The following is a 72089-nucleotide window of genomic DNA, read 5'->3' as shown; positions in this document are numbered from 1 at the left end:
GGAAGTGACATCAAACTACTATTGATTAAGTATTGTCAAATGTCAGTAGTAGTAGTTGTTGTATTTTTCCAACTGGAAAGGCAAATGTATCATACCATACAGCCTAATATTTTATAATTTTTTTGTGAAAAATGTTATATAGGAATTGAAATGAAATGAAAAGAATTTGGAACATTAATCAAATAGCATGAAATTAAATTAGTCAATTCAATTGGCAAAATATTAGTCATTTACAATTTAGAAATCTAAACACAATGTGACTGTCAACACTGAGGTTTGAGATTGACATTTGAAATACTTTTGGCGGGATCTTCCTTTTTCCTTCTCTAAGTCTCGGAAATCTAAAGTTTTAGATTTGTATAAATATAAAGACTTATAAATTAGTTTGCCAAAAAAGTTTCACTTCTGACATGTGTACTTTGTACGCAAGCACTTTTTTTTATTAGCCTTGTAGGCAGACTAGCTTATGGCCCAACTGATGGTGAGTGGTTACCGTCGTCCATGGACTTCGCAATGTCAGGGGTAGAGCTAAGCCGCTACCTACCGTTATGCTGAAACGGAACTCTATTGAACGTTATTTCATGTTGTAAAGTTGTTTTTAAATTAATTTGTTTCATTTTTTTTATTGCTCAGATGGACGAGCTCACGGCCCACCTGATTTTGAGTGGTTACCGAAGCCCATAGACATATCAACGTAGGTAGCGGCCTACCTAAAGATAATAGTTCTAAAGTCTGTCTTTACAGTACAACGGCTGCCCCACCCTTCAAACCGAAAAGCATTACTGCTTCACGGCATAAATAGACAATTTGATGGTACAATTTGCTTCACTAAAATCATGATGAGATGGCTTGTATTATTTCCTATTTTGAATGTCTCTTGGCAATCCTTAGAAATAAATAAATAATTTATCTTAATATTTGAGTATTTTAACAATTCGGTTAGTTACCTACGACAAGGGAAGATCTTCAACCGAGCGAGTGAAATTTCTCGTTAGACACTGACGGTCCCAAAATTATTGTCCGAGACTTATTAAGTCGTCATGGCCTAAAGGATAAGACGCCCGGTGCGTTCGTATCAAGCGACGCGACCGTGCCAGTGTTCGAATCCTACAGGCAAGTACCGATTTTTCTGATGAAATACGTTTTTTTTATTGCTTAGTTGGGTGAAGAACTCACGGCCCACCTGATTTGAGTGGTTACCGGAGCCCATAGACATCTACAAAGTAAATGCCGCCATCTACCTTGAGACATGAGTTCTATGGTTTCAGTTTTTACAGAACAACGGCTGCCCCACTTTTGCTGCTCCAAACTGTAACGTATTACTGCTTCACGGCAGAAGTAGGCAGGCTGTGGTACCTACCCGTGCGTACTCAGAATACGTCCTACACAATTATAATTTTTTCGGGTTTGATTTTTATACACATAGTACACGATGCCATTCTGACAAATGTTCACGATGACATATTAATGGATTGGATTTGGATTCAAGAATAACAAATATGCAAATATATCTTGAAAATATCGTTAGCGAGATTCAGGCAGACGTCACACATAAAACGCGCTCTTAGTACTTACTTGAATAACAGCGATAGTTTGAGCTATCACAAAGCTGAGCCGCGGCCTTTTTATCTCCACTGTGTCAGTATAATAATATATTGTAATATAGTTTAGAATTAGAATTTTTATTTAATATTAATTTGAAAAGTTTGTATTGTGGAGTAAATAATGTATTATTATTATGAGTACTTTGACTTCGACGATGACCGAATAATAACGTGTAATAAAAATCAAGCCGGCATTTTTTTTGTTACTATACAATGACACATAGACTTCAAGTATACGGTGGGTAGCATTTCCGTTTTTATTATCATAAGATCCGTAGTCACAGGAGATTTTTATCCGTATGTGGATTAAAAATAAAGGCCTAGCCTCACATATACACTGTCTCACGGGAATGAAGCGAATTGCATATAACCTTTGGTACTGTGATTATCTAAATGTTTTTTAAGCCAAGACCACTAGAAATTTTCTAGCACTTTTCACTTAGAAGAGTGTGCGAACTCAATACCTGATGCAATGTGGGATAGCACCGTAATTATATGACTAGCGGTAGTTGATTATTTATATACTAATTCTAATATATCTTATTTTTTTCTAAACACGATTGCCAACAATTTTCGTGCACCATGAATTATGAGTATTTAACGATACAAAATATAATGCGACTATGTTCGCACGCAAACCCGTCTGCGTTTCGATTTCAATCAATAATGAAAACCGAAAGTTTTTAGTAAGAATTTTTGATTTCTTTCGACACAAATTCGACCTTATGTCTTATAGCAAGAAGCGCATATTGTGGTACTATTACGGAATTGTGTGTTTAGCAATTATCATTAGACGAAACGCGATCTCACTGGTCAGTCGCATAAATAGTCAATTCCATGAAGTCGTCGCGGCCTAAACGATAAGACGTCCGGTGCATTCGTGTTGAGCGATGCACCGGTGTTCGAATCCCAGGCGGGTACCATTTTTCTGATGAAATACGTACTCAACAAATGTTCACGATTGACTTGCACGCTGAAGGAATAACATCGTGTAATAAAATCAAACCCGCAAAATTATAATTTGTGTAATAATTACGCGTAAGAACGCGATTTAATACATGAAATAAATAATAACAAATAATAAAATCATTTATTGATTTTCAATGAAATAAAAAAAGAAAAAAAAAGGAGGTGGCTCAGCTAAAGCTGTTCAAGGCCGATAAATCGAACAGCGCTGATTTTCAGTCAGCCCCGTTTCCCTTTGGTTCTTTGCGGGAATGAAGGTTAGGTACGTGTGTACAGACTTAGACATGGTATAAACTAGTATAATTTAAATAATTTTAATATTTATTTTATAATTTATTAATTTTAGCAATTCCATAGGTAAGCCCCTAATACAGTGTGCTTCCAGAGATCTTTTTTGCCACGTACCATCCGGCTTTGGAATGAGCTCCGCTCAACGGTGTTTCCCGAGGGCTATGACATATCCTTCTTCAAACCAGGTTTGTGGAGTACTTAACGATAGGCAGCGATCTGCTGAAGTCCATGGGCGACGGTAACCATTCACCATCACTTGGGCCGTATGCTCGTCTGCCTACACGGGCAATTAAAATTGAAAAAAAATATTATATATTAGGGAGACGATAAAATCAAAGTCCATTTCAACACTACGATTTAGCTTATCTCCACTCGAAATTGACTCTTACCTACCCACTAATTAGGCTTGTATCCGCTATGCTGTGGAATAGCTTAGAGCGATATGATTTTACCAAGTTAATATTACTGTTGTGTGAGAGATTGTTCAGTATATATTGATCAGCACGAAGGCTATTTCAACGGTATTGGTAAAATGGTTTTTATGTACGGCAACTGCAATTAGAGCTTCTAGGTCTGTTATTGAAGTAGGGCATATTAACCCCGTAATTTATGCCGTAACGAAGCCAACCTTTTATTAGACTTAAGGAGCATTTACAACCTCCAAACGTCTAGTCTAGATTCATGTGCAGTAAGAAAATTATTAAAGGAATCACATTAATAATACTCAAAGTTATTTTCTTCGATTTCCGTGGGAGTAATTGACAGAACTTTTACAGTTTTCGTGACCACGGACAATTATGTATTATTAATGTATTATTCGTTGACTTTCGAATATTATGTAAACTACCGCCAAATTAAAAAAAAAATGAAATTACGATCTTGGGTTGTATTCATAGTAGGTTCCACAAAATGATACCATTTAGATTTTAGCTCGGACCCATTATTATATAATAATGAAAAAAACTATACGCTTTTATAGAAATCCAACTAAAATATTAAATAAATTTTAATAAATTTGAATTAAAAATAGTGTAAGAAAAAATGAAAAAACGTGGGGTGCTTTTCAGGATATTATCAAAATAACCCTTCTACTCATGTCTGTTCATAAAAAATTGTAACTACTGATAGCATGCCCCCACGTTTATTTTAAAATAAAATCATTTTTCCTTACATTATTTTTAATTCAAATTTATTAAATTTTATTTTCTATTTTTTAGTTGGATTTTCTATAGAAGCGTTTTTTGTTAGTTTTTTTAAACTATTATTAATGTTTCATTTTTTAGTTGCATTTCAATATTTAAAAATTTTTTTTAATCATTGAATTGTCATCGGTCCTTAATAAGTATCCAAATTTCGGGTCAAAATCATGTTCAAAGATTCTGTTACATACATACGTCTGAAGCTAATAAAGCGTATTAAAAAGTCATTACTGTTTCAAACTTCCGTTGTCAAGAGATCAACTAAAACGTTTAAGGTACGTCTGAGTCATCTGAACTACAGAATATTTTAATATTGGAACAGGTAGCTTCTTCCTACCGACTTCGGACATCGATTATGGTAATAGCGCTATTAATTGCAAATATCCTGATGCTATAGGATTTATAACTTCACTCAGATGTCCAGGGCTGACAATATGTACAGATTCGTAATATTTAAACTTCGACATTGTGCATTGGAGCGGAGATAAACAACAATTATCAAAAAACAAATTAGCCGTATGTGATTGTAATTAAAAAATGAGTCGCCTAGCCAGATGTCTGTACTGTGTCTGGAATGTGCAGCCGAATATATTTCGATTTCAAAACACCAAATTTGAATTACTTTTTTTAATCTGCAGTAAAACCTAACATTGCCAATAGTTTGTTTAATCCTGTTGATCTTGGTTGTATTCTAGTACCTTGCTAGTATCATTTTTTTTTTCGGCTCGACACGTTTTCGTAATTACGATTGAAACTGAGCTTCCAAGATAAAATAAAAACAGCGTTGCTTTATAATAAATTATAATACAGAGAGCATGCGACAATCTTTCTCAAGACAAGTGTCTCATTTAATGGATATTAAATTTTCATTACATCACATTCACTGAAATCGTCTCGGCCAATTTACGCCCTTTAAATTGAACATTATGAGCCAATATGAGCCAAGCTTCTTACATTAATTGCTAATGAAAATAAACAGCTAAGATTTACGAAGCCGTTATTTTTGTATGACCACGAGGTGCAACTGTTAACTCTGTGAAGAGGATTAAATCACAGGGAGTATCAAATGAATAAAGAAGTAGCTAGGACTTGCAAGGCCTGTATTTAGTGGACCAAAAGCCCAATGACAATTATAAATTCAAACATACAACAGTTGCGTATTGTCTTCTATATAGTTAAGATTTTTTACAGCAATCCGTGTACTTTGAAAATGACAATATTTTCAGAATTTTATATTTATGATTTTGTCACAACCCTATTTTAAATAGACCGCTGAGAGGCTCCGAATAGGGTTTTTCTTTTGATTCCTCAGTTTTTGGATTAACAGTAACATTATTTATGTGTTGACTTATGGGCCCTCATAATCGTTGACGATCAGGCAGACAAACTCTCGAGTTTTGGTTAAACCGAACTTACTTCTCTTTCCCTTAAAACATAATTTTATTCCTAACAAAAATATCTGCAAAAACATTAACTGTGTCGCAGCAGCCATTTCATATTTCGCATCGGCTTTTGTTCCTCAGATATCATTCATCTCCGTCCGGTCATTAGTGGAATGCTTAAAACGTTTTGTTTCGCAGTTTCTGTTTAATAATTTCGTTTTTTTCTGGAGTTTTCTGTTTTTATTGCGGTGACAATTGATAATGTTGGGTTTCTTGTATTTTACATTCGATGGAAGAAGTTATGACTTTGTTTTGTATAGAAATATCTATAGTTTAGAACACATAAGTTTAGCCTCTGTGATTCCTGATAGCAAAACTAGCTTAATGATTCAGAAGTTCTTTCGTATTTTGGATCTTAATATATCCACTTTTTCAATGTTGTAGAAATTCAATCCATTCAAAGTTTTTTACAGTGTTTTGTAATTCATGTTTACCATCGCAATTGAGATCAAAACGTTTTTCGAAATACATATTATATTACATACATGGTCAACAAAAGTCACCTGTGAAGCATTGCAACAACTAGCTTGACTAAAGCCATTCCAAATCGGTCAAATTTCAACCATTAGCAGCGAGATACGATGATGAACCATTCCGATAGAGGCACCGTCACGTGCGGACGTGCTCATCGTCCACTCGATCGCCCGGTCTTTGTTCGCCCGGCTTTTGTTAGCCGGCCATTGTTCGCGCGGCCTGTGTTCGTGATACACTGCCGACCAAGTGTGTTTCCTGGAAGCTTTTATTTGTTCGTTTTAGTTATTTTTGTGTTCGTGGAACATTGCCGACAAAGTGTTTTCCTGCAAGTATTTATTTGTTTTGTTTCTTTTTGTAATTTCTGTTTTGTTGTGCTTTTTCTTTGTCCTGTAGTAATCGCGCAGCATTGCCACCTGTGTTCAATAGAACCGTCAGGTCGAGAAGTTGGGGCCTCGCCGCAAGGCGAGTGTTTTCAAGACCCGGGGCCGCCCCACCTGGGTACTCAGCGATCATGGACGCTGTATTCGCGGAATTCCTCCGACTTCGCCACCCACAGCTCGCCTCAGAGTTTCTGGCCTTCAAGGCCATCACACTGCGAGCCCTCTCGAGGACTCCGCCGCGCTCGCTGCTCCTGCGTCGCCTGTACTGGCGTGCAGAGCTTCTGCATTGAGCACCGCAGCCTCTGTCGTGCCTGCCGCTCCGTGTGCCTATACTGGCGAGAAAGCTGCTGCGTCGTCCGCCGTGACCATCGTTTCAGCTGGCGATCATCCGCGGCCTCCGTCGCGCCCTCTAAAGCACTACACTTGCTCGTAGGTCGCCTGCACCCGCCTCCTCGTGCTCCGACTCTGACTCGGAATGGAGGTCGACTCGCCCCCCCTCATCGACGGATGGATTCACCCTGGTACAGAAGGGTAAGAAGCGTGCCGCGGAGTTCGAGCTCCCGCGGCCGCTAAATTAGCAAGCCGTGAACGCGTCGCGCCCCCGCCTCAGACTCCCGTTGCGCCCCAGCCCGTGCCACTCCGTCGCCGCGTCCGGTGGCTCAAATAAACCCAGACCCTCCCCGGTTATCTTCAGGAGAAGGCAGCTTGGGATCGAGTTTGCCTGGCCCTTAAGGCCAAAAATATAAATTTCACGAATGCCCGTAACTCGCGAACGGCATTCAAATTAAGGTTCAACACCCGACGACCATAGGGCCCTCTCTTCTTACCTCCGTAAGGAGCGTATAAGTTTCCATACGTATACGCTCCAGGAGGAACGCGAATCCGTGCCGTCATACGTGGCATCCCTAAAGAGTTGGATGCCGAACTCGTCAAGGCCGACCTTCTGGAACAAGGCCTACCAGTAAATTCAGTGCACCGCATGCACACCGGCCGCGGTAGGGAACCATATAATATGGTTCTAGTCGCCCTCCAGCCTACCCCGAGGGTAAGCAATTTTTAACATACGGACCGTCTGTAGGCTCTCCGGTATCGCCGTCGAAGCCCCCATAAAAAGGCACTCCTAGCCAGTGCCATAACTGTCAACTGTACGGGCATTCTTCCGTAACTGTCACGCGCGCCCCCGATGCGTCAAGTGTTTAGGCGATCACGCTACGGCCCTATGCACTCGCGATCAAAAAACCGCGACGGAACCGCCTAGCTGCGTCCTGTGTCGAACACAGGGTCACCCCGCAAATTACCGCGGATGCCCCCGAGCCCCGAAAATAAATCGCCGCGTCGCCCGACAAAACCGCCTCCGAGCTTCCCATCCAGACATCAAGCCTCGGCACCCTCTGTGTCGCAGGCTAAGCCAGCGTTCGTTCCGGCGCCGGTGCCCAGTGGCTCGGCCTGGGCGAGACCGCTGCCGTACACGAACACGGCTACAACTCCCTCCTCCGCGATTCGTCCCGCCCCGCGACTCGTCCCACCCCGCGATACGCCCCTCCCCCGCGAATTTCCCTCCGACAGCGTCCGACAATCTTGCTCTAGCGATCGACTTCTTTCAATCGATTAACTTTGAGCGCGTTAACGCTTTAGGTGACGCCATTCGCGCTGCCTCCACTGCACAACACTTCATCGCCGTTGTGCAAGAATACGCTGACGTATACGCGTCGTTAAATACGTACGTCCTCCCTCGCTCCGCCGGTAATCAATGGCGTACATAAGTAGAATAAAGCCCCTATCCGTAACGATAGGATTTTTTAACGCTTACGGCCTCGCAAATCAACGTGATCAGGTTTGTGATTTTTTGCGTGACCATCAAATTGACATCTTTTTGGTGCAGGAGACCCTGCTTAAGCCCGCGCGCCGCGACCCTAAAATCGCGAACTATAACATGGTTAGGAACGACAGGCTCACTGCTCGTGGTGTGGTACCGTCATTTACTATAGACAGCCCTGCACTGCGTCCCACTCGACCCCCCGCGCTTTCTAACATCGAAGCATCAGTATGCCGAATCTCACTGACTGGACACGCGCCGATCGTTATCGCGTCCGTTTATCTTCCACCGGATAAGATCGTTCTAAGCAGCGATATCGAGGCGCTGCTCGGCATGGGAAGCTCTGTCATTCTGGCGGGCGACCTTAATTGTAAACACGTCAGGTGGAACTCGCACACCACAACCCGAATGGCAGGCGGCTTGACGCGTTAGTCGATGATCTCGCCTTCGATATCGTCGCTCCGCTAACCCCGACTCACTACCCGCTAAATATCGCGCATCGCCCGGATATACTCGACATAGCGTTATTAAAAAACGTAACTCTGCGCTTACACTCGATCGAAGTAGTTTCAGAGTTAGATTCAGACCATCGTCCCGTCGTTATGAAGCTCGGTCGCGCTCCCGATTCCGTTCCCGTCACGAGGACTGTGGTGGATTGGCACACGCTGGGCATCAGCCTGGCTGAATCTGATCCACCATCGCTCCCGTTTAGCCCGGACTCTACCCCGTCTCCTCAGGATACCGCTGAAGCCATAGACATCTTAACGTCACACATCACCTCGACATTAAATAGGTCATCGAAGCAAGTTGTAGCGGAGGACTTCCTTCACCGCTTCAAATTGCCGGACGATATTAGGGAACTCCTTAGAGCTAAGAACGCCTCGATCCGCGCCTACGATAGGTATCCTACCGTGGATAATCGTACTCGAATGCGTGCCCTACAACGCGACCTAAAGTCTCGCATCGCCGAAGTCCGAGATGCCAGATGGTCTGATTTCTTAGAAAGACTCGCGCCCTCCAAAGGTCTTACTACCGCTTAGCTCGTACTCTCAAATCGGATACGGTAGTAACTATGCCCCCCTCGTAGGCCCTCAGGCCAACTCGCGGCGTTCGATGATGATGAAAAGCAGAGCTGCTGGCCGATACACTGCAAACCCAGTGCACGCCCAGCACTCAATCCATGGACCCTGTTCATGTAGAATTAGTAGACAGTGAGGTAGAACGCAGAGCCTCCTTGCCACCCTCGGATGCGTTACCACCCGTCACCCCGATGGAAGTTAAAGACTTGATCAAAGACCTACGTCCTCGCAAGGCTCCCGGTTCCGACGGTATATCTAACCGCGTTATTAAACTTCTACCCGTCCAACTCATCGTGATGTTGGCATCTATTTCAATGCCGCTATGGCGAACTGTATCTTTTCCCGCGGTGTGGAAAGAAGCGGACGTTATCGGCATACATAAACCCGGTAAACCAAAAATCATCCGACGAGCTACCGCCCGATTAGCCTCCTCATGTCTCTAGGCAAACTGTATGAGCGTCTGCTCTACAAACGCCTCAGAGACTTCGTCTCATCCAAGGGCATTCTCATCGATGAACAATTCGGATTCCGTACAAATCACTCATGCGTTCAACAGGTGCACCGCCTCACGGAGCACATTCTTGGGGGCTTAATCGACCAAAACCGTTATACACGGGAGCTCTCTTCTTCGACGTCGCAAAAGCGTTCGACAAAGTCTGGCACAATGGTTTGATTTTCAAACTATTCAACATGGGCGTGCCGGATAGTCTCGTGCTCATCATACGGGACTTCTTGTCGAACCGCTCTTTTCGATATCGAGTCGAGGGAACCCGCTCCTCCCCACGACCTCTCACAGCTGGAGTCCCGCAAGGCTCTGTCTCTCACCCCTCCTATTTAGCTTATTCGTCAACGATATTCCCCGGTCGCCGCCGACCCATTTAGCTTTATTCGCCGACGACACGACTGTTTACTATTCTAGTAGAAATAAGTCCCTAATCGCGAGAAGCTTCAGAGCGCAGCCCTAGCCCTAGGACAGTGGTTCCGAAAATGGCGCATAGACATCAACCCATCGAAAAGTACTGCGGTGCTATTTCAGAGGGGAAGCTCCACACGGATTTCCTCCCGGATTAGGAGGAGGAATCTCACACCCCCGATTACTCTCTTTAGACAACCCATACCCTGGGCTAGGAAGGTCAAGTACCTGGGCGTTACCCTGGATGCATCGATGACATTCCGCCCGCATATAAAATCAGTCCGTGACCGTGCCGCGTTTATTCTCGGTAGACTCTACCCCATGATCTGTAAGCGGAGTAAAATGTCCCTTCGGAACAAGGTGACACTTTACAAAACTTGCATAAGGCCCGTCATGACTTACGCGAGTGTGGTGTTCGCTCACGCGGCCCGCACACACATAGACACCCTTCAATCCCTACAATCCCGCTTTTGTAGGTTAGCTGTCGGGGCTCCGTGGTTCGTGAGGAACGTTGACCTACACGACGACCTGGGCCTCGAATCAATTCGGAAATACATGAAGTCAGCGTCGGAACGATACTTCGATAAGACTATGCGTCATGATAATCGCCTTATCGTTGCCGCCGCTGACTACTCCCCGAATCCTGATCATGCAGGAGCCAGTCACCGTCGACGCCCTAGACACGTCCTTACGGATCCATCAGATCCAATAACCGTTGCATTAGATGCTTCAGCTCTAATACTAGGGGCAGGCTTAGGGACCCCGGTAACCGTACTCGTCGAACTCGACAAAGAGGTCGACGTGCAACCTAACCCATGCATCAGCCCGCTGAGTTTCTCGCCGGATCTTCTCAGCGGGTCGCGATTCCGATCCGGTAGTAGATTCATTCGCGAAACAATTGCTCTTGAGTTGTTAGGTCTCCTTCGGAGGCGCTCGGGCGGTTGTTAGCAAATCCCGCCCCTCTTGGCTGAGCCTTTGCTCGCCCACCTGTCCTGGTGAAACTGGAAAGGCCTTCGGGCCACCAGTAAATTTTCAATCATAAAAAAAAAAAAAAAAAAAAAAAAAAAAAAAAAAAAAAAAAAAAAAAAAAAAAAAAAAAAAAAAAAAAAAAAAAACGATGATGAAGATAATTAATATATGGGCGATTTCGTCAATATACTGAATGTTGGTAATTGAGCAAGCGACCACGAAATTAAATCTTTTAAACAGCTGTAAGATTTGGAAGATCTGGAGATACAAGAGGGTGTGGTTCGAACTTTACCAAATTAATTTAAAGCTCTAGTGAACAAACTCTCGACTTCGTCGATTGCGTTTTCGGAATAAAGTTTAGTTTAATAAGCCAAATGCTGGATCCTTCATCAATATTTCAGGTCATTGGTCCGTTACCAGAAGAACGTTCTTTTCTTCTTTTATCTTGATCTGCATTTTCTATTACAGTCGACTGAAAGAAATAGTAAGTTTTGTTTTGAAAGGAAAGCCTATGCTAGGTGCGCGGTTGCCTAATAACATGTGAAATTTGATTGTAATACTTCATCTAGTCATTGTTGTAATACCTGATATCTGTTCCTGGTGATTTTTGTATAAGAGGAAATCATTAACGCGTTTGCCGCGCTAAATATGTAGATGGGTATTCGCACTGTGATACTCATATATGTGGTATATGGGTCGCCCCACTCGTCAAACATAAAGATATTTTTTTATTGCCGTATAGGCAGATGAGTATACGGGCCCCCTGATGGTGAGTGGTTACCGTCGCTCATGGACGTCAGCAATGCCAGGGGCAGAGCCAAGCCACTGCCTACCGTGCAAGCCGCTGCCTACCTTCCAAGTCACTGCCTATCGTATGAGCTGGGCTGCGTACCATATAGGTATAGGCAGATACAGGCTTACATATATACCATACTTAGCGGCAATGATCTGTGCAAGCTGACGTTACGCTCTACAATCAGTATTTACAGTAATTAAAATATAAAGTATACATAAACCTTAATTGGAAACCCACCAATTTAGTTTTGATTGAACAATCAGTAGGAGAAGCTATAATAAGCTGAGCTGTAGACTAGCTCATGATGCACAATAATAAATAATGGGTTACGTGTTTAGATCCATATTTGATGTAAACGTGTGATGATTACTGATCTTGACAGGTCCCACAGACACAGCCTGACTGACACTGAGTTTCCCAACGGATCTTCTCAGTGGGACGCGTTTCCGATCCGGTGATAGATTCTGCGAAGCACTGCGCTTGCTAGGGCCAGTGCTAGCAACACCTCCGGTTTAGCCTCGAGAGCTCACCTAAACGCTAGGGTAACGCTGAAATAGCCTCTCAAGGCAATCGGCATAGGTAAAAAAAAACGACAGGATACCAACATTAGAATGATTCAATGAAGGTGTTTTTAATGTTTTTGGGTCGCACTACTTTGCCTTTAATAGCCCATTAGTACAACAAACGTTCTTTTTTTATTGCCTTAGTAGGCTGACAAGACAATGCCAGAGACAGAGCCAAGCCGCTGCCTACCGCTATGCTAAGCAATAACAAGGATACAACAAAGGCATTAGAGACACGCAAGATTTTTCCAAACCATCATAAGTTTAGTTTTTAATAGCCTATATATTTGTCGCTACATACGGTTTCATCGGCTATAGCTTGCAAGACCAGAACGTTAGCAATGTCACAATACGAGTAAACAAATTGAACCGGGCCTACATTGAACAATACAGCTACCCTTCTGCCCATTGTGCGAGATGACGACGGTTGCTTCTTGCGGCTTGTCCCAGGGCACAAGTGTTAGCGATTAACAAACATATTCATTGGTTTTTTGTGTAAGACTTGTTCGTGAATAGTTATTTATGTAGTTTTTTTTATTACGTAGGTGGGTGGATGAGCTCATGGCCTCCCAGGTGTTAAGTGGTTACCGGAGCTCATGGACATCTGCAACGTAAATGCGGCCACCCATCTTGAGATATAAGTGCTAAGGTCTCAGTATAGTCACAACGGCTGCCCCACCCTTCAAACCGAAACGCATTACTGCTTCACGGCAGAAATAGGCGGGACGGTGGTACCTACCCGTGCGGACTCACAAGAGGTCCTACCACCAGTAAATGTTATTGCAAATGTTCTGCACCAGTGCAGTAGCTATATATAGTTGGTGTTATGTATATACAGATAGGTAACGACAGCACGACAGATATTACTATAATGCCCACCAGCCACCTTGAGATATAAGATTAAAGCCCTGATTGGTATTCTACACCAGGTTGGGTTTCAGTTGGTACTTCTTGTCGTTTTGTTGGCGATAGCAATAAATTAGAAATTTATCTCTTTTCGCATAAATTTAGATTTTGTGTGTCTAAATATGTATAAGTTATTTACCATTTTTATTGCCTTGTAGGCCGACGATCATTAGGCCCCTTGATGGTGAGTGGTTACCGTCGCCCATGGACTTCAGCTATGCCAGGGGCAGGGGGCAGTGCCAAACCGCCACCTACGATGTATAAGTGTTTATTTTGGCCCCGCCAAATAAAGTAGTAGTTTCGCAAATCGGATAAATTAAATTGAGAATGGCGAACTTTTAAGTGAATTAAAATGTATACCTTTTGAGCGCTTTCTCTCGTCGCTTAAACCACGTTTTGACATAACGTTGTCTCCGCGATTGTTCCTGTTGTGACAACTATCTCTAGCTTCATTCAGAGGATATTAAATGGACTCACCGTGGAACGGAGCCCGACTGAACTGCCCCTTGTTCGCGGCTGACAACTGCTTGAGTTAGGATGTGAGGTTGAATGACCACGCTTGACTTCATAGCTGATTAAAATCGAACGACGAAGAGACTATTATACGATACTTAAACTATTAAATTATCTTAAATTACAAGTTTTTTTGAGCGGTATGAGTATGTTTCATTGCGTCGTTCAGAGATTATGGATGCAGATGCTGAGTTTATTAAATATATTTTCTAATCTTTAGAGAGATCGCATGTTCTTGGGGTATTTTATTCAAACCTTTCGATTCCGTTCGGTATGACAAATCTGTGGGGAAACTCTTAACAAAGAATAAGCTCCCTAAGCAGTAAAAACCATATTGCCGGCCTATGATTGTTTTGTTACAATTCTTTGTGTCTTATTTATAAAAAAAGGGTTAGAGAAGTTGATTTCCAAAGTACGATTTAATCAATCATATTAAGGATCTTGTTCACATTTTTTTCCCTACCTATGCTGATACCCTTGAGAGGCTATATCAGCTTCTCCTTGACGTGTAAGTGAGCTCACGGGGCTCAAACTGGGTGTGTTGCTTTGCTAACACTAGCCCTAGCAAGAGCAGTGCTTCGCAGAATCTACCACCGGATCAGAAACGCGACCCACTGAGAAGATCCGGCGAGAAACTCAGTGGGCTATCTATGTCTATGGGTTAATTCACTCGTCAAGCCCTTCGTCGCAAGCGACGGTTTCGACAAAAACCACGACCGGTGCTTGAGGTACCTAAAAGCACCGTTAATGGATCGGGAGGATCCGTAATGACGTGTTCAAAGCGACGTCGACGTGTTCACTTGATTATTTTTCTTCTTATAACGATGGATTCTAAGCTGCGTTGGGTCTTCATATGGCGAATCTTATTAAAAGGCAGGGCTGTCGATGATGAATTGATTTTCATACGGCAGTGCTTTTCGGGCGATTTCTGTAGCTTAAGTAAAATTCAATTCTTAGTTTAGCGTCGAAATTAATCTTTAAGAATTTAATGATCACCTAACAGATATTATGAAGCGAGAACGCTGTGTTCGTTCCAGACAGCATCACTTTATTACTTATTACTGTTGTACTTTTTATAATAAAATTGTGAATCTAGCTTTAAAAGACAGAACGCAAATTGAGTAATAGTAATTATTCTATATACATATATAAAAATGAATTGCTGTTCGTTAGTCTCGCTAAAACTCGAGAGCGGCTGGACCGATTTGGCTAATTTTGGTCTTGAATTATTTATGAAAGTCCAGAGAAGGTTTAAAAGGTAGATAAATGAATGAAAATGCTCGGAATAAAAATAACAAATTTGTTTTTCTTTTGATGTGTCCCCCGTCGGACGGATTCCTTTTGTTTGTTTTCAATATATTTTATAGGTACTAAAATTTAGTCTTAGTAGTCTTTTATTTATCGATTGAGGCACTACGAAGTCTGCCGGGTCAGCTAGTAGTAATTAAAAAAATATCAGGTCGTTTTAGAATATATATTTTTTTGCCTTTGTAATCAGACGAGCATAAGGCCCACCTGATGGTGAGTGGTTACCGTCGCCCATGGACTTCAGTAATGCCAAGGGCAGAGCCAAGCCGCTGCCTACCGCTTATATATATATTTTTATCAGGGCTTTGAATTTTTTTCTTGGCGGGACAATCAAGCATTTCTTTGAGATATATTGGATATATTGGTATTGGCTAGCGTTAGAACTAGTGTACCAAAAGTGATGTTTGCAAAAAGTGTATCTGTTAATGGATTTTCAATGTCAGAGCGAAATCGAGGAGGAAAATAAGTAAAGCTGACCCCATCATCATGTGGGATGAATAGGTAAAAAAAGAAAAGGGTGTCTATGTGGGCACGTGAGCGAACACCATACTGCCTATTTCTGCCGTGAAGCAGTAATGCGTTTCGGTTTGGAGGGTGCGGTAGCCTTTGTAACTATACAGAGACTTTAGATTTCATATCTCAAGGTGGGTGGCGGCATTTACGTTGTAGATGTCTATGGGCTCCGATAACCACTTAAAAACAGGTGAACTGTGAGCTCGTTTAGCCATCTATGCAATAAAAAATTAATAAAAAGCCTTGAAAGTATCATAACGGGGTGAGTGCAGGTTTTACAAGGCATCACCTTACTACGATAAGACAGTTCACTTCCTCTACAATCCACGTTGTCATGAAGGTCAAATATATTTTTATTAAATAAGCCCTAACTGCGTATTTAAATTGTTATGGCTATAAAGTATTCGACTTTCTTTCTAGTTCAATAGTTGGTTTGATGAGTTGAGTTTTCTTTTTCGACTGTATTATGAAGAAAGAGGACCAAAGCAGTATATTAGAAAAGTCGTTCCAAGAGAAATTTGTTCGAAGAACACGATATTATCCAATTCCCGTAGTAGCACCAAAATGTGGAACAGAAGGAGGGTAGACAGGTTTGTTTACTCCTGACGTCCATCGCGCAGTTTTTGGTCTACACGTGACGAATTATCGGAAATTAAAAAATCATTTCAAGAACCCATTAAATAATAGTATCTATAATAATACATTCCAAATAAAGAAATGCATTATCATTATGTACTCTATCCGAAAAAAATAAATGCCTATGTTATTAGCATCAGTAAATTCATTGCGATCGTGACAAAGGAAATCATTAATCTCGTGCCAAAAACGACTAAGTCACAACAAAAAAGCTAACTAAAAAGCCTTCGGCAAATACGAATGCCACCTTTGTATCCTAAGGCAAAGGTTACTCTTTTCTTGTCCAGTAAATCTGACATTCGCCCTTTTGGTACTAAATCGCTTTAACCTCTACAGACACCTTGATCGTTTCGTGGATCTAATGATGGCAGGCACGCTACCCAAAACTACTATTAAGAAAAGCCAAGGACCCTTATTCGCGTTTGTTTACGCGAGATAGTTGGATGAGCCCACAGTTGGCCGGGCGTTACAGACCCCGGCGATGAATATCACACATCGGCCTTTGGAAAGAGACAATCTGAATTCGGCTTCTAAGAGCGCTATCTCTGTCCCACACTTGACGTTTGTGGATAATCGTTATCCGAAAATTGGAGACATATTATCTCAAGGTGGATGACGACATTCAGGTCCAGGTTTCCAAGGGCTGTGGTAACCAATTGATTCTACATGTGGGCCTTAAGTTATTTTATCCGTCTAGTGAACAAAATGAAAAGGTATATAAAGGTTATCATTTTGGGAAAATATTAATAAAATAATTTAAAGTCAACATTTAGTCAACATCCTTATTAATGTCATAAGAGATCGCGTTGTATTTGTAGAGAGATAAAAGGTTTTAAAATAAATAAAGACCATTTACAATTTCGGACACTATTTATTCAATCCACCTCTTTAAAAGTATACGAGCATTACAACATTCCTACAGAGCAATTATAAAGCGTTTTACTAACACATATGTATAATTATTGACACGTACTAAGGCGATATTATTTATTTATAACAACAAAAACGATAAGTTATGATGACAAGACATAATTTGTTGAGCAAAATTTTAAATAAAAAAGAAATTAATGTAGATAAAAATTTATCTGGTTTAATTACTCTACTGATTAAAGATATTAGATCGAAAAAAATATAATTAAAAAGATAAATTGCCTATGCTCATAAGACGACAGTTCTTGAGCAAAATTCAACATTTAAAATAATAAAAACCGAACTTTGTAAAAAGTTTTCAGTACTAATACGTTAATATTTATTTAATTGAAGTTATTTTCCATTTTATTTTAACTAACATTTTAACATAGTTTCTTAAGTCTCCTACCGAAAAATCGGTAACGATCTCACAATACCATAATTTCGTAATAATATACATATATACCATACTTAGCGGCAATGATCTGTGCAAGCTGACGTTACGCTCTACAATCAGTATTTACAGTAATTAAAATATAAAGTATACATAAACCCTTAATTGGAAACCCACCAATTTAGTTTTGATTGAACAATCAGTAGGAGAAGCTATAATAAGCTGAGCTGTAGACTAGCTCATGATGCACAATAATAAATAATGGGTTACGTGTTTAGATCCATATTTGATGTAAACGTGTGATGATTACTGATCTTGACAGGTCCCACAGACACAGCCTGACTGACACTGAGTTTCCCAACGGATCTTCTCAGTGGGACGCGTTTCCGATCCGGTGATAGATTCTGCGAAGCACTGCGCTTGCTAGGGCCAGTGCTAGCAACACCTCCGGTTTTAGCCTCGAGAGCTCACCTAAACGCTAGGGTAACGCTGAAATAGCCTCTCAAGGCAATCGGCATAGGTAAAAAAAAACGACAGGATACCAACATTAGAATGATTCAATGAAGGTGTTTTTAATGTTTTTGGGTCGCACTACTTTGCCTTTAATAGCCCATTAGTACAACAAACGTTCTTTTTTTTATTGCCTTAGTAGGCTGACAAGACAATGCCAGAGACAGAGCCAAGCCGCTGCCTACCGCTATGCTAAGCAATAACAAGGATACAACAAAGGCATTAGAGACACGCAAGATTTTTCCAAACCATCATAAGTTTAGTTTTTAATAGCCTATATATTTGTCGCTACATACGGTTTCATCGGCTATAGCTTGCAAGACCAGAACGTTAGCAATGTCACAATACGAGTAAACAAATTGAACCGGGCCTACATTGAACAATACAGCTACCCTTCTGCCCATTGTGCGAGATGACGACGGTTGCTTCTTGCGGCTTGTCCCAGGGCACAAGTGTTAGCGATTAACAAACATATTCATTGGTTTTTTGTGTAAGACTTGTTCGTGAATAGTTATTTATGTAGTTTTTTTTATTACGTAGGTGGGTGGATGAGCTCATGGCCTCCCAGGTGTTAAGTGGTTACCGGAGCTCATGGACATCTGCAACGTAAATGCGGCCACCCATCTTGAGATATAAGTGCTAAGGTCTCAGTATAGTCACAACGGCTGCCCCACCCTTCAAACCGAAACGCATTACTGCTTCACGGCAGAAATAGGCGGGACGGTGGTACCTACCCGTGCGGACTCACAAGAGGTCCTACCACCAGTAAATGTTATTGCAAATGTTCTGCACCAGTGCAGTAGCTATATATAGTTGGTGTTATGTATATACAGATAGGTAACGACAGCACGACAGATATTACTATAATGCCCACCAGCCACCTTGAGATATAAGATTAAAGCCCTGATTGGTATTCTACACCAGGTTGGGTTTCAGTTGGTACTTCTTGTCGTTTTGTTGGCGATAGCAATAAATTAGAAATTTATCTCTTTTCGCATAAATTTAGATTTTGTGTGTCTAAATATGTATAAGTTATTTACCATTTTTATTGCCTTGTAGGCCGACGATCATTAGGCCCCCTTGATGGTGAGTGGTTACCGTCGCCCATGGACTTCAGCTATGCCAGGGGCAGGGGGCAGTGCCAAACCGCCACCTACGATGTATAAGTGTTTATTTTGGCCCCGCCAAATAAAGTAGTAGTTTCGCAAATCGGATAAATTAAATTGAGAATGGCGAACTTTTAAGTGAATTAAAATGTATACCTTTTGAGCGCTTTCTCTCGTCGCTTAAACCACGTTTTGACATAACGTTGTCTCCGCGATTGTTCCTGTTGTGACAACTATCTCTAGCTTCATTCAGAGGATATTAAATGGACTCACCGTGGAACGGAGCCCGACTGAACTGCCCCTTGTTCGCGGCTGACAACTGCTTGAGTTAGGATGTGAGGTTGAATGACCACGCTTGACTTCATAGCTGATTAAAATCGAACGACGAAGAGACTATTATACGATACTTAAACTATTAAATTATCTTAAATTTACAAGTTTTTTTGAGCGGTATGAGTATGTTTCATTGCGTCGTTCAGAGATTATGGATGCAGATGCTGAGTTTATTAAATATATTTTCTAATCTTTAGAGAGATCGCATGTTCTTGGGGTATTTTATTCAAACCTTTCGATTCCGTTCGGTATGACAAATCTGTGGGGAAACTCTTAACAAAGAATAAGCTCCCTAAGCAGTAAAAACCATATTGCCGGCCTATGATTGTTTTGTTACAATTCTTTGTGTCTTATTTATAAAAAAAGGGTTAGAGAAGTTGATTTCCAAAGTACGATTTAATCAATCATATTAAGGATCTTGTTCACATTTTTTTCCCTACCTATGCTGATACCCTTGAGAGGCTATATCAGCTTCTCCTTGACGTGTAAGTGAGCTCACGGGGCTCAAACTGGGTGTGTTGCTTTGCTAACACTAGCCCTAGCAAGAGCAGTGCTTCGCAGAATCTACCACCGGATCAGAAACGCGACCCACTGAGAAGATCCGGCGAGAAACTCAGTGGGCTATCTATGTCTATGGGTTAATTCACTCGTCAAGCCCTTCGTCGCAAGCGACGGTTTCGACAAAAACCACGACCGGTGCTTGAGGTACCTAAAAGCACCGTTAATGGATCGGGAGGATCCGTAATGACGTGTTCAAAGCGACGTCGACGTGTTCACTTGATTATTTTTCTTCTTATAACGATGGATTCTAAGCTGCGTTGGGTCTTCATATGGCGAATCTTATTAAAAGGCAGGGCTGTCGATGATGAATTGATTTTCATACGGCAGTGCTTTTCGGGCGATTTCTGTAGCTTAAGTAAAATTCAATTCTTAGTTTAGCGTCGAAATTAATCTTTAAGAATTTAATGATCACCTAACAGATATTATGAAGCGAGAACGCTGTGTTCGTTCCAGACAGCATCACTTTATTACTTATTACTGTTGTACTTTTTATAATAAAATTGTGAATCTAGCTTTAAAAGACAGAACGCAAATTGAGTAATAGTAATTATTCTATATACATATATAAAAATGAATTGCTGTTCGTTAGTCTCGCTAAAACTCGAGAGCGGCTGGACCGATTTGGCTAATTTTGGTCTTGAATTATTTATGAAAGTCCAGAGAAGGTTTAAAAGGTAGATAAATGAATGAAAATGCTCGGAATAAAAATAACAAATTTGTTTTTCTTTTGATGTGTCCCCCGTCGGACGGATTCCTTTTGTTTGTTTTCAATATATTTTATAGGTACTAAAATTTAGTCTTAGTAGTCTTTTATTTATCGATTGAGGCACTACGAAGTCTGCCGGGTCAGCTAGTAGTAATTAAAAAAATATCAGGTCGTTTTAGAATATATATTTTTTTGCCTTTGTAATCAGACGAGCATAAGGCCCACCTGATGGTGAGTGGTTACCGTCGCCCATGGACTTCAGTAATGCCAAGGGCAGAGCCAAGCCGCTGCCTACCGCTTATATATATATTTTTATCAGGGCTTTGAATTTTTTTCTTGGCGGGACAATCAAGCATTTCTTTGAGATATATTGGATATATTGGTATTGGCTAGCGTTAGAACTAGTGTACCAAAAGTGATGTTTGCAAAAAGTGTATCTGTTAATGGATTTTCAATGTCAGAGCGAAATCGAGGAGGAAAATAAGTAAAGCTGACCCCATCATCATGTGGGATGAATAGGTAAAAAAAGAAAAGGGTGTCTATGTGGGCACGTGAGCGAACACCATACTGCCTATTTCTGCCGTGAAGCAGTAATGCGTTTCGGTTTGGAGGGTGCGGTAGCCTTTGTAACTATACAGAGACTTTAGATTTCATATCTCAAGGTGGGTGGCGGCATTTACGTTGTAGATGTCTATGGGCTCCGATAACCACTTAAAAACAGGTGAACTGTGAGCTCGTTTAGCCATCTATGCAATAAAAAATTAATAAAAAGCCTTGAAAGTATCATAACGGGGTGAGTGCAGGTTTTACAAGGCATCACCTTACTACGATAAGACAGTTCACTTCCTCTACAATCCACGTTGTCATGAAGGTCAAATATATTTTTATTAAATAAGCCCTAACTGCGTATTTAAATTGTTATGGCTATAAAGTATTCGACTTTCTTTCTAGTTCAATAGTTGGTTTGATGAGTTGAGTTTTCTTTTTCGACTGTATTATGAAGAAAGAGGACCAAAGCAGTATATTAGAAAAGTCGTTCCAAGAGAAATTTGTTCGAAGAACACGATATTATCCAATTCCCGTAGTAGCACCAAAATGTGGAACAGAAGGAGGGTAGACAGGTTTGTTTACTCCTGACGTCCATCGCGCAGTTTTTGGTCTACACGTGACGAATTATCGGAAATTAAAAAAATCATTTCAAGAACCCATTAAATAATAGTATCTATAATAATACATTCCAAATAAAGAAATGCATTATCATTATGTACTCTATCCGAAAAAAATAAATGCCTATGTTATTAGCATCAGTAAATTCATTGCGATCGTGACAAAGGAAATCATTAATCTCGTGCCAAAAACGACTAAGTCACAACAAAAAAGCTAACTAAAAAGCCTTCGGCAAATACGAATGCCACCTTTGTATCCTAAGGCAAAGGTTACTCTTTTCTTGTCCAGTAAATCTGACATTCGCCCTTTTGGTACTAAATCGCTTTAACCTCTACAGACACCTTGATCGTTTCGTGGATCTAATGATGGCAGGCACGCTACCCAAAACTACTATTAAGAAAAGCCAAGGACCCTTATTCGCGTTTGTTTACGCGAGATAGTTGGATGAGCCCACAGTTGGCCGGGCGTTACAGACCCCGGCGATGAATATCACACATCGGCCTTTGGAAAGAGACAATCTGAATTCGGCTTCTAAGAGCGCTATCTCTGTCCCACACTTGACGTTTGTGGATAATCGTTATCCGAAAATTGGAGACATATTATCTCAAGGTGGATGACGACATTCAGGTCCAGGTTTCCAAGGGCTGTGGTAACCAATTGATTCTACATGTGGGCCTTAAGTTATTTTATCCGTCTAGTGAACAAAATGAAAAGGTATATAAAGGTTATCATTTTGGGAAAATATTAATAAAATAATTTAAAGTCAACATTTAGTCAACATCCTTATTAATGTCATAAGAGATCGCGTTGTATTTGTAGAGAGATAAAAGGTTTTAAAATAAATAAAGACCATTTACAATTTCGGACACTATTTATTCAATCCACCTCTTTAAAAGTATACGAGCATTACAACATTCCTACAGAGCAATTATAAAGCGTTTTACTAACACATATGTATAATTATTGACACGTACTAAGGCGATATTATTTATTTATAACAACAAAAACGATAAGTTATGATGACAAGACATAATTTGTTGAGCAAAATTTTAAATAAAAAAGAAATTAATGTAGATAAAAATTTATCTGGTTTAATTACTCTACTGATTAAAGATATTAGATCGAAAAAAATATAATTAAAAAGATAAATTGCCTATGCTCATAAGACGACAGTTCTTGAGCAAAATTCAACATTTAAAATAATAAAAACCGAACTTTGTAAAAAGTTTTCAGTACTAATACGTTAATATTTATTTAATTGAAGTTATTTTCCATTTTATTTTAACTAACATTTTAACATAGTTTCTTAAGTCTCCTACCGAAAAATCGGTAACGATCTCACAATACCATAATTTCGTAATAATATATGATACGTACTATATAGTAATGCACATAGCATATAATACATAAAATATGTAATACATATAATATCTACTTATACTAAAAATGATTTGGCGAACAAATGACATAAAAATATCTTTTCTTCGTTATTTTTTTAATAATTTTTTTTCGTCGAGCTTTCTACACTTCCTGACCTGTTCATAATTGTGTTGCAAATACTAAATAAATGAAAATATTAATATAAATAAAGAATCTATACACTTATTTACAATGCGTAATAGCAACCTACTGTTTGACAAAAAAAATGTATTTACAATTTATTCTTCTCTACATACGAACTATACAATAAATTTATTTTATTATAAGTCTACAATTTTATTTTAATCTAAAATCATTTCACTTTTGTCTTTCATTTTATCTTCTGATAATTTAATTTAATGTCTTCGTATTAAACTACCCTTTTTTCTCTAGTTATTTTTTTTTTCTACAAATGCAACTTATTTAGTTTCTCAGATTTTAAAGGCAACAACACAATCTTATAAATTTATTCTTAGAGAAATACAGTTTTGCAAAGTTTTCTCATAATGTACCTAATGTTTTATTTTGTAATACAAAAAAAAAACATTGAATCGCCTTAATGATAAAATACATATTTGGATATTATATTAAATAAGATTGAAGAACACAGTATCACTAATAAATTACACTACACTAACTACATAATATACTTAACTTACATTATTAGGCCAACAAAAATGATTCCGATAAAGTACTTACATAAAGACCTCAAACGCTGAAAAGCTTTAGCTGGGCTCTGAGCTTAAAGCTTTATAGCATTATCTATAAAATTATACGATAAAGAAAAAGAATAAAAAACCACATTATTTTCATATTCTGAGATTCCACGATTGTTTCAACAGCATTTCAACATTCAATTTCGCTTATTTGACTAATTTTTCATAATCTAATACAGATCTATAAAAGATATCGTTACTGATATTTCCCTTACAGACTAGAAATATGAAGAGACTCGATTTTCACCTTTATTTACATGATTAATAAGAATTTATTGTCACTTCTGAACATTTCAGATGAAAGAAAATTTACAAACACTAATATTACAACATTAATTACAAACAGATTTTGCTTTTATAAAGCATACGCATCATACACTCAGCACATGTTAACATACAGTGTTCCTACACATCAAAAGCTTAGAAGACTTCTTTTAATACTTGTATTGTCTTATTGTAAGATTGTTTTTTTTAATAAATATCACAATTGTACGCGTAATAGATTCAGACGAATGTCTTGTTCACGCGTTTCTGTGACCTATGTACATAGACTAGGTGATGTGAAAGTCACCTCGTAGTAGTCTTGTGAATGTTTTTTTGAATTGCTGGTTGGCCAGTGCGTAGCAAAACGGATTTATAGGACTGTTCGCGTAACAGAGGAAATACGAGAACATATAAAGGTGTTTGTTGATGCACGGAGGATTAGTGCAAAAACCTTCGACAAGTGCTAGGATATGGTAAGGAGTCCAACAGACAACGAACGCCCCTAATATAAAGGAAATCGTCCGGAATGCTTTCCTAGCTCGATTTTCCGATTTCGATTTTTGTCGCCCGATGCTCGGAAAAAAGCCGTCCCGTTTCGATCGCTTAACTTTTAATTTCTTTCCTATGCTTTTTACGAACTCTTTCTTGGAGTTGCTTCGGCTCGACCCAGTTACAGCATTTGTGGATATGTCACTAGTTTCTACAGCGGGGCTTAACGTGGGGTTAAGTTTTAATGGAGAATCTTTTAGTTCGGAACGCTTCGTGGACTTTGTTTCATTATTGTTGGAGGTAGACGCCACGAGAGTGATCACTGGCTTGGGCCGCTCGCCCGCTGTGAGACTTACCTCGGTGTTAACTTTTATTGGCTGAGGAGGCGAGCTACTACTTTTGGGTGGAGTCAGTTGGGCTTCTGCGGTCGCTCTTATGAGAGCAGCCTGCAATAATGACGTATTCGTTACGTTACCAGAATTTTGATTCGGAGGTGATGATGGTTCAGTCGCGGTAGGAAATGTCATTGATGATGGAGGACTTTCGTAAGTAGGAGACGGTACGATGACAGAGCTCTCGTCCATATATCGAAAATCTGCACCGTCTAAGCCAACTAACACGTCATACGTGGTACCGTCACCTTTTACCAGTCTCGTTCTACCAGTTCTAGATGATTCTGAACAAGAAGGGGGGCTCTCCGAAATGGATGGACTAGATCTGAATTCTGATGGAGGAGTGATGATTCTTTGAAAAATAGCAGTTGATACCTCGCGCTGGTCGGACGGTGTTCCGATGCCTGATGAAGACGGAGACATGAAGCTGACTGTGGAGAGGGGTGCAGCGGGTACGGAAGATTGGCCATGGCTTAGTGTGTCGTAGTTGTCTGTGTCCAGTAAGCTTTTTTCAGAAATTTGTGAAAGAGAGGTCTGTGGTTTTGTTAATTCATTTTTTACAAAAGGGGATTGCCTCAAATCGGTCTTGATCAGCACTCCCCCACTAAATCGCATATTGTTAAGTAGCTGCATTGCTCCCGTTTGCATTACTAAGTTGGCTACAGAAGGTCGCTTTTTGATGTTAGATTGAGTAGTACTTTCGTCATCGGAATCAAATGCCGGGCTACTCGATCTCTCTTGTTCTACATGATCCTCTTTTCTCTCATCTGAATCAGCGGTTGTTGATGTGTTTGTACCAGTAGCACTGCTTTTATGTGCAGATGACTTCTGGCTAGAGTTTGAGTCAGTCGAGCCACCTAATGTGAGAAGTGGAGCTGCTAACGATCCTTTTGATGTGGAGTCTTTACGAATTACATCAGATGCTTTAACTTGTTCCTCACTGGATATTCCTGTGTTTGACAGTCCTGATACTCCAGCTGCTCGTCCAGCCATTCCTGACATAACTCCGGCACTCAAAGCCACCATAGACTGCATTTTTCTCTGCTTAGCTTCACTTTTCTTTTGCATGTCATACGCTGTTTTAAAAATCCCAGCGTACAAGATAATCAAAACAAAAAGCGTGGTCCAGTAGTACCCTATAATCAAAGCAGTGTTGAAAACAGGATCTTTTAGAAATTGTACTGCGCATTCGCCCTCTTGTAAATCTCGGTAGCCAACGAAATGCTCCCATCCAAATATGGTCGTAAAAAAAAGTATAGCAGGTATCAACCATGTCACCGTGACCATCCAGATGACTCGGTTCTTGGTTCTCCATGCTCTGTATCTAGTTGCTATTTTGACGCTACAAAATCGGTCGACCGTAATTAGTAGTACAGTGTACTGAGACACTAGACATACTGTGTAATCAACTGATAGCCAGAGGTCGCAAAGAAGCGGTCCAAGATGCCAATATCCTTTTAATACGTAGTCGGTGTAAAACGGGAGTGATAAAGTTCCTGCGAAGAAAATATTGTATGATACCATTTGAGATTTAATTCATATTTTATTGTATGATACTAGATTGAGTGTTTAGTTTAGGATACAAAATCAATTAATAGAAATTATTTGTTTTTATATATAATTAGCTGTACCTGTCCGCTTCGCTGGGCATTTAAAATTAACATCATTATTCTCACCCCCACATAAAATCCTTATGAGTAACGCCTATCCAACTGCTGTAGGGAGTCCAACACTCATATAAATATTTTTTATATTATTAGCCTATCCATTAAGTACATGTATTTTCTACATGGATACCAAGTTTCAAGTCAATCGGATGCATGGTTCAGTAGTTATAACGGAACATCCGTCAAAACCACTGTAGATTTATATATTAGTATAGATTAATAGAAATGTTACAATAGTTCTTACCAATTAGCAAATCAGTGGCGGCTAGGGACGCGATGAAGTAGTTGCTTGGCTGTCGTATTGTTCTGTCAACGAGGAAAGCGAGTAGCACCAGCACATTACCACTGACGGTGAGCAGGATCACCATCACCAAACACGTGGCGAAGATAATTGCCATCCACAGCGGGAAAGGCGGGATCACTTCTGGCTGGTTGACAGAAACAAAATGACTTATTTTTTCCAGATTTTCCATGTTGACTGTAACTGTTGGAGAACTGCATGTTGCAACATCCCAAACGAAACTGCTGCTTTCTGCTCATCTAGGATGGGATTATGTTTAAGGGAAGATATTGGAGAATTGTAAACATAATTGTAATGTCAAAAATGGTTCACAATTTGCTCAAGTGTGACGCCACCGTCTTTGCTTTTTATAAGTGTGTTTCCTCTTTTTACTATTTGCATTAAGCTGTTACATATTTTATTCCGGAGCATTAATCATTTTAACAGTAACCAACAGAATCAGATGATGCTTAATATTGTTCATTATTTAGAATCCTCTTCCAATTTTTTTTGAGGACTAAAATTAAAAATAAATACACTTCAAAACATTAAAAAAATAAACGTTGTAATTTCACAATCTCCAACTGAAGACAACAGGCATTCAGAGTTAGACTCAGTTAATAATAAAACGTTCTTTGCCATAAAAATAAAGAGCTGAGTTAATCCGAGCGTTAATGATCCCAAGAAATCGTTTGTAAGCTCACGTTTAATCTTGAATTTCTGAGTAATTCCCGAAGACGGCGCGGATTAGTTCTTTGTCTCCGTCCAGCAAACTGTAAGCTATTTATAGTCATTATAGAAAAACGCAGAATTTACTTTTAACCGACTTCAAAAAGGGAAGAGGTTTTCAATTCGACTGTATGTTTTTTTTTATGTTTGTTACCTCATAACTTTTGACTGGGTGAATCGATTTTAATGATTATTTTTTTATTAGAAAGCTGAAGCTTCCTTTGTGGTCCCATTTTAGGTTCATTTTAGGTCCCAATTTAGTCCAGTTCTTAAAATGGTATTCATGAGAAAACCGTATAAGTCTTAAATTTCGATTAAGTACGTGCGCGAAAAATAGATGAATAACTCAATATCACGCCACCCGATTTCGATGATTATTGCTTTTAGTGTATATTAATTTGTTTTGGAATATAATTTTTTTTTTCTATTTGAAGTCGGTTTTTGTTAAAGCATGTCTATTTACAATTACTAGAGGTCCCGCAGTAGTCGCAATTCGACTATAATTAATTGGAATTGTAAGTTTGTACGCTATTATGATTGTATTTTCAACGCCAAGACTACACTATAGAAAAATATTAATCAAGACAAACAATATTTAATCTATTCTCAATTTGACCACAGACGTCAAAACAAAAGTTTGACAATAAATAGTATGCATGCGTGTGTGCCTCAAATACATGGCATGTAGTATGTGTAATGTTTTCTTTATTGATTTAATGTATCTTTTATGCATTATTAAAAAAAAAAATTAGCATTGTGCACTTCTTCTCTATATTCTCCATAAGTGTGGAAAATTTCATACTCCTCCGTCCGCGCAATTTTCGTAAAAAGGGACACAAAGTTTTTGCTTCACGTATTAATATATAGATAAAACAAAGAAGGTTGAAGTGTGAACGCGCGTAGAATTGTTTTCTACAAGTAAAGCCATACAACGTTCCGCTGAAACTATCGATTGATTTACGAAATGTACCTACCAATTTGTTGAAACGACACTGGTGCCACCTGTCGTACAATTACTGTACTATCTCATCTTTCTTGTCTTTGTCTTTTAATATTATAAAATATAAACAGAATACTACTGAAACCCGGTCACGCTTCGCTTTGTCTTTCGCTTATTGTTTAACAATGCATAGTGGATATACATAGAAACATTTACTCAAATAACAAATAAAACTAGACGATGACCGAGCTTTGCACGTTTTTTTTTGATAACGCCATCTTGTGTCTTTAAAGCGGTTAGTTGCCCTCAATTAAAAAAAAAATTGTATTATTATTCGTCGATAGATGTCGGGAAGATTATTGAAAACACGAATAAAAAAACATTTTCTGAAAATAAATCGTTGCTAGATCGATTTATCGCCCCCGAAATCCCCTGTATACTAAATTTTATGAAAATCGTTGGAGCCATTTCCGAGATTCAGATTATATATATATTAATATACAAGAATTGCGTTTAAAGGTATAAGATATTCACTATAAGATTGTGTAAGCTCTGCCGTTCAAATATTTATTCTAAATATCTCAAATTATAGTTTGTGTTATGAATGTTGATAAGCACGTCTCTTGCTAAAGGCTGTACCGATTTCATATTTTAAATTAATATCTTATAGTCAGAATATTGCTAAACATCAAACTCTAAAAATTAATAAAGAAATTTCGGCAATACGCGTGCAGGATCAGCTTGTAATAAATTTGAACTTCACGACTCTAACAAACTATGTATTATTAATTATTAATGTCAGCGCCATAGTGATGCGAAATGGTTAGGGAATGAAAAGTCAATAAATTCGTAGAGCACAGATTCAATATTAAATACCACAAAATAATGACGCTAAGCGTGAAGCACAAATACAAAAATATATGTATTAGCTAGACTTCATACCGAGTATCCATTTAAGCACCAATAATAGGACCTAAACGCTAAATTACTCGTGCAAAGTGTTTTGCTAAACTTGCACATCTGCGTTTCGATCGACTGTGGCCAGCTCATCGCCCATGACACAGTCTAGTGTTGTCGATAATGGTGTCCAATCGATTAACTGTCGTTGCGATGTTAAAAAAGTCAATAAATTCGTAGAACACAGATTCAGTATTAAATACCACAAAATAATGACGCTAAGCGTGAAGCACGAATATAAAAATATATGTATTAGCTAGACTTCACTTCAGATATCCATTTAAGTACCAATAATAGAACCTAAACGCTAAATTACTCGTGTAAAATGTTTTACGAAACTTGCACATCTGCGTTCCGATCGACTGTGGCCAGCTCATCGCCCATGACACAGTCTAGTGTTGTCGATAATGGTGTCCAATCGATTAACTGTCGTGTCGATGTTAAACAATGTACCGCGCCTCCGCGTTTCCTTGCCGAGAAACGAACGGCAAACAATATCGTGCAAATTGTGTTTGCATTTTGTCGTGTGTAAAAATAAATGGGTTCACGTGATGTGTGCTTATGTCGTTTTGTTTTCCATCGTTTTGCGGACTATATTTATTCGACGTCTAGCTGACCCGGCAGACTTCGTAGTGCCTCAATCGATAAATCAAAAGACCTAAACTTTTGTATAAAATAAACTTAAAACAAACAAAAGGAATCCGTCCGACGGGGGACACATAAAAGGAAAAACAAAATTGTTATTTTTATGTAATTATAAGCATTTTCATATTTATCTACCTTTTAAACCTTCTCTGGACTTCTACAAATAGTTCAAGACCAAAATTAGCCAAATCGGTCCAGCCGCTCTCGAGTTTTAGTGAGACTAACGAACAGCAATTCATTTTTCGTAGAGATAGATAGATTATAACATTTGTGTCGCATTTGGAGTAAGCGGTCATCGAATATGTCGAAAGTATAATAAAATGTCGCTTCTTTTTTTGTGACATTTGGAGTTACAGTACAGCGGAGTCCCTACAAAATAAATCAGGATGTTCAATTGCTTGTTAAGTTTATGATCTCTGATATCTCATTCATGTTATTACATCACGTTTAGTTGATCGGAAACTTAGTTTGGTAGTAGCGGTGCATTTGTATCTAGCGATGCATCGGGATTCGAATCCCGCAGGCGGGTACCAATTTTTCTAATGAAATACGTATTTAACAAATGATCACGATTGACTTCCACGGTGAAGGAATGACATCGTGTAGGAAAAATCAAACCCGCAAAATTATAATTTGCGTAATTACTGGTGGTAGGACCTCTTGTGAGTCCGCACGGATAGGTATCAGCACCTTGCCTATTTCTGCCGTGAAGCAGTAATGCGTTTCGGTTTGAAGGGTGGGGCAGCCGTTGCAACTATACTGGGACATTAAAACTTATATCTCAAGGTGGGTGGCGCATTTACGTAGTAGATGTCTATGGGCTCCAGTAACCAATTAACATAAGGTGGACTGTAAGCTCGTCCACCCATCTAATCAATAAAAAATAAAAAGTATTAGCCTTGTAAATTAGAAAAATCGAATCTATAAACTACGTACTATTAAGTACGACTCACCGGACTTGGGTCGATGAAAATGCTCTCAATGCTGCCATTGTAAATATACATTCCGGTTATGTTGGTAACGTTGTTGAGAAGAACGTTGGTCTGGCATTCCTCGTACGTGGAGTAGTAGGCGCAGGCTTTCTGTTTCAGCTTCTGAATTTTCCTGCGTTGAACACACACTTATAAAAAATACATCGAGAATTAACAAACCTTGCATAATAATATAATACGCTTTTGTTAGCTTTATACGTATCTATACTAATATAAAATCTATAGTGGTTTTCACAGATGTAATTTTTTATTTATTGCTTAGATGGGTGGACGATCTCACAGCCCACCTGGTGTTAAGTGGTTACTGGAGCCCATAGACATCCACAACGCAAATGCGCCACCCACCCCGAGACAAGTTCTAAGGTCTCAAGTATAGTTATAGTTATAACGGCTGCCCCACCCTTCAAACCGAAACGCATTACTGCTTCACGGTAGAAATAGGCAGGGCGGTGGTACCCACCTGCGCGAACCCACAAGAGGTCCTACCGCCAGTAAAAAACATGTTCCGTTATAAATACTGAACCATGCATCCGATTGACTTGAAACTTGGTATCCATGTAGAAAATGCATGTATTTAATGGATAGGCTTATATTTATGTGAGTGTTGGACTCCCTAATAATAATAACAATAAATAATAATGTTAATTTTAAATGCCCAGCAAAGCGGGCGAGTACGGCTAGTGCTAGTATGTAACGGAATCTTTGAACATGATTTTGAGCCCCTTCAAAACGTCGCATTAACTCGAAATTTTGCATACTTAACAAGGACCGATGACTATTCAATATTTTAAGCAGTTAGACCCATTATTTACTTTTGGCAGTCAAAAGAACAAATTCATTTGAGCGCCTTCTATTTTTCACTTAGCAAATTGGATACTGTGGTGTTTGCCTGAATGTACATTCATGAATAATTTATGATACACAATGATAATAAGCAAAAAAAAAAAAAAAATAGTTTAAAAAAAAATTAAACACGCCTTTATAGAAAATTCCACTAAAATATAGAAAATAAATTTATTGTAAAAAAAGCGTGGAGTACTTTTTAAGATATTATGAAAATGATAAGACTTTTACTCATATCAGCACCGACATCCATTTTAGTTCGATTTTCTATAAAAGCGTGTTTTTTAGCTATTCTTAAAAAAAAAAAAATTTTGTCGGTTAAGTGTACCAAGTGTTATTTTGAAACCGGAAGAGTGCTTTAATTAGTACGTGTAAGACAGTAAACATCTTCGAATTTAAGTCATGCCAAAGATTTCGGTGAAAATGCATGGTTTTTCAACGTTGAAGTTGAACAGTGATTTTATTGCTTATCTCGCCCACGGACTTCAGTTCACACCTGTATCACACAACATAGGTTGTATTGTTCTTTGAAGCAAAGTACATGACTGATTCTTCTGCCTACACGGGCAATAAAAAATGAAAAAAAAAAAAAAAACTCTCAACTAAATTTGAATAGTGGAGGGGGGATTGGTCTGACGTCAACGGCTCATCAAGTACTAAATTTAATACACTCTAAGAGTTTGTTTAACGCCGCTCCTATTTAGTTTATTTATTAACGACCTTCACTGGTCGCCACCGACCCAGTTAGCCTTATTCGCTTACGATACAACCGCTTACTACTCGAGTAAGAACAAGTCCTTAATGGCGAATAAGCTCCAGAGCGCAGCTGTAACCCTCGGACAGTGGCTTCGAAAATAGCGCATAGACATTAACGCAGCGAAAAGCACAGCAGTTTTATTTCAAACGGGAAACTCTACGTGGAATTCCTCCCGAATTAGGAGGAGAAATATCACACCCCCGATCAGCCTCTTCGGCCAACCTATTCCCTGGCCAGGAAGGTCACCCTGGATGCATCCATGACATTCCGGCCGCATATAAAAAAAGTCCGCGACCGTGCCGCATTTATTCTCGGCAGATTCTACCCCATGATCTGTAAGCGGAGTAAAATGTCCCTTCGGAACAAGGTGACACTTTGCAAAACTTACATAATGCCGAACATGACTTACGCGAGTGTGGTGTTGGCTCACGCGGTTCGCACACACATAGACACCCTCCAATCCCTACAATCTCGTTTTTGCAAGCTAGTCGTCGGTGCTCCGTGGTTCTTGAGGAAGGTTCACCTACAAGACGACCTGGGTCTCGAATCGAGAAAGGTTTTCGTGGTTTTTGAACCAAATTCTTACTTTCTCACTTAGATACGAGCTCAAATTGCCTTGTGTTAAGTGGATATAAGCTCGCAGACATCACAACGTGAATGAACCTTGAAACATGAGGTCGGTGTCTCAAATATAAATATTACGTAACGACTGCCCACACCATTCAAGCTGGCACGCATCATTACTTCTCGGAAGATGTTTCATGATAATATTATCCTCACTAAAGTAACCTCTGGAACCGTTTGGAACCTCTGGGTCTGCGGAGGGACTTCGGTTCCCTCTGTATTTTGTACCGTATGTTCCATGGGGAGTGCTCTGAGGAATTATTTGAGATGATACCAGCATCTCGTTTTTACCATCGCACCGCCCGCCACCGGAGTAGAGTTCATCCATACTACCTGGAGCCACTGCGGTCATCCACAGTGCGTTTCCAGAGATCTTTTTTGCCACGTACCATCCGACTATGGAATGAGCTCCCCTCCACGGTGTTTCCCGAGCGCTATGACATGTCCTTCTTCAAACGAGGCTTGTGGAGAGTATTAAGCGGTAGGCAGCGGCTTGGCTCTGCCCCTGGCATTGCTGAAGTCCTTGGGCGACGGTAACCACTCACCATCAGGTGGGCCGTATGCTCGTCTGCCTAAAAGGGCAATAAAAAAAAATAAAAAAAGTAAAATCCTAAAAAAAATGCAAATTTTAGCACAGTATAACATAAGGTATTTTCGGTAAGAGCGATCTTTTTCATACAACTGTCATAAAGAAAAAGGTTTTTTTATAAGTAAAGGAATTCATTGCGATATGTTTATGAGTAGATTTAAACATTTCGATTATGTTGTTGTGGATAAATTTGAGAATAAAAACAGATTTTACTGGTGGTGGTAGGACCTCTTGTGAGTCCGCGCGGGTGGGTACCACCACCCTGCCTATTTCTGCCGTGAAGCAGTAATGCGTTTCGGTTTGAAGGGTGGGGCAGCCGTTATAACTATACTTGCGACCTTAGAGCTTATATCTCAAGGTGGGTGGCGCATTTACGTTGTGGATGTCTATGGGCTCCAGTGACCACCTAACACCAGATGGGCTGTGAGCTCGTCCACACATCTAAGAAATAAAAAATAAAAATAAATTTGTACTTCGATTGAATTTTTAACGATAAATATTGTTTAGCAGAAGTGTAACCAAAAACAAAAACAAAAAGCAATAATAGAACTTTTTTATCCTTTCCCAAAGCTTATTAGCTTTCCAAAGAAGCTGATTGAATTTTTTCCTCTTTCCGAACGATTTTCCCAATTATATAGTTAAGTTTAGTTCGCCTTTACCGAACGACGGTCCTCATCAATCATTCAGATATTATTTATTTTGTAAAACAATCGTGTTTGTGTTAATAAATTTCATGGTTCCATTGTTAATGTTTATTCCGAGGAAATGATCAATCAAGCGTGTTATTAAGTTCATTGACTTTCTCGATAACCAATAGAAATTATTTATTTATGGAATTCACGTGAAGCGAACATGAATTTTCTGCCAATGAAGATTGCCAATGATTTTGTATTAATTATCGTATCGACGCTTGAAAGGCAAACATGACTAAGCGACAATAACTCCTTTGTATATAAATGATAGGCAATAACCATATTCGATGCGCAAAAAAAATATATTTCTAAATCTATTAAAATCATTTCAATCCTACGGCTACTAGCTAGATTCTACTACAGCTGGATTCGTTAAAATAAATTTTGTTTTCAGGTATTTCAACTTTAAATTAGTCTACTGTAAAGTTCACGCATTGTCGCTTAGTCACGTTTGCCTTTCAAACGTCGGTATGTATATTTACGGAGATATGTATGTGTACATATATGTATATGTATTTCACTGGAAACGTACACCGCGCGTAGTTCGTTTCCAAATGATTCTTGTCCACCTGATGGTTGTCTGGAAGAGATCGCTCTTAGCGATAAGACCGCCAATTGTACTTTTTTTGTTTTTAATGTATCGCACTGTTTATTTGTTTTTTGGTGTACAATAAAGAATATTCTCTCTCTCTCTCGCAGAAGGCAAATTTTTGGTGCATAAAAGCCCATTACTCGGCTGCTGTTAATGTTACCCACATACGACGTAAGGCGAATGTGAAACTGTAAAACCCGTTTTATACTTAATGATATCGAGAATCCGCACGGTTCTTTGAGAATCTTTTTTATTTTATTATTTAGATGTTTTAGTTACGTGGAGCCCATGGGCATCAACAACGGAACTGATGCTGCCCATCTAAAATATGAATTCTAAGTCTTAGTTTTAACACTAAAACGTCTGCCCCACCTTAATTCAAACCAGAATGTATTGATTTCGGTACTGGAATAGGTGGGATGGTATCTACCTCGTGATTTACAAGACGCCGTACCACCAGTTAGGAAATTCTGTATACTTCCACCGCACTCAATTAAGCATTCCGAATTGTTTATTAATTAACCCTCTATTGAACTGATGACCACAACTACCCAGGCAAGAGTGCAAACGACTAAGAAGAAATACACAAGAAAATAGCGTTAAACAAAAGGGCACGGGTTGTTACAAAATTAAATGGCATTCTTATTTTTTTCATTGCTTAGATGGGTGGACGAGCTCACAGCCCACCTGGTGTTAAGTGGTTACTGGAGCCCATAGACATCTACAACGTAAATGCGCCACCCACCTTGAGATATAAGGTCTCAGTATAGTTACAACGGCTACCCCACCCTTCAAACCGAAACGCATTACTGCTTCACGGCAGAAATAGGCAGGGCGGTGGTACCTACCCGTGCGGACTCACAATAGGTCCTACCACCAGTGGTTCTAGATAACCGGTGAAAACTGGTGACATTACTGGTGAAATTGGTGGGATGTTGCCGACGTCGTGAAAGTCTGCTTTTTTCCTTATAGTCTAGTCAACAAGTTCAAAAACGTGTTAAATAGACATAAAGCTCCTAAAAATATGTACGATAGCTCATTGGATGCGGAATGATGTCTACAAAAATGTTTTTAAGGGCTTATTAGCACATAAAAAATTGCGATTGTTATAAACAAAATAAGATTTAAAAAAAAAGAATTTGGTTTTTCCTTAATAATTTCTAAAATAATGATATTTAAGGAATTTTGAAAAAATATCCTGAAAGAGGAGGAAATTTCCAATAAAAAAGTCCCAACTCCCGGAATTCTATCTCTATTATTTATAAAAAAAAATTAACGCTGAAAATAGCGCTCCGCTAGGTCGTTACGGCATAGGCGCGCCGTCTAAAAAGCCGGTATATCACTTAAAATATTTTTTTTATAGTATTAAATAACAATTTAAAAATTTTAATAAATTATGGTGTAATCTAAACACTTGAACGAAAAAAACCACGGTGAAAAAAAAATTTTATATCCATTTTTCAAAAATTTACACCATTGTTAATTAACTAACTTTTTTCCAATCTCTGTTTTTATAAATTACGGTATAAAAGTTTCAATAATTCATCTATAAATTTTTCCCTTCGTGGAGCTCTTATCATTTAAGTACTTAATAAAGAAATGCAAAAATTTTTTTTTTAATCTTTATTATTTTGATAATTATATTTTTTTTTAATTAACAAAAAATTAAATTTCTAAAAAATGTTATGAAAAATAGTTTTTTTCCGTAATATCTTAATATTGCTGTTTTTGCATCTACCATAGGTATTAATTAACATTTAAAAAAAAAAAAAACGCTATTTGTTAAGAAATTGTTTATAAACAAATAGACTATTTTGGGATTTTTAAAAAAAAAAAATTTACCGTCTTATAGTATAGGTGAAATAATGATTTAAAAAAAAAATCTTAAATAAATGTTTTAATTGCTTAAAATCGTTTTTTTCATATTTCAATTGTTTAAATAATTAGTTATGAAATTATTTTTTTCTTAAAAATCATCATTGACTCTTTTCAGCGGATTAACAAAGAAATACATTTTTTCATAAATAATTTCATTGTTTATTACCTTAACAATTTGTTATAAAAAAATAATATTAATCGTTATATTTTTTTTCGAAAACTACAAAAAATTACAAAAACAACCATATATAACAAAATATAGAAAATAAAATTGTATTTTTTACAGCATTTTTAGATATTATATGATAATGAAATTACAGCCGTTACATAATTTGTCAAGTTCTAAATTGTTATAACTTTTAAACTATAAGAGATACGGTAAAGGACACTCAGGTCATTTTTATAAAGGATTTATTTATCTTTAAAATAAATTCAAAATCGATCCTGTAACTATTGTTTATCAGTTATAAGGATTTGTTTATAAAAATAAGATATTTTTGATATTTTTTGAAATTTCATAGCTTATAATTTGACACTTATCCGTGCCACTAAAGAAAACGCCTTACCGGTAAGTTGGTATGAATAATTATAAAATTTGCGGGTATTTTTCATATTAGAACGGCCTTGGGCTTGGAAACCAATTAAATAAAATACGTATAAAACGTTGAGAAATAATAAAAGCATTCCAATCGGATTGGACACAATAAAACTCTATAAATGCCATATATTTCAAATCTCCTTCGCTCGTTTTGAAGACTTGCTGACGTGTCTAAAGATTTATAGCCTCGAGGGTTGATATTCGAGAGGCTATAAACCGAATGTAGTCGGTTCCAAGGGTGAAATATCATTCGCAGCTTGGTTCGTATTTAATCAGTCGTTTCAAAATGTCTGTAGTGAATCTATGGTCAAAATTTCAGTAAGAAATTTGTGTTTTTGAGGCTTAAAACTTTATTTACAATAAGGCCTGCCATCCTGACATCGAGTTAGTCGGTTAACTACAGACATTAGCTTGAATACGGAAACCCACCTTCAGACATGAGATAGAAGTTTTACTGGTGGTAGGAGTAGTGAGTCCGCGCGGGTAGGTACCACTACCCTGCCTGTTTCTGCCGTGAAGCAGTAATGCGTTTCGGTTTTAAGGGTGGGGTAGCCGTTGTAAGACCTAAGAACATTGATCGCAAGGTGGGTGGCACATTCACGTTGTAGAAGTCTATTGGCTCAAGTATATACTTAGTACCAAGTGGGTTGTGAGCTCCTCCACCCATTAAAGCAATAAAAAAAATTTGTAGAGCAGATCAGATTACTGTTGTGTAGAGTAGAGTATGCTTTATTGTACACGAATATAAAGAGCAATGTAAAACATTAAATAGAAAAGTACAATTGGCGATCTTGACGCTAAGAGCAATCTCTTCCAGACAAGCGTCAGATGGACAAGAATAATTTCATGTAATATTTATGTATTCAAATCGCCTGGATTGGCCTTTCTATATGGTAAATAGTTGCCACTAAGCTATCTGGGGTTCCGATTGGAACGCTACTGCGAGTATAATGTATATTCAAATAAAGTCAATGAAAATTTTGCGATTAAAATTACTTTGAAGTTTGCCAAGTGGTTTTCAACTACGAGCAAGTTGAAATCCACGAGTACTTTATGATTTATATTATAGAAATTATATATTATAAAATTATATATTATATATTTTATAATATTTCTATATTATAAAAAATATTATGTTTGTAATAATATTTTTTCTGGTAATTCATTTTTTCAGAGTTTTCTAAATAGATAGCACAAGATGTTACAACGGATCGCCGGCGAGCAATTCCAAGCAAATCGCTACTGAATACTGGATTTTACGAGCCGTGTCGCAACATGGACCGGCGTAGTATCGCCTGGAGTTCGATTTTATGATTTTTTCATACGCCCGCACTTCTGCTTTCGCTTTGACCTTGTTCGGGTCGTTTTATTTATTTAAGCTTACATCGCGAAGAGCTCTTAAATGATTTTAGGTAGTTTTTCAATCACGCTTCATACTAGTGATATAAATTTAATTTAAACTAGCCGACCCGGCAGACTTCGTAGTGCCTCAATCGATAAATCAAAAGACCTAAACTTTTGTATAAAATAAACTTAAAAAAAAAAAGGAATCTGTCCGACGGGGGACACATCAAAGGAAACACAAAATTGTTTGTTTTTAGTTATTAGAAATAAGCACGGTGTCGTTATCTACTCGTGCGATCTCATAAGACGTCTTACTTCCAACTAAAATATATAATGATTTATAATTAGGCATCACTTCATAAAATAAAGCGGTTTTTTGTTCAAGCAAAATCATCATGTTATTTTTTGTATTATTAGATGTCTTATCTAGTATAAGGTTATTAAGGTTTATTTTGAATCCAAATGAATTGGCTTTTGTCTCGCGGTGAAACTGGTTAAATTGGTGAAACTTACTCGTTTAGACTCACAACACCGCAAGAACAAAGTTTATGATCTTGAAAGGTAGTTTCAATTTGACTTATTGTTTAGTATCAAAACAATTTGGAAGTTTATATTTTTATTCGATGAAATCATTACAATCAATGTAAGTTGGTTATAAATTTTATATCGAATGTTTCTTTATTTTTTTTGTACATTATATCATATCGATAATATTTTTTCATCGAATTATTTGAAATTAGATCGATAATTTGTATTCAATTTAAGAATAATTTAATTAAACAATAGAATTACTAATACTTTTTGAATTTGAAAACATATTAGATCTAATAAAGGTTCTGAAAAGAGACACGGTCCTTAGAAGAACCAACGAATAAAACTCTGCGAGCTGTTTCTAATTAATTTTGTTTCTTTTATTTACTAGCTTCCCGCTCACAGCTTCACTTGCGTGGACAACACACCCCATACAATTGGACCCCTGATCAACAATGGGTTTAACGGCATCCTATTTCTTCGCAGGGTCTTCCTTTTATATGTATAGTTTATTTTATAATTAACTTGCGACCCGCCCTCGCTTCGCTTCGGAAACATTAAATTTTATTATTGATAGCTGAGTCCCGCGATGTTAACCGCGGTTACTGTCATACCGCGGGTGACGCCGCGCGGCAAACCTAGTCTAAAAAAAGTAGCTTACGTTACCCCTTATATCATCAGCTACCTATCAGTGAAAGTGTCGTCAAAATCGATCTAGCCATTCCAGAGATTAGCCGGAACAAACAGACAGACAGAGAGACAGACAAAAATTGTAAAAAATGTTATTTTGGTTTATCTATCCTATATAATTATATTCATACGCATGTAGTAAAAAGCGGTTATTTCAATATTACAAACAGACATTCCAATTTTATTCATATGTATAGATGTAAAGGTATCAAAAGTGTAGTTATTTTCTTACCATTGGGTAATGAAATTTGTGCCGATGCTGAATATTGGTGTTGATCGGTTGAAATCGAAGCTTGTCTCGGTGGAATTCATCTTGGTACTCTGATTCACTGACGAGATGAGAAGCGCTGGGAGTTTTACTGCAACTAAAATGCACAATCCCGTTAAGTATTCCGTTAGTACAATCGTGCGATCAAAGCAATAAACCTTTTATTGCGATGGGCTTAAAGTCGTGAATTCCTGATCCGTTTTGCAGTTTTATATTTCCGAATTCAGTAGGTTAAAATCCGATTTATTTTCACTTAAGTTCGCCATCGATAGTGTGTTTTATATTTGCTATAATAAAGAAATATGTATGTATCGTTAATTTTAGATTCTGATTCGGATTTCATTTATTGACAATTCTAATGACAATGTAAATAAATGGTTAAGCGATTCCCAACAGTGAGCTTTTTTTTTTTTTATTGCCCTTGTAGGCAGACGAGCACACAGCCTACCTGATGGTGAGTGATTACCGTCGCCCGTGGACTTCAGCAATGGAAGGGTCAGAGCCGCAAACGTTACGAGCACACGTTAACATAATTCACGCTACGTACAACCTGCAGAAAATCTTAATGCAGTGGTTCATAGTAGGCTACGTCTCCTGAGGGGCACTGCTTGATAGCGAAGACTCGATATGGTCCTTTCATTATAGTGTTATTAAGCCATCCACTTTATGTATTAAGGTGGATGGCAGAATTAGTTTCGGGATGTCTATGGGCTTCCGAAACTAACTGGTATATGAGCTATCACTAGACATAAGCCTCCCCCAAGCCGCGCCACAAAAATCGCTGCACAAAAATGCCTGCGTTTAGTGGACTTTCGTGACAACAGGTTGTTAGTCCAGCTTTGGGAGGCTTACCCATACTACGACTTCCGGTACGTGGTCATGACTTGAGAAATTTTCATCCTCATTCTACTCTGCTCATTGCCACTTCAGCCGCGCAATACTTCGAGCTATGTCCACTCCCTAAGTATATGAACTAGTCTACCTTAAGGCATTGCATAAACTAAGCTTCAACATGTATTCACTGGTGGTAGGACCTCTTGTGATTCCGCACGGGTAGGTACCACCGCCCCGCCTATTTCTGACGTGAAGCAGTAATGCGTTTCGGTGTGAAGGGTGGGGCAGCCAACTATACTGAGGCCTTAGAACTTATATCTCAAGGTGTGTGGTGCATTTATTTTGTAGATATCTATGGGCTCCAGTAACCGCTTAACACCAGGTGGGCTGTGAGCTCGTCCACCCATCTAAGCAATAAAAAAAAATGTATGTACATATATAGCTTAACCTAAGTATACGATCTAGTCTGCCTCAAGGCACTGAATAAACTAAGCTTCAGCATGTATGTATATGGTTTAACTTACGAGATATATGTGAGCGTTAGGGGCTGGTTGATTAATGTTCCGCGCGACCATCTCGCCGGTAGGGCGCGTGCACCGTCTCATCTGGAAACACAGAAATGTTTGATCTCCCATTCGGAAAATGTCCCGTGAACATGATTCGTTTGGTCGCAGTAATTTAGGGATTCGTTGGGCCGTTCATTTGTCAAAATGAATCGATTATCACCGAAATATAATACTACGGAAATACATTTTTTCTAAAAATATAAATTGTTTGCCTTGATCAAATTTTGTGCGCCATTAAAAAAAACACGTACGGCTTAAATTAAGAGATACCTATTGAGATCCTTCGAAGTGTCGTATATTATATCATTTATGTTGAAAAAATGTTTTATTTATCTATCTTTATATATAAAAATGAATTGCTGTTCGTTAGTCTCGCTAAAACTGGAGAACGGCTGGACCGATTTGGCAAATTTTGGTCTTGAATTATTTGTGGAAGTCCAGAGAAGGTTTAAAAGGTAGATAAATATGAAAATGCTGGGAATTAAATAAAAATAACAATATTTTTTTTCCTTTGATGTGTCCCCCTTCGGACGGATTCCTTTTGATTGTTTTAAGTTTATTTTATACAAAAGTTTAGGTATTTTATTTATCGATTGAGGCACTACGAAGTCTGCTGGGTGAGCTAGTTTAAAATATATTTTTAAAATTATTTGCTTTTAACATTCGATAGCTAAGGTTTATATAATTTCACAAATATTATAACACCTGAATTTTAAACTATGCTATTATTTTAATCAGAGAAGCTTGAAAAATGCGACAGTGAGTTTAGTTACTGAGCACGAACGTACAATTTAATAATTTTAATGCCCATAAAAAGCAAACAAGCGCTCGCTCGATTTGATATTCGAAATATTTTTTAGTGAATATGTTAACACGTGACTTACTAATGTTTATATCTTGTAAGTTTGAATCCCGCTAAACATATCAACGCGTTTGTTATTATTGGTCGTAAAAATCACACATTTTCCTAATTTGAATTTGGAATTATCTTCTTTAAAATTTAAGCTTTAAATGATACCAAAGCCAGTCAGTTACAAATAGTATATATGTTACCGGAAATGTATGAAATCAAGGAATTGTATACAAATCCTAGGAAATGTGTACAATTCCGATTCTATTTAGGAAATGTATAAAATATTGTTTGAAAAACTATTTAATGCATAGATATCCTAGGAAAAGTATAAATTTCCTCGGAATTGTATATAATTCCAATATCGTATTAGGAAATGTATAAAGTAAATGCTTTCTGTAATAAAACACGTTGTTAATAATATTTTTTTATTATAACACTTATTGAGACAATCGGGTAACAGTCATACCGTAAAATAATAATAATATATTCATATTATCTTACTAATTAAAACTTCTAAAATCAACTATCTATTAACTTTTAACGTATCACAAAATCAACTTATATTTATTCTTATAAAATAAAATTTTCATTTGGCAAGTAATCAGTCTGATAATTATGTAATTATAAATGTCAAAGTATAAAAGTAAATCTTTATATTATAATACTTTGTCAGTCCATATAGCTATTTATTTTTGCAGGGTAAGCTCGAATGGCATTTGGAAGTACATAATACTTTATTTTTTAAACACAGACATCTTGATGTAGCACAGTTTTTCTTGCAAAGGCACTTCTTAAATCCCTGGCCGGTTCCAGTGGATTGCAAGTTGGCAACTGACCGTAGTGCAAGACTCGTCCCGCTGTCCCCGCGTACCCACCAATATCTTAAATGTTTTACATTTCCGATTGCTATTTAGGAAATGTATAGATTTCCTAGGAAATGTGTAATGTGTAAGTATAATATAATTTATTTCACACATTTCCGTGCGATTTTAGGAATTACATACATTTCCTAGGAATTGTATACAATGACGGATTATATACATTTCCGTTAACATATACATATAGCCAAAGAGATTTTATTATAAGTTCATACATACTATAATGCGAAAAGACTTTTTCCGCAACCTATTATTTTATTACAAGTTATTTTTTATTGCCCTTGTAGGCAGACGAGCATACGGCCACCTGATGGTGAGTGGATACCGTCGCCCATGGACTTCAGCAATGCCAGGGGCAGAGCCAAGCCGCTGCCCAAAAAAAAATGGCTAACGTGGTATGGACATGTGACGCGTAGATAGAAGATTTATGTGACTAGGAGATGTATGGAAATGGTAGAGAGGGAAGAGATCGAAAAAGACATGGATGGAGTTAGTGAATGACGATATGAGAGAGAGGAGTGAGTGTTGAAATTACGGTTGATAGAAGAGAATGAACGAACTGCCTACCTGGTATTAAGTGGTTATATATATGTAAACAACACAATGCGGATCCCGCCCACCCTTGAGACATGTATAAGTTTCAATTGTATAGTTTCACGGATGTTTCATGTTTCAAGCCGACCCGCATAACTGCCTTAGCGAGATTACACAATATATCAATCTCAGAACTACCAATGGTAGTGAAACAATCTGTATTGTAATAATATCGTCAATATTTTAAATTGCATTGAATTAGTACGCTTAGGGTAACGGTTCTAATAACCAAAACTTGAGAGGTTAGAAGAAGATAGAAATTTAAAGACAGGATAACTTTAGTGGTGCCTGGCACATTGTGAGTCCACACGGATTGGTACCACTTGCCTGTAGCTATCGTAACGTAGCCGTGGACGGGTTCACAATTCCATTACTTCACACCAGGTGGGTTGTGAGCTAGTCCATCCATAAAATAGCTTCTAAAGATATGCGTTCATCGACAGTGCGTTCCTAAAGATCTTTTTTGCCACGTACCATCAGGCTTTGGAATGAACTCACCTCCACGGTGTTTTGCGAGCGCTATGACATGTCCTTCTTCAAACGAGGCTTGCGGAGAGTACTTTCTGGTAGGCAGCGGCTTGGCTCTGCCCCTGGCATTGCTGACGTCCATGAGCGACGGTGACCACTTACCATCAGGTGGGACGTATGCTCGTCTGCCTGCAAAGGCAATAAAAAAAAGAGACTGATTGGGATGTGTTTAGAGTACGACAATGAGATGTCACACATCCGAATCTTTTTCCCACGTTTTTGAATGCTCGTTTTCAATTCGAGTTATTTCTAGAACGAGAAAATTTTTCAACTGGATTTTCTTGTCATGGCCGACGCTCTAGCGATTGTAGTCAGCGAACTGGAATTCTCTCTCTGAACGATTCTCAAGTCCACTTCCCTGCAAAACGATTTTTATCGTGTACTTTAACATCGGTCTACATTTCGTTCCTAGTTTCAATACAATGCTACGAGTATTACTGCCAGTGTTCGCGCAATGTTTGAAATCTCACCATTGATTGTCACTGTGTCTTCGAGATTTAGATCCATTTAAATTATACTAGTGGAAGTATACACGATCCGCCATGATTGTCATTGCGGATTGTATGGAAAGCATTGTCATTTGAAACTTCTAGTGTGCCATCTTATTTTGTATTGAGCGTATGTATATTATGGTCTACACGCTACTCTGATATTTAAGCTAATGCAATATGTATGCAATTTCATCAAAATAAGTTGTCTTTTTTGCGTTAACGAATAACAAACCAAGTATTCTTACAAACTTTTTCATTTATAATACATACTAGCTGACCCAGCAGACTTCGTAGTGCCTCAATCGATAAATAAAACACTTGAGCTTTTGTATAAAATAAACTTAAAACAAACAAAAGGAATCCGTCCGACGGGGGACACATCAAAGAAAAAACAAAATTCTTATTTTTATTTAATTCCGAGCATTTTCATATTTATCTACCTCTTAAGCCTTCTCTGGACTTTCACAAATAATTCAAGACCAAAATTAGCCAAATCGGTCCAGCCGTTCTCGAGTTTTAGTGAGACTAACGAATAGCAATTCATTTACATACCTATATATATAGATAGATTAGTAGAATATTATATTATTTTCTCTCATGGTTTACTTTCAAAATTTTTATAGCCCGGGTAAGCAGACGAGTATACGGCCCACCTGATGGTGAGTGACTACCGTCGCCAATGGATTTCAGCAATGCCAAGAGCCAAGCCGCTGCCTACCGTTAGGTACTCTCCACAGGCCACGATTGAAGCAGGACATAGCGCTCGGGAAACACCGTAGAGGGGAGCTCATTCCAAAGCCGGATGGTACGTAGCAAAAAAGATCTCTGGAAACGCACTGTCGATGAACGCAGTGGCTCCAGGTATATGTATTGATTTGACTAGGGCCCTCAACATTGTTGGAATTAAGCTTTCATATTTCTGTACAATATTCGGTATCTGCAGAATTAGCGAGTGTATTGTTTTATAATCAAGTAACTTGAATTCCTCCTCCTTCAGTCGATCGCTCATTGCTGAGCATCATGATGCGCCCGCCTGTGCCTTTTTTTTTTTTGTAATTTTTAGCCACTTATGTCGGTCAGTGGCACAGTGAAGTGCGTGGCTCAGTCTCATGTCCAGATACTCAGACACTTGGTCACTCCATCTTTTTCGGCTACGACCTCTGGATCGTCTTCCATCCACTTTACCCGTCACTATGAGTCTCTCCAGCTTGTCAGAGGGTTTTCTTGCTATATGACCAAAGTATTGGAGCACTCTATATATACATTTGGTGGATAGCCTCTGGTCAACTTTTAGCTCGTTGAGGATGGAAGCGTTCGTCCGGAAAGCCGTCCAAGGGATGCACAACATGCGCCGCCAGCACCACATCTCAAACGCTTCTATGCGTCGCCTGTCAGACTCTTTCAAGATCCAGGTCTCAGCCCCATACAAAAAGATTAAGAAAACGAGCGTCTCAACAATTTGCACTTTCGTCTTCTTGAGTATGTTTCGATCTCTCCATAATTTGAATTAACGAGTAAAAAAAATTTTATTTTTATTGCTTAGATGAGTGGACGATCTCACAGCCCACCTGGTGTTAAGTGGTTACTGGAGCCCATAGACATCTACCACGTAAATGCGCCACCCACCTTGTGATATAAGTTCTAAGGTCTCAAGTATAGTTACAACGGCTGCCTCACCCTTCAAACCGAAACGCATTACTGCTTCACGGCACAAATAGACAGGGTGGTGGTACCTACCCGCGCGGACTCACAAGAGGTCCTACCACCAGTAAGAAATGTACTCGGATAAACTACAGTTCTTTTGAGCATTCCAATTCCGCTAACGGTTACGTTAAAGTTCGAAAGATCATTATCGACGTTAAATAACTTCGGCGTCGATACATTTGTAGAGAGCATGTTGGCCGACCTTCGGGGTTTTATTTTAATAGGGGCCAGTTAATTAGACCTCCCGCGGCCATACACATAAAATCAGCGGACGGTCCCGTTTGTAATTCGATCCATGCCGAATGGTAAGAGTGGATGCGTTTGTAACCACTATTTTTTTTTATTGCCCTTGTAGGCAGACGAGCATACGGCCCACCTGATGGTGAGTGGTTACCGTCGCCCATGGACTTCAGTAATGCCAGGGGCAGAGCCAAGCCGCTGCCTACCGCTCAATACTCTCCATAAGTATCTCGCCGGATCTTCTCAGTGGGTCGCGTTTCCGATCCGGCGGTAGATTCTGCGAAGCACTGATCTTGCTGGGGCCAGCGTTAGCAACACACCCGGTTTGAGCCTCGTAAGCTCACTTACATGTTAGGGCGAAGCTGAAATAGCCTCTCAAGGCTATCAGCATAGGTAAGGAAAAATACTCTGATTGATGCTCCGAGGGTCGCAGGTTTGATTCCCACATCGTTCGCATTCGTGTGATGAACAGGTTTGTTTGCTCTTTGTCTGGGTGTTTATTATCTATATATGTATTTATGTATATATTTAAACGTATATAAGAATGTATGTTACTCTTTGGTACTTAGAACACAGCGAATTCTAATTTATGCCCGGATTACTGTGGGTGATTTATTCCCTGTTATTATTTAATATTTCGAAATATGAGTGACTAGACGTACCGTAAAATTAACATTATTGTTTATTGTCATTATTATTAGGGAGTCCAACACTCATATAAATGTTAGCCTATCCATAAAATACATGTATTTTCTACATGGATACCAAGTTTCAAGTCAATCGGATGCATGGTTCAGTAGTTATTACGGAACATCCGTAAAAAACACTGTAGATTTATATATTAGTATAGATTGTATTAGTACATAGCTTTACTAATCTATTTGGTAAAACATTATGGTCTAGACCAACTAAAATACATACGTTTGACACCATTAAGTCTGTTATTTCCATATTATCCTGTCTGCAATCATAAAGAAATAGAGAATTACCCAGACCATGAATACTCAAAATTAACGATACCAATGCCCGCCAAGATCGAATTTGGTTACTTGGTCCAATAGTCAGAGCTTAACCACTAACCCGAAGAGGCGATGAAAGGCTATTTAGATTAATATCGGAAATTACTTAAGTCTTTTTCGTGCTGTCCTTAATGAAAATGTATGTCTGTGTAATAAAACCGACATCCCTCATCTCTTTCAGTCCTAATGCTCTGAGCGAAAGCTGTGTCCGCACAAATTGGTAACCCAATCCTGCTTAATTCGCCCGCAAACCGTAATGCATTTGAAGGGTAAGCCATTTCTCCGGGCAACTAGACAACCTTTTATCTCAACGAGACGTTTATGCGGTAGAGTCATTACACGCTACTCTGGTCTTCCACCAACATCTATGCCAATTTAATAAGCCTGTTTTATATTGTATTAAACGTGTGGAGTTTATATAGTATGAAGCAGTTACCGGAGACCATGGACATCACCATACGACATGAGACACGAGGATCGCAGTTTCTTAATTACAACGACCGCTCCAACTTTAATTGGTAAGCCTTTTTTTATTGTGATTGTTAATGCGGAATTTACATTACGAAATTAGTGTCATGCATGTTGAACTCAGTTTCACGAAAGTAATTTCGATATATGCGAAAGTAATTTCGTAAAAAAAATTGTGTCGCGAAATCCACAGTATCGCAGTAACCATGGCGCCGTCAGCATCAAAGCTATAATTTGCTATATTTAATGTAGCTAAAGAAATGCTTATACCTATATAAACTAAAAAAAGACGCTGGTAGTTTTTTTTTTTATTGCTTAAATGGGTGGACGAGCTCACAGCTTACCTGGTGTTAAGTGGTTACTGGAGCCCATATACATCTAAAACGTAAATGCGCCACCCACCTTGAGACAAGTTCTAAGGTCTCAGTATAGTTACAACGGCTGCCCCACCCTTCAAACCGAAACGCATTACTGGTTAACAAGAAGGCATTTAGGTGCAATGAAGTTAGTTTCTGAATTAGCCGATGAAGATTCTGAGAGCTATAAAAACTATTTTCGAATGAGTGAAGATCAATTTAATTTTTAACTGTAGGTGGTTCGGGTCCCAGAGTCACACTTGTCGCTGATATGAAAGCGCAGGCGCTTTCGCGACACTTGTTCACGTCGCGTCTACACTATGAAATTAGTTTCACCAAAAAATCGCGAAGGGCACGAAACTTATCTGCATTCATGAAATTAATGCATGCATTACGAAAATATTAAATAACACGTGGAACTGTTGGTAAAACTAATGTCACGAAATTAATTTCATGCCACTAATTTCGTAACATAAATTTGCCCTAAGCCTTTTTATATTGTACTAGCGACCCGCCCTCGCTTCGCTTCGGAAACATTAAAACACACATGAAACCAAAAAAATAAAAATAAAAATTAAAAAAGTAGCCTATGTTCATCAGGGACAATGTCGGCTTCTAATGGAAAAAGAATTTTTCAAATCGGTCCAGTAGTTTCGGAGCCTATTCGAAACAAACAAACAAACAAATCTTTCCTCTTTATAATATTAGTATAGATAGTTTATATGGTATGAAGCAGTTACGGGAGTCCATGGACATCACCATGCGACATGAGACACGAGGATCGCAGTTTCTTAATTCTATTGTAGAACGGCCGCTCCAGCTTTTATTGGTATTTAGATAATATTTACGACTTAGATTTTTGTCATTAGAGTAACACACAAACTATTTTCCAAGTTTTATTTAACGTCCGAATCACTTTATATAACAGAGAAATGTCTAAAACGTTGAAAGACAATAAGAAGGATCTATCGCAGTGAATTATTCTACTTGATCAAACCTCGGGTCGAATTCAGACGATTGTAAAATATTAATTACAGTCTCCGGTGTTGAAACTCATTAGCTTTGAAACTGTCGAGAGTTTCGTTTCAATGGTGGAGTTGAAATGTGACAATGGGCTTCGCGGGAGTGTCCGTGAAGTGATCTTAATGATTGATGTTGGCTTTCGATCTAAACTCAACTTGGTACAGAATTATGTTTTTTTTTAATACGCTTTTATTAGTTTTTTTTTTTTTTTGTATTGCTTAGATGGGTGGACGAGCTCACAGCCCACCTGGTGTTAAGTGGTTACTGGAGCCCATAGACATCTAGAACGTAAATGCGCCACCCACCTTGAGATATAAGTTCTAAGGTCTCAAGTATAGTTACATAGCTTCAGACGTATATATGTTAGTATGTATATAACGGAATCTTTGAACATGATTTTGACCCCCTTCAAAACGTCGCATTAACTCCAAAATTGGCACACTTATTAAGGCCCGATGACAATTCAATATTAAAAAATATATATATAAAAAGTTGAAATTCAACTAAAAAATGAAAAATAAATAATAGTAGTAAAAAAAATCAAAACAAAACCCTTTTATAGAAAATCCAACTAAAAAATATAAATAAATTTTATTATATTTGAATTAAAAATAGTGTAAGAAAAAAAGGATTTTATTGTAAAAACGCGAGAGGTGCATGGTATCAGTAGTTAATTAAACTTAAAATTAAATAAAATTAAATGTTTTATGAACAGATATGAGCTGAAGGGTTATTTTGATAATATCCCGAAAAGCAACCCACGCGTTTTTACAATAAAATAATTTTTTCTTACACTATTATTAATTCGAATTTATTAAAATTTATTTTCTATTTTTCAGTTGGGTTTTCTATGAAAGTGTTTTTTTTAGTTTTTATTTACTACTATTATTTATTAATTATATTTTTTTATTGCACTACTAAATGAGCATAATCCAGCATCAATGTCGCTATCCACTGCGCGGAGGATAGGAGTAAATGGAGGAACATAGTCCTAACAACAGTGCTCCGTAAAGGTCACGACCCTCAGTACTGAGGAATACGACGCACGGAGGAGGCACTAAATGAATAAGATCCGGTGTAAAATGACCCACATGAGACATGAGGACGTTATTGATTAGAACGAGTGCCTAGCCTTCGAATGCGTGACTTCTACGCGGTAATAAGATAGTGGTATCAGTCAGTCTAGTTCGAAGCGGGTCAGCCTACTTATGATTCAAATTAGAATTTCGCGATAATTTCTCAAAGTGGCTGCCGGCATTAACGTTGTCTATAGTCTTTAATATACAAGAACAAAGAACAACAGCTAGCAATGAGAGGCACTCGCCACCGGCCCCATGCCGCTGCCCCACCTCTACAAGATAGAGGGGGAGCCACGGCACTAATTTAGGCGCTCACCCACCCAGGGCTCCCCAAAAGGGAAATACCTGAGCGGGGAGGGACCGACTAGGCATATTTTTTTTTACATCGTCTCGGTACATCGTTTCAAACTTTTTCGTCTGTGTGTTGCATGTCGCGTGACGGTCAGCCGCGGAGTAGGGATAAATTGAAAGGCGGCGCCTACAGTGCGCAGCAGCTGACCGTGTAGTGTATAGACTATTTTACTCATTTGTGCCAGTGCTCCACGCTATTTTGTTTGTTTTTGTCAGTGTTTCACGTAAATTTTGTTTGGCAGAGTTAAATGTCTACAATGTGTAAAAAAGTTTCACTTTTACCGTGGTTTCATAAAACCGCACAATCCTTTTTTTAAAACTTATATGTTTATGTTTAAGCTTAGGTTAGGTTTAGGTTACAGCCTGGTTATGCTCTTGGTTGGATGTTCAACAATACAACTTCGTGAGAGAAGTACTTTAGTTTCAGTCGTTGAGTAAAATATGGCTCATGTTTATTTGTACAGCGCAAGCCATTGGCAAGGCAATAAACAGGCGAACGCGGGCCCTTATGTTCTCCCAGCACGACATCTGCGACACTTTTAATATTTTACGTCTCCTCATCTGGTTTTGGTTTCGATGTGGAGTTTTATGACCACCCAGAAATGTGAACGTCGTTTTATTTTGGATGCGCGTTTATTGGATACCGTTGGGGAATGTAAGGAAATCTGCTTGCATTTTTTTTATTGGCGGTAGGACGTCTTCTGAGCGTGCACGGGTAAGCATCACCACCCTGCCTTCTTTTGAAGCAGAGCTCATCCATATTATCTGGAACCGCTGCGTTCATCGACAGCGCGTTTCCAGAGGTCTTTTTTGCCACGTACCAGCCGGCTATGGAATGTTTTTTATCGGTGTTTCCCGAGCGCTATGACATGTCCTTCTTTAAAAGAGGCTTGTGGAGAGTATTAAGCGGTAGGCAGCGGCTTGGCTCTGCCCCTGGCATTGCTGAAGTCCATGGGCGACGGTAACCACTCACCATCAGGTGGGCCGTATGCTCGTCTGCCTACAAGGGCAACAAAAAAAAGCAGTAATTAGTTTCGGTTTTTACTGGAAAACCGACACTTAGAACCTCAGAGCCTCAAAGTTGATGGCGGCATTTAATTTTGATATTTGATAGCGTTACCACCAGTAAATACGCAGATTTAGAAAATTTTCCTTCTTAATTTTCCCTACACAATCTCATTCCTTCACCGAAAAAGTAATTTGTGAGCACGTATGTATTAAGGACGTTTTTCTTTGTAAAGGGATTTCAGTACTGTCGTATTTACATCGCTTGTTACGAGTAGGTACACCGTGCGTCTTAGCCATTAGGCTACGGTAAGTTTATTGTTAGCACTACACGCAATGTACTAAGAATTAGCCGCGTAACACGTCATGTGATTCGTATTTCGGATTCTTGAAAAACTCCGTACACCAATGCTGCATGTATGGATGTTTTAATTAGTAAGCGGTTGTTCTATTTCTCAGTTTATCTGTAGTAACCTCTTAACTCCAAGTGGACGGATCTGCCCATCTAGACGAAGAAAAAGACAGGGTTAATCAAGGAATTTTGTAGTGGTAGATTTCAAGAATACCGAAAAACCCAGAAATACGGGTTAGGGTAATGATAGGGTAATGATAGGTTACGGGATTATAATGAGACCTAGAATCAGTCATTAACCGTGTTCTGAGTGTATGAGCAAATTTTATGCGATTCTTCTTAAATTTATAAATAATTATAGTTTGCTTTGGCACTTTAAAGAAGTTTTTTCTGGTTTAATAGTATCAACTGTGTGCAAAATACTTATTCACATTGATAATATCAGTGAATCATAGATTCACTAGTAGAAAATATAAAGAGAGCATAAATAATAAAATATTCCTCAGATCACTGGCACTGCTTAAAGAGCAGTCTAAGTAATGTTAAATTAGATTATATTAATTAAGTAAATTGAAGTTCAGTCTTAAGAAGTAAAAGCTCAAGTTAAACAGCACAAGAGCTTTGTAAAAAAGTTCGTGGGTCGTTCAACTACACAACTAGAAGTTTCCCGACTAAGTTATTCCATTAAGATGGCCTGTAAGTGTTCGGACGCTCCTCTATGATCCACTTTTGACTTTCACAATCTACTTATACTATGTGAAAGAGTAATTTCGTAATTGAAAATGTTTGTTTGTTTATCTTCAAACAAGTAGTTGAGGCTTCGTTTCAAATTAAAAGTATATTTATGCACATATGAGGCAGTTAGCGCAATAGTGGCTTAACCCACATTTTTTTCATATTCGTCCTTCTAAATATATTGCAATTTATTTAAAACCTACTGATCAGAGCTGAAAACTGGCCGTCGTCTAGTCGCGATCTTAATCCATTGGATTATGATTTATGGTCAGTTTTAGAGAGTACGGCTTGCTCTAAACGCCATGATAATTTGGAGTCCCTAAACTAATCCGTACGATTGGCAGTGACAAATTTTCCCATGGAAAGAGTGCGTGCTTCTATTGATAGCTGTCCTCAACGTTTAATGGACTGTATTGCAGCCAATAGAGACCACTTCGAATAAGCTTTTTATACTTTAAATTGTTTTATATTTATGTATTAAACTAACACACTGTAAAAGTAATAAACGTTATTTGCAATAGAATTTTTTTTCCTTTGTCTCAGTATTAATGGCAAGACTAGGTAAATAGATAGAATAGATCCACTGTCCATTAAGCACTTTTTCAATTTAAAATTAAACACGACAAATCTTATTGTTCACAGTATTATAAATATGCAGCTGTATTTGTGGATCTTCGTAAAAATTCGATGAACTGAATTTTTTAAGTTGAACTTAAGCCCCAAAAAATATGACCGCGCCGAGTGGCGTTTTTATGGCGGCTAGGCTCTCGATTTCACTCGTGTATGATTTATGTGCATACATTCAGTTTAATGTTGCGAAAGATATTCCCGCTTCGAAAAATAACAGCGTGGATATAAAATTTCGATTGCTCCGATGGTCATGTGGTTAGTGCCGCCGACTACTGTAGCATGTGTCCCGGGTTCGATTCTCGGTCGGAGTATCTATTTTCATAATTGATTACTTGGATATCAACGTGTTACGTAGTTTTTGTTTCGTATTCTCAAGAATTCTGATAAGATTCTTAAGAAAGCTGAAACTACCATTAGTTGACTCTGTCCGCACGAGTAGGTATCACCACCCCGCTAATTTCTGCCATGAAGCACTAGTGCGTTTCGGTTCGAAGGGTAGGGCAGTCGTTGTAACTATTTTTTTAATGCTTGGATGGGTGGACGAGCTCACAGCCCACCTGGTGTTAAGTGGTTACTGGAGCCCATGAACATCTACAACGTAAATGCGTCACCCACCTTGAGATATAAGTTCTAAGGTTTCAGTATAGTTACAACGGCTGCCCCACCCTTCAAACCGAAACGCATTACTGCTTCACGGCAGAAATAGGCAGGGTGGTGGTACCTACCTGTGCGGACTCACAAGAGGTCCTACCACCAGTAAGTAGTAGGGCGCATTTACGATGTAGATGTCTAGGGGCTCCGGTAACCACTTAACTCCAGGTGGGCTATGAGCTCGTCCAACCATCTAAGAAATAAAAAGGTACATATATAGATATTAGAGACCCAGACAAAGAGAAAACAAACCTGTTCATCATACAATGTTTGCCTGATGTGGGAATCGAACCCACGACCCTCGGCGCGATAATCAGGGCCTCTAACTACTGCTCCACCGAGTCATACATAATGATAACGAGGAACTTTACAATGCTCATATTTGTAATGCGGCCATGCGGGATCAGGTGTAATTACCACGCGGTGAGTCGCGCTAATGAAAAACTTTAGTTTATTGTTTCTTTTTATTTCGTTACGACTAAAGTTTGTATTACGAAACTTGTTTTCGTTTTTACTGAGGCCGGGCAGCGGGATGTCGGGCGGCCTGTGTTTTTATTTCATTTAATGAGATTATCAAAGTTGTTAATGTAATAATGACGGCGTGGACATATTACTGAATTGTTTTTTAGTCGCACCTGCTTTGACTACGCTATAGATACGTAAGATATCTCTATATTAATACGTGAGGCAAAAAAATTGTATCCCTTTGTATGAAAATTGCGCGGACGGAGGACTATGAAATTTCTCACACGAGAGTATAGTGAAGCAGTGCAGAATGTTAATATTTTTTTAAATTATATATAAAAATACATTAAACCAATAAAAAAAACATTACACACACTACCACGTATTTTACATAACATATATACATATATATACTCTGTGTTTATTATCAAACTTTTGTTATTATTGAAAGTCTGTGGTCAAATCGAGAATCTATACTAATATATAAATCTACAGTGGTTTTTACGGATGTTCCGTTATAACTACTGAACCATCCATCCGATTGACTTGAAACTTGGTATCCATGTAGAAAATACACGTACCTAATGGATAGGCTAATATTTATATGAGTTTTGGACTCCCTACACCAGTATAGCTTAATAATATTGTTTTTCTTTAATATTATTTGTCTACAGTATAGTCTTGGCGAAATCTGTGATTATAGAATTAGTAGTAATAGTCTTTAACAATAGAATAATGTTCAAACTTATAATTTCAATTAATTATAGTCTAATTTCGATTACTGAGGGATTTACCTGTAGTACGCAAAAAATGCTAAGAACGCTAAGAGTAAGGTTTAATCTAGTATTAGCACTAATTGAATTCACGGTGTCTAGTTACCAGAGTCCATATACGCAATGACTTCTGTCATTCAATTCTAATCTGAAACGGATGTTCCGATTTGGACAAGAGTGCATCGCGGCAGGAATAGCCGGGGAGTTCTGAATATTTCTGCCGCGAAGCAGTAATGCGTTTCTGTATGAAGAGCGGGGCAGCCGTTGTACTGTTAAAAGTGAGACTTTAGAACTCACGTCTCAAGGTGGGTGGCGGCACTTAGGTTTTTTTTTTTATTGACATTGTAGGCAGACGAGCATACGGCCCACCTGATGGTGACTGGTTACCGTCGCCCATGAACTTCAACAATGCCAGGGGCAGAGCCAAGCCGCTGCCTACCGAAAGCGATGCGTTGCAGATGTCTATGGGCTCCGGTAACCATTTAACACCAGGTGGGCCGTATGCTAGTCCACCAATCTAAGCAATAGAAAAATGTTACCTACCAGTGTGAGCTTATAATAAATACCTACTAAAAGAAATTTTACAAATCTAGTCATCTATATATTAATACGTGAAGCAAAAACTTTGTATCCCTTTTTACGAAAACTGCGCGGACGGAGGAGTATGAAATTTTTCACACTTATACAGAATATAGGGAAGAAGTGCACAATGCTAATATTTTTTTTATATAATGCATAAAAAATACATTAAATCAATAAAGAAAACATTACACACACTACATACCATGTATTTGACGCACACACGCATGCATACTATTTATTGTCAAACTTTTGGTCTTGACGTCTGTTGTCAAATTGAGAATACATTAAATATTGTTTGTCTTTGTTAATATTTGTTAAAGTGTAGTCTTGGCGAGATTTGTGATTATAGAAGTATAAAATACAATCATAATAGTGTACAAAATTACAATTCTAATTTTAATTATAGTCGAATTTCGACTACTGCGGGACCTCTAGTTCCAATAATTATACGAAGTAAATTTGTCAGCGCGAAAGCTGTTCACTTACATATTTCGTTTATAAATATTTTATGTAGTGCGCACATTATTTCATCATTGTAATCATTGTATTTAGTACGTGCAGTCTAAGCTTTAAAGCTCAGGCGAAGAGCGTTGTGACCTGGAATACCGGCCTAATTTCTGGTTTAAGCACAGATGCAAATAAAACAATTTTTAATTAACATATTAAGAATAATTCTGTTTTGAACCAACATGGATTGTGACTGCTCATTTATGTTACATATCAATTATTCTTTGGTTTAGACAATGGATCATTGTTTTTTATTGCTTAAGTGGGTGGATGACCATAGACATCTACAACATATATGCCGCCACCCACTTGGAGATATAAGTTCTAAGGTCTCAGTATAGTTACAAGAGGTGTAGTTACAAACAGTATAGTCACAAACAGTTTAAAAATCTGTGTAATTACTCATGGTAGAATGTATTGTAAGTTGGCACGAGTAGGTAACACCGCCCTGCCTATTTCTGCCGTGAAGTAGTAATGCGTTTCGGTGTCAAGAGTGGGCCAGCTTTTGTACTGTTAAAAGTAATATTTTAAAACTCATGTCTTAAGTTGGGTAGTGGTATTTACGTTGTATATGTCTATGGGCTCCGTGACCACTTAACATCAGTTGGGCCTCGAGCTCTTTCATAATAGGGTATGATAATTATTTTTGAGACCTTAGAACTTATATCTCAAGGTGGGTGGCGCATTTACGGTGTAGATATCCATGGGCTTCAGTAACCACTTAACACCAGGTGGGCTGTGAGATCGTCCACCCAATAAAGCAATAAAAGTTTAAAAAAAGTTGTAGTCGTTCGTATTGAGTAAGCGGCGATGTACAGTTTCGTTCGAAGCTTAAAAAAAATCAATTTATTTTTTATCCAGACTACAACATGTAGCCAATCAACATTTAATATAGATCATACTGTATTACTGTAGTTATTGAGTGATTGGCAGTCGGCCCGGCACAATCAAGATGAGATATGGGACATCGCCGCCGGATATTGGATTGAGTTCGCGTTCACGATTCGGTCAATAACCCAACTAAACAGCAAGATTAAAGTTTGGGTTATACACGTACGAGTTATGACATGTGACATATATTCACTAAAACTTCAAAAATCACTCTCGAATTTTCGAAGTATCTCATCTTTCTTGTCTAAGCTGAATAAAAAAAGCACTAGATATCGATAATCAAATAAAATAATGCACTTTTTTTTTTAATGTGAAACATCTATAGCCGCACGTAAAACTGATTTCTGGCGTGGCGACGCATGCTGCGGCGACGCGTCGCCATGCGCAATCGACTGTGCGATTCTCTCCCACTCGATCCGGCGTTAAGCCATCTCTCTCGGTACACTGAGCTCGGAAACCTATAGTGTATAGTGTTGTTTACTACAGTACACATAAACTGTGTTTTACTTGAAAACAAATTATTTTTTCGTAAAATTTTATTTTATCATTATGACATATTTAGTTCCTATCACAATCTGTTCTTTTCTGCATATTACTTTTACAAAATAATGTCGATATTTCACATCTGCTAGGCGTCCCGTGACGGCTCACATTTTTTTTTTAAAAGAATGTGGGCGGTCTTTCACGTGGTTCGTTCTTCAAATCAAAATTTCCATCACGAAAGCATTTAAACCAAAATCGCACGGTGCGTTCATTAGCAGTCCCCTATCCAAACGCAACATTGATATTGCGAGCTATTTCTGTGGGTTAGTTCCGTATCAGAACTCGTATTCAAAAATCACTTGAATTTTCGAAGTATCCATCTTTCTTGTCTAAGCTTAATAAAAAAAGCAACTGAAAGTCGATAATCGAATGTTTTTTAAAAGAAGAACCTCATAGGTATCTTGTTTTTTTGTTTTTTTTTGCTTAGATGGATGGTTAAGTGGTTACTGGAGCCCATAGACATCTACAACGTAAATGCGCCACCCACCTCGAGATACAAGTTCTAAGGCCTCAAGTATAGTTACAACGGCTACCCCGTCCTTCGAACCGAAACGCATTGCTGCTTCACGGCGGAAATAGGCGGGGTGGTGGTACCTACCCGTGCGAACTCCCAAGAGGTTTTACCACCAGTGAAAAATCACTCAAAAATCTCAAACCATGAAGGTTCTATGTCAATTCGAAGTATCTATTACAATAAAACGGCAATGTCATACTTTAACCCCTATTTTTAAATATACTATTTATTTTTTCTGTTTCGAAATATTTTAATTTTTTAATGTTTCCAGATATGACGCTACGGCAATGAAGCTTTCGATCCATACAGCTTAATGACATTTGCAATGGGATTGCATTTTTTCGTTAGAAATGTTTGTACTACCTTTGAAATGGAAATTTATTATTGTCTATTTAAATGATAAAAATAACAATCAAATGCGTAAATAAATACAAGCCTGCCGAGTTTATTTCACCGGTTCTTCTCAGAATCACGTCTATTTTCGGAATTGGTTGAAATAACACGCTTAGACATTCAACGGCCATGTTGTAGATTTTTCAGTTAAATTAATTTTGATTAAAATTTTTCCTTAAATAAAGATAAAGATAAAGAAGCCTTTGTTAACAACCTTAATTTATATTTAGGTACATTTTTCTTTTCATTTGACATCGGCTAAGATTGTTTTGCTTTCGCATAGGCCTCCCCCAAAGCCTGCAACTGCTTTTATATCGTCTACCCACCTTTGGAACGGTCGTCCTTTTAATCTTTTCCCCTCTGGAGGGTACCATTCAGTTACTAATTTAGCCCATTTTTCTGTTTAATTATATTTAAAAGGTATATAACTATATACTCGACATAGTTTATGAATAGCGTTTTACAACAATGAATTTGTTTGAATAAATTCTGTATAAATTATGGCTGACTCGGTGGTCCAGTAGCTAGCACCCCTGACTTTAGTACCGAGGGTCGTGGGATCGATTCCCACATCGGTCAAACATTCGTGTGAACAGGTTTATTTGCTTTGCCTGGGCGTCTATTATCTATATATTTAAACGTATGTAAGTATGTTTGTCAGTTTCTGTTACCCATAACACAGGGAATCCTAAAATGTTTGTTTGTTCTCTAAGCGTTCCTAAGCCATTTATCCGGTTGTGATCCGTCGGGTCCTCCGCGTTCCCTTACGGGGGTGCAGATCGGGTCTGGGCGCAACCTCCTCTGCCCGGGTGTAGGCTCCCTGCCTAACGAGGCAAGGGTAATGACATTGTCGGAATGAGTTTTGTATATTTTTTCTCCTTCTTTTTTTTCTTCCTTTCTTCTCTCTTCTCCTTTTCCGCTTCTCTCCTCCAAGTTTTGTACAATCATACATACCTAACTCACGCCTACCTTACCCCGGTTGTGATAAAGCTTGGTATAGTTGTTATAGACACTATAAGCAATTTTTATGATAGTACCTTTATCATACGATAGGTGCGCGTGAATAGTTCCAACAAATTTTTGTTTTTTAACGACAGTCACTACGAAGCGTGACCAGGTTTCACTATTACATTATAAAAAGTACATTCTTTGAATTAGTTACGTAAGCAGCAGTAATGTAATTGGTACATAGTCATCATCAGCCTGCGGCAGTCCACTGCTGGACATAGGCCTCCCCCAAAGCTCGCCACTGAACCCGATCTTCGGTTCTACGCATCCAGTTACTGCCAGCTGCCTTGCGCAGGTCGTCGCTCCATCTAGCAGGAGGGCGTCCTACACTACGTTTGCCGGTTCGCGGTCTCCACTCCAGAATACGTCTACCCCAACGGTTATCGGTTCTGCGACATATGTGACCAGCCCACTGCCACTTCAGCTTACTAACTCTGCGAGCTATGTCGATCACTTTGGTCTTTGCCCGAATGACCTCATTGCGTATTCGGTCTCGCAATGACAAACCAAGCATAGCTCGCTGAGTAACTTTTAATTGGTGGACTAGTCGCACAGTCAGTGTCCACGTTTCGGCTCCGTAGGTAAGCACGGGTAGGACGCACTGATGGTACATAGTAGTAATAGCAATTTTCGAACGATTCAAGATATTTCAATCGTTTGTTACGACGAAAGTACTCGAAGCGTCAGATTTATTAAGCGAGTTAAGTAGTATCGTAGTACTAAAATCGTAAAAGTATTATAGTTTAATTTATGTTCATATATCGCGAACACCTAGGAACATATCAATAACGTTGCATCTAACATTTCATTGTTTTTCTTTAACGGTGTTTTGGAACGAATTCCTTATGGGACGATGCGGAGGGGCACCCTAACCGGGAAAAAACGTCCGAAACGTAAGATTTTTATTTTTTTTTCTTTCATTTAGTTTGTTATCAACAGATGTCGTCGCAGGTAAATTCAACAATTCCTGAATCACGGTGACGAGATGTTACACAGTTGATAGATGTTCTCGTATTTCTCTTGCTTAATCATACTTAGTAGGCGGTTCCCCCAGGGCGAGGCTGCTCCATTGCACTGCGGATTGGTTGGCCCTTGTGATTATTTTTATTTTGATCAATAAAAAATCATTAATAAAAATAACTTTGTACCTAACCGGTGTCCCACGACACCACACATCTTTTTTTAATGATTATTCTTTCCACATAGTATCCCAATTTGTTTATTTGTTTGTTTGTGTTTTGATGATATGTTTGTGTTAAATTAGGAATAGCCTATAAATAAAATAGAACTGATAAACTGTTGCTTCAATTAAAAACCGAAGAGGTTTATACCACGCTTATAACATTTCTGGTATTTCTCTATTATAACAATTAATACAGCTCAGTCAGTGAACTCTGCCACGAGAAACAAATTTGTATTTTAGCCCTTTTAGTAAAGAAAGGAATTCCGAGAATGTCGTCGCAGACTTGAATCTGCTCACGTACACATATTTAGAGCACAAAGCGAGAATGAGGTTTCACTCAAAGATTCTACCCCAAGCTACTTTAACCCTTGAGGGATATACTTGAGTTGTAGTTACGCAGATAGCTTTATGGAAAAATAATGACTACCCATGTAAGACGAATGTCGATTTGTAGATAGAACATTTTAGATTTATCAGCCTCAGCCTGGTCTGAGTACTCGGGTATTACTGTCCTTGTTGTCTTTCTTTTGTTTTTAATTTTTTATTATTATTATTATTAGTATTGTTAAATCTCTGTTGATATATTAATGTAATGCATGCTGTGATTGCCTCTAATTAGAGTTGCAGTTATCAATTGCTCTATACATGTCAATGTTATTTTATGTCTTACTGTAAACCCTGTTGGTAATCCTTAAATAAATAAATAGATAAATAAAATAAATTTATTTTCAAATTTCGTAGGGAGTATTATCTTTGGTATAAGCCCGCATGGCTATGTAGTACAGTTCTGTCGTATTTTTTACAAAGCAATCATGTGTTTGAGGAGTCGAAAAGCCAATATATCATACGATAGAGACTATTCCTCATGTCTCGTGGTGGGTAGCATCCGAAACGCCGGATATAATATAGTGACAATAAAAAATGCGAGATTAGATCATCAAGGTCGTATTAATTAAATATTTTGCAGTAAAAAATCGGCATAAAATCAAAATTTGCATAATTATTAATGGTAGGGCATATTGATATTAGGGATAAGTAACACAGCCCTACGTTTGCCGCTATGGGCGCTGTTCCAACTCCATACAAATTTGAGTTAACTTTTACGCTATCGAGAACGTTAAAAAACTCGCACTAAGCACACAGACTAATTCTGACGCGAAGCATTGGCACGTTTCGGTTTGAAATATGTAATAGTTGTTGTAAAATACAATTTGACTTATTCGACAGTAAGACTTCCATCGCTTTCAGCGTTCACGACGTGATGTCTATGAGTTTCGGTAAGCACTTAACAGCAGGTACATCGTGAGCACTCACACGTATTTATCGTTTAAAAATTAATCATTTTTTGCTGAGATGCCCAACACTCAGCACGGCCGAGCACTGATGACTATGATTTATATTACAGGTTTTTATTTATAGATTCGTTCACTACACACGTTCGACGACTACACAGATCTTTTAGAGCGCAAGATAGTAAGTAATCGAAGTCGTCGTGGTCTAACGGATAAGACGTCTGGTGCATTCGTATCGAGCGATACACCGGTGTTCGAATCTCAGGCGGGTACCAATTTTTCTAATGAAATACGTACTCAACAAATGTTCGCAATTGACTTCCACGGTGAAGGAATAACATCGTGTAATAAAAATTAAGCCCGCAAAGTTATAATTTGCGTCATTACTGATGGTAGGACCTCTTGTGAGTCCGCATGGTTGGGTACCACCACCCTGCCTATTTTTCTGCCGTGAAGCAGTAATGCGTTTCGGTTTGAAGGGTGGCGCAGCCGTTGTAACTATACTTGAGGCCTTAGAACTTATATCTCAAGGTGGCTGGCGCATTTACGTTATGGATGTCTATGGGCTCCAGTAACTACTCAACTCTGGATGAGCTATGAGCTCGTCCACCAATCTAAGCAATAAAAAAATAATTATGTTTTTATGGTCTAGTTAGATGCGTAAAGCTAATGGGTCACTTGTTGTCAAGTAGCTGTCGAAGCTCATGCACTATTTCAACATGAACGCCGTCGCCTACCTTAAAACATGAGGTCGAACTTTCAATTTCTTTGTACAGCGGCTGTCTCATCCTTCAAGCTGAAAGTGTGACAGCGGTAACTGCGAGAGTGGCTTGGTATATACCGGTGCGGGTTCGATGTTCGAACTTTATGTCATATTAGAATTTTCTATACCTAATATAATACAACCTAACTAAAAAGAGAAATATCACTAGATAGTATAAAACAAAGTCGATTTCTCTGTCCCTATATCCCTAAGTAAGCTTAAATCTTTAAAACTACGCAATGGATTTTGATGCGATTTTTTTCAATAGATAGAGTGATTGAAGAGGAAGGTTCATATGTATAATAACATCCATTAAATACTGTTATTTTTGAGGTTTCTAATGTGATGTCGTAAATAATTACATTTTTTCCGCTTACATTGCAAATGCAGGCAATTGCAAACCCTACGAGATATCTCTGGAACGGCTGGACCGATTTTGACGAGACTTATAAGGAGTAACTTAAGCTACTTTTTTTAGACTAGCTTCGCCCCACGGTGTCACCTGCGATACGACAATAACCGCGGGTAGCATCGCGGGACTTGGCTATTAATAATAAAATTTAATGTTTCTGAAGCGAAGCGAGGGCGGGTCGCTAGTTTAAAATATAATAGCTATTTTACAATAAAATATTTAAATTTATTAAAAGCGTGCTTATGAAAGAAATGGTTGAATTGCGTGAAAGACGATATGTGTGAGAGGATTGAGCGAAGAAATAATATATGATAGAGGAGTATGGAAGGAGAAAACATGTTGCGCCGACCCCAGGTGACTGGGAGAAGGGCAGGAGAATGATGAGTAAAAGTGTGTTAATATTCCAAAAATCTGCTGAGTCTTTATATGAAAATCCGAAGTATCGCGGAGCGGATCGCTAGAGCTTTCCACAAAAAAATCCGAAAGCTACATCGATAACTTTTTTACGAGAGCGAAACATGATTGGATTTTTTGAGAGTTTATAAAATTTTACGTTGCCAATAAAGTCTAATGCTGTAATTTGAGTTTGGTATAACTTTTTTACTCGTAAAGACAGTATGTTCTCCAAATGAGTACCTCGCGCATCTGGCCCGATATAGTAATGTGAGAGTCTTACGTGTCAGTCAATAATATATTTTCCGTGATGGTGAACGGTCACTGTCATTCATGGGCATGGTAATGCCAGTGGCACATCTAAGCTGCTGTCTACTGCTGAGAACTCCCCTCCAGTCTTGTTTCAAGGACAAGTTATAGCGCTCAGAAAACACCATGGAAGGCAATTCATTCCAGAGTGAAATCAAATCAAATCAAATCAAAAAATTTTTATTCAACATAAATAAAAGTACATACCTGTTGAACGTTAAAAGAACTACCGCCAATTCACAAGAACTAGCCTCCGTCCTGAGAAGAATTGGCAAGAAACTCAGCGGGAATGTCTTTTTTTTTTTAAATATGAAATTATTATTATTATTATTTTAATATTTTTTTTTTTTTTAAATATGATTTTTTTACAACGAGTATTATAACGTAACATTTACTACAATATTGAAATGCCCGGAGCGAGCACTCAGTCGAACGGTACGTGGTAAAATATATCTGGAAACGCACTATGAATTAACGTAGCGCTTTCAGATGGTAAAGCTTCTGCTCCGGTCGGTATGTGGCGGAATTCACTTTATCCACGGCCTTTAGTAACCATTTAACGCCAGGTAAAGCCAATAGACATTGAAAAGTGACGGCGGCTAGAGATGAACCAAGAATTTAAATTACAAGTAATGTTTCTTCTATCTTATTTCGGAACTAGAACAAATAGTTCGTGCAATAGTTTGGTGGTTCGAGCCCGTGCGGGCCCATAAAATGCTTAACCATCGATACTTCGGATAAAGACGAGACGTGTAGTTAGTTAAGACTGTAAGGTAACAGATACAGTCAGCAAAAGTGTCAGACGAGTACAATTATCGCTGCCCTAAATAGTTTTTTTTCTTTTGTTGTATCACTCTTGTTAAAGCGATCGTGATCATAAATCATTGCTTGTTGTTCAGAGCAAAATAGAAGGTACCAGATCACATGGAAAGTTGCCCTTGCGACCGACCAGCTCAAGTCGGCAGTTTTTTTTATTTATTGCCCTTGTAGACAGACGAGCATACGGCCCACCTGATGGTGAGTGGTTACCGTCGCTCATGGACTTCAGCAATGCCAGGGGCAGAGCCAAGCTGCTGCCTACCGTTAAGTACTCTCCACAAGCCTCGTTTGAAGAAGGATATGTCATAGCGCTCGGGAAGCACCGTGGAGAGGAGCTCATTCCAAAGCCGGATGGTACGTGGCAAAAAAGATCTCTGGAAACGCAGTTGGCGGTTATTTACATGAGTATACCAGGCTCAACACAAACCGGGAGAAGGAGCGATTGCTCGTGAGGCGCTTAATATCTGCCCACTGCAATGATATTAAATATCTATAGTATTAGAAAACCGGGAATAAAGAAAATGTGTTGTATTTCAAATTGACTAAAATTCACCGAAACTAGAGAGAAAAAAAAACGTATTAGTATCAGCTTTCTTATTTCTCTTTGCACTGTTGTTGTAAGAGATAACTATAGGATTAACCAGAAAATTCCTAACAGCGTTCTTTGAGTAAAGAGTGTGAGTATAAACCAGTATGTAGAGATCGTTAACTGGCTTTTACGGTTGCAAACAAAGTTAACTGAAACATTTTGTCTAAGGCGGCACTCATTTGTAACTCATGCATCTCACCAGGTGGGCGTAATCTTATCTGCACGAGTAGCGCTGTCTTTGTACGAAGTAATGGCGTGCTCAGTTTGAGTCGGATACCATTTTTGAGTCTCTCAAATTTAAAGGAGGGGACTGGGAAAGCAACATAACTCAAAAAATAGTTATTCTTTTTATTTTTTAAATTTATAACCTTAATAAGAAACTCTCACAAAATCTGTCATGGAGAACGGTAAAATGGGTATTAGTCGCCGTGAACTATATTCAGAGATTTATTCAATTTCTCTTACTATAGTTTGACCAATAGGTTAAGACCTGCCTATTTCTGCCGTGAAGCAGTAATGCGTTTCGGTTTGAAGGGTGGGGCAGCCGTTATAACTATACTTGAGACCTTAGAACTTATATCTCAAGGTGGGTGGCGCATTTACGTCGTAGATGTCTATGGGCTCCAGTAACCAATTAACACCAGGTGGGCTGTGAGCTCATCCACCCATCTAGCCATAAAAAAAAAGGTTTATTTGTATTTGCATCAGGGCTGCTACAGCCTTAGTAATTAAATCTATAAAAAAAAAGTATAACCACGTACTATGAAAATTTAAAATTTAAAATTATTTTACAATTAGCTTTTTATTTTTAGTATATCCGTATACATTATAAACCATTGTAATCGATATCAAGTTGAACATAAAAACTTACCTGTTTCAAATTTTTATAAAATTAAACAAATTATAAATAAAAATTATCACGTTCACAGAAAATTCACGCAACAGAACATGTTTGAATTTGAAATTTTATACGTTAAAATTGTTCACAGAAAACTGACGAGTGGAAAAGTAGGTTAGCTGATTTAGCACGGAACGCGACCGGAAAGGCTGAAGCTCACCGAATAACTGGCTACGTCTCGTAGAGGTGCTACGCGGCTACAACGCTATGGAGCTATAGCGCAACAGGCGAAGGCTTGCAATTTCTGCGTGTCTATGAATATTTAATGTTAATAAATTATTTTAATAGCATTTAACTGTAATACGATATTGTGTTTAGGTAGCATTTTATGTAATTCCTATAAATATTCATACTAGAGTGGATGACAATCTGTACTATTTAAGCACAATAAAAGCTTTTGCGTCTTTTTTTTTGGTTGGCAATTGCTATCAGTACGTGCTGAATCTCAATTCTAAATGATTCAATTTGAGATCAGGTATCTTCGGTCTGAGTTTTTAAATGTGTATTATTAAGTTTTAAAATATACATATCCTTCTGCCTTTTTTTTTCTTTTCTTTTATTTATCTAAATGTATTAATCTAAATCGGCATGAAAGGCAATTAATTATTTTATTATTATTATTATACACATAAGATAGAGGTGGATCTATGTGCTTATTGTGTTGCTTTTTTTTGTAAACTGTAAGCTGTGTACTATGATGTAAACTGTATTTATATTTTTTTTCTGTTCACTTTCTACTTACATTTGATTTTGACAGTGGAAGCTTGTTTGGTTTTTGTTTTAGCTATTGTTTAAAATATTTTAAGTTTGTTTTTTGTACTGTTGGTTTCCCAAATAAATAAATGAAAGAAAAAATAAGATATATTTTATTGCGATTTATGGTTGACGAACTAACAGCCTAATAGTAAAGTAGTTGCCTTCAGCGAAGAACACTGACAATAACATGTGCTAATAAAAAACGCAGTTAAAAATCGTGAATGAAAAAAGTCACACAACATCCACCGTATCTACAGTTAAAAATGCAAGAAAAACTAAACCAGTATAGATTTTCCTCTTACACAATAGAAAAGAAATCACAAAATAATACAACAATTTCAAAACAATCTTGCAGTTCGATGACAGATCATAAACTTTACATCTGTTTGGTGAAAGATCTTTTATTAGTCTAACAGGTATTTTTATCTTTTTCTGTAGTAAATATCGTAGTAGATAAATGATTTAAACAAAGCACGAATACGAGCTTTGAATTTTCTGTGGATAATTTACTTGGTAGGTAGGAGGTGTAGGTAGAGTCGCAGGGATAGGCTTCGCTCAATCTACTACCGGATCGGGATCGCGACCCGCTGAGAAGATTCGGTGAGAAACTCAGCGGCCTAATGCGTGGGTTAGGTTGCACTTTGAACTCGGCAAAAAGTACGATTACCAGGGTCCCTAAGTCTGCTCCTAGCGTTAGAGCTGAAAGCGTCTAATTTATTTTCTTGTTTTTATTGCTTTGATGGGTGTACGAGCTCACGGCCCACCTGGTGTTAAGTGGTTACTGAGCCCATAGACATCTACAACGTAAATGGGGCAAAGTAGAAGGCACCAGACCACTTGGGAGGTTGCCCGTGCGATAAACCGACAAAGTGAAGTCGGCAGTTGAAGGTTATTTACATGAGTTTTTTTTTAATTGTTTAGGTGGGTGGAAGAGCTCACAGCCCACCTGGTGTTCAATGGTTACTGGACGCCATAGACATCTACAACGTAAATGCGCCACCCACCTTGAGATATAAGTTCTAAGGTCTCAAGTATAGTTACAACGGCCGCCTCAACCTTCAAACCCAAACGCATTACTGCTTCACGGCAGATGCCTATTTCTGGTACCTACCCGCGCGGACTGACAAGAGGTCTTACCACCAGTGAGTCTAGCAGGCTCACCAAAAACCTGGAGAAGTGGCCATTGAAGTACTTCTGCCACAACAATGATACTAATTGACGATATGACAAAGAAATATGATTGAGCCTAATGTTATGCAATGCGAGAGGTTTCACCGAGCTCATTACTATCACGACATACCCCACAATATTGTTTAGTACACATTGAAACAAGATTGGGAATGGTAGTGGAATATAAAATGACTTTAATCGAATACTTTGATGTTAAATAAATTGATTCATTAATACGTGAAGCAGAAACTTTGTACTCCTTTTTACGAAGATTGCGCGGACGGAGGAGTATGAAATTTCCCACACTTATAGAAAATATAAAGAAGGAGTACACAATGCTAATTTTTTTTTAAGTAATGCATAAAAGCTACTTTAAATCAATAAAGAACACAAAGATTACACACACTGCCATGTATTTGACACAACACACACACATTTATGCTCTGTATTTATTGTCAAACCTTTGTTGAAAGTCTGTGACCAAATTGAGAATAGATTAATATTGTTTGTCTTTAATAATATTTGTCAATAGTATACCCTTGGCGAAATTTGTGATTATAGAAGTATAAAATACAATCATAATAGTGTACAAACTTACAATTCCAATTAATTATAGTCGAATTTCGACTACTTCGGGACCACTAGTTAAATTAAATACGTGACTTAAGTGTTGAATATCGGTGCCTATCTTGAGATATGAGTCGACGTATCGTTCCTTCTTTAGACCGGCACGCAAGATTACAATGCGGTCGATACAAGTAGCATGATCGGACAAGCAAAAGCTTAGAGCTAAGAACGCCTCGATACGCGCCTACGACAGGTATCCTACCGCGGAAAATCGTATTCGAATGCGTGCCCTACAACGCGACGTAAAGTCTCGCATCGCCGAAGTCCGAGATGCCAGATGGTCTGATTTCTTAGAAGGACTCGCGCCCTCCCAAAGGTCTTACTACCGCTTAGCTCGTACTCTCAAATCGGATACGGTAGTAACTATGCCCCCCCTCGTAGGCCCCTCAGGCCGAGTCGCGGCGTTTGATGATGACGAAAAAGCAGAGTTGCTGGCCGATACATTGCAAACCCAGTGCACGCCCAGCACTCAATCCGTGGACCCTGTTCATGTAGAATTAGTAGACAGTGAGGTAGAACGCAGAGCCTCCTTGCCACCATCGGATGCGTTACCACCCGTCACCCCGATAGAAGTTAAAGACTTGATCAAAGACCTACGTCCTCGCAAGGCTCCCGGTTCCGACGGTATATCTAACCGCGTTATTAAACTTCTACCCGTCCAACTCATCGTGATGTTGGCATCTATTTTCAATGCCGCTATGGCGAACTGTATCTTTCCCGCGGTGTGGAAAGAAGCGGACGTTATCGGCATACATAAACCCGGTAAACCAAAAAATCATCCGACGAGCTACCGCCCGATTAGCCTCCTCATGTCTCTAGGCAAACTGTATGAGCGTCTGCTCTACAAACGCCTCAGAGACTTCGTCTCATCCAAGGGCATTCTCATCGATGAACAATTCGGATTCCGTACAAATCACTCATGCGTTCAACAGGTGCACCGCCTCACGGAGCACATTCTTGTGGGGCTTAATCGACCAAAACCGTTATACACGGGAGCTCTCTTCTTCGACGTCGCAAAAGCGTTCGACAAAGTCTGGCACAATGGTTTGATTTTCAAACTATTTAACATGGACGTGCCGGATAGTCTCGTGCTCATCATACGGGACTTCTTGTCGAACCGCTCTTTTCGATATCGAGTCGAGGGAACCCGCTCCTCCCCACGACCTCTCACAGCTGGAGTCCCGCAAGGCTCTGTCCTCTCACCCCTCCTATTTAGCTTATTCGTCAACGATATTCCCCGGTCGCCGCCGACCCATTTAGCTTTATTCGCCGACGACACGACTGTTTACTATTCTAGTAGAAATAAGTCCCTAATCGCGAAGAAGCTTCAGAGCGAAGCCCTAGCCCTAGGACAGTGGTTCCGAAAATGGCGCATAGACATCAACCCAGCGAAAAGTACTGCGGTGCTATTTCAGAGGGGAAGCTCCACACGGATTTCCTCCCGGATTAGGAGGAGGAATCTCACACCCCCGATTACTCTCTTTAGACAACCCATACCCTGGGCCAGGAAGGTCAAGTACCTGGGCGTTACCCTGGATGCATCGATGACATTCCGCCCGCATATAAAATCAGTCCGTGACCGTGCCGCGTTTATTCTCGGTAGACTCTACCCCATGATCTGTAAGCGGAGTAAAATGTCCCTTCGGAACAAGGTGACACTTTACAAAACTTGCATAAGGCCCGTCATGACTTACGCGAGTGTGGTGTTCGCTCACGCGGCCCGCACACACATAGACACCCTCCAATCCCTACAATCCCGCTTTTGCAGGTTAGCTGTCGGGGCTCCGTGGTTCGTGAGGAACGTTGACCTACACGACGACCTGGGCCTCGAATCAATTCGGAAATACATGAAGTCAACGTCGGAACGATACTTCGATAAGGCTATGCGTCATGAT

General features: G+C 38.6%; 1 protein-coding gene across 2 annotated transcripts; it reads right to left on the bottom strand.

The window, feature by feature from the left end:
• Positions 1-22906: 22906 nt before the first annotated feature.
• mAChR-B (muscarinic acetylcholine receptor) lies at positions 22907-67858 on the bottom strand. 2 transcript variants are annotated; one of them, XM_089729633.1, is made up of 7 exons: positions 67615-67856; positions 42309-42389; positions 40915-41047; positions 31506-31656; positions 27246-27429; positions 25710-26830; positions 22907-25388 (listed from the first exon to the last, which is right to left on the bottom strand). In XM_089729633.1, exons 3-7 carry the CDS (start codon positions 40992-40994, stop codon positions 24741-24743), a joined length of 2184 nt encoding a protein of 727 aa, XP_089585759.1. In that variant the 5' UTR covers positions 40995-41047; positions 42309-42389; positions 67615-67856; the 3' UTR covers positions 22907-24740. The 2 variants fall into 2 exon arrangements, with proteins under 2 accessions (XP_089585759.1, XP_028036133.2); XM_028180332.2 differs by having other exon boundaries at positions 22907-26830; positions 67615-67858.
• Positions 67859-72089: the final 4231 nt, after the last annotated feature.

This window comes from Bombyx mandarina, chromosome 09 (genome assembly GCF_030267445.1).
Source record: "Bombyx mandarina strain Sakado chromosome 09, ASM3026744v2".
Classification (NCBI taxonomy): domain Eukaryota; kingdom Metazoa; phylum Arthropoda; class Insecta; order Lepidoptera; family Bombycidae; genus Bombyx; species Bombyx mandarina.
Note: the sequence above shows the minus strand (reverse complement) of the source record. Positions and strands in the feature narration are given on the sequence as shown.

Bases quoted from the DNA above. Each gene is read 5' to 3' on its own strand.
- mAChR-B (XM_028180332.2), bottom strand. From the start codon at position 40,994: ATGAATTCCACCGAGACAAGCTTCGATTTCAACCGATCAACACCAATA. The intron at 27,430-31,505 runs GTGAGTCGTACT...TCTGTCAACCAG, and splicing joins TTTTCATCGACCCAAGTCCG to CCAGAAGTGATCCCGCCTTT. The intron at 26,831-27,245 runs GTAAGAACTATT...TTTTCTTCGCAG, and splicing joins CGCCACTGATTTGCTAATTG to GAACTTTATCACTCCCGTTT.